The sequence below is a fragment of the Chiloscyllium plagiosum genome, unplaced genomic scaffold, assembly GCF_037043375.1.
Source record: "Chiloscyllium plagiosum isolate Xiang-an unplaced genomic scaffold, Cpla_swu_hap1 HiC_scaffold_29, whole genome shotgun sequence".
Classification (NCBI taxonomy): Eukaryota; Metazoa; Chordata; class Chondrichthyes; order Orectolobiformes; family Hemiscylliidae; genus Chiloscyllium; species Chiloscyllium plagiosum.
In genome coordinates, this window is record NW_028270167.1 from 8444036 (window position 1) to 8516124 (window position 72089).

At 41.3% G+C, this 72089-nt stretch overlaps 1 protein-coding gene across 1 annotated transcript; it reads left to right on the forward strand.

Annotated features, from left to right (window-relative positions):
* Nucleotides 1-27411: 27411 nt before the first annotated feature.
* Nucleotides 27412-37924, forward strand: LOC122540612 (E3 ubiquitin/ISG15 ligase TRIM25-like). The gene is made up of 5 exons (XM_043676561.2): nucleotides 27412-28169; nucleotides 29944-30039; nucleotides 32695-32928; nucleotides 34693-34858; nucleotides 35750-37924. Exons 1-5 carry the CDS (start codon nucleotides 27603-27605, stop codon nucleotides 36277-36279), a joined length of 1593 nt encoding a protein of 530 aa, XP_043532496.2. The 5' UTR covers nucleotides 27412-27602; the 3' UTR covers nucleotides 36280-37924.
* The last annotated feature ends 34165 nt before the right edge of the window (nucleotides 37925-72089 follow it).

A 72089-nucleotide genomic window follows, 5' to 3' on the forward strand; every position in this document is an offset into this window, starting at 1 on the left:
TCATATGAAACGTCTTTGCAGCAGAAGACCAAACATGATCCAGGGGGATCGACAAACAGAGGAAGACAGTCACTGGAGATGACAGCCACTGTCTGGTTTTGAAAATTAAGTTGCTGTAATTTTAATAGGGGCTCTTATTGGATCAGTATACTATTCTAGAGTGGGAGGTAGATCACAAACTTTTAAGAGAAAGGAGGTATAGAGTTGTACATAGTTTTTGTTTAATGTTCACTTTTAGAGTTAAAGAATAAAATCAATATTTTTTTCTTTAAATAGTGGAATTTGGGTAGTTCTGTCATTCATACTTTAACAGATTATAAGGGAAGGTGAGCTTTTCTGAGTGTTTGGCTTAATTAGCAGCAGGGTTTACCACCATGCTGTAACAGTCTAGGGGCTTGGGTCTGTGATTTGGACAGGTTTAGACAGATCCAGTCTGAGATTTGGACAAATTTGAACAGTTTTGGTATATGAAAGATCCCAGAAGATTTAAACACTTGCCAATTAGTGTCCTAGATCTTTAAATAAAATGTAGGTGAGACATTTTGTTTAATTTTGATTACTTGTGGTTAGTTAAATTCAAAGTGAGAGAAATGCCTCTTAAAATTACGAAAGAGATTCTGGGGTTTGAAGATGATTATCAAAATTGCCAAGAAAGTTTAGAAGAAAGGAGAAAGATTATAGTTTAGAATTAGGAAAGAGGTGAGAAGTGAGTTTAACCAAGGACAAAAGTAAACCTTAAAATATAAAGGGAGCTACTCAAGCACTTAGATTTGTCAGAGAAATAGACAAGTAGAGTTAGAAAAACTCAAATTACAATTGAGGAAAATGGAATTAGAAGATAAACAAAGGGAGAGAGAAGAGAAAGAGAGAGGAAAAAGCAAGAGAGAGAAGGTTCTTAGCTGAGCAAAGAGAGAGAGAGATGAAAGAGAAAGAGAGAGAGAGAGAAGAAAAGGAGAGAGAAAAGAAAGAGAAGAGGAGAGAGTATTTGAACTTCAGAAGTTGTGACTTAGTCAGGAAAGTCAAGTCCACAGGGTGGAGATGAAAAGAGAAGGTAACGATATACACAAATATATTGAGACACTGTTACATTTGATGAGAAAAATGTTGAAGCCTTCTTAATTTCATTTGAAAATTTGGCTAAGCAGATGGAGTGGTCAAAGGACATATAGGCAATGCTAGTTCAAACTAACCTGGTAGGCATTGCTAGTGAGGTATTTGCAGTGCTGTCAGATGAGGTGTCAAGAGACCATGAAGATGTCAAACAGGCTATTTTGAGTGCTTGTGAATTGGTACCAGGACTGTATAGACAGTGGATCAGAAACATAAAGAAGGAAGCAGGTCAGACTTATATTGAGTTTGAAAGAATTAAACATAGTCATTTTGTTAGATGGATGTGGGCCTTAAAAAAAGATAAGACCTATGAGGCTATAAAAGAGATTATTCTGTTGGAGGGGTTTTAAAAGCTCCCTTCCAGAGATGATAAGAATTCATGTGGATGAACAGAAAGTTCAAGAAGTCAGGACAGCAGCAGAGATGACAGATGAATCCACATTGGTGCATAAGGCAAAGTTTAGCTTCCAGCAAGAATTTCATCCTGTGAGGGATAGAAGTTAAGAGAAGGGGAGATCCTACATGACAAAACAAAGAGTAGAGTACACTGGTAATTGTTTACCACAGGTTTAAAAAGAGGCCCATGAGTGTGGAAAGGAGGTGAAAAGCCGCTGGTGTTTTCACTGTAAAAGAGTGGGACACAGAAAATTACAGTGCTGGTGGTTTAAGAAAGGCACTGGGAAAAGGTGTTTTCACTGTCAGAAAGTGGGACATGTAAAGTCACAGTGCTGGTTATTAAAGAAAGGCACTGTGGGAAAAGATGTGGTAAAAGAAGCTAAGCCAGTGGCATTAATGAAGGTAATAAAGGAGACCCCAAGATGAGCTTAGGAGCTGCAGGAGAGTGCACGACCTAGGCAGGGGCTGGGTATGGAGTTAGTGCCTGATCTCAACAAAGAATTCGCCTCTGTGGGTAAAGTTTACTCAGAAAGAACAGGGGGAGAAGGACAAGAAGTTATAATTTTGAGAGATACAGGATCTAATCAGTCTCTAATAGTAAGAGATGAATGTACTTGAACCCTTCCTGACCTTTTACCCGAGACAGTATTAATTTTTGGGATAGATGGACAGCATTTAGGTGGGACAGAAGTTTAGTGTTTCCCTATGTAAGATCAGGTTGGAGTTCCAACTCAAGACTGGTGCAGTCACAGTAGGAGTGATGGACAGAGTGTCCATTCCAGGAATTCAGTTTGTTCTTGGAAATGATTTAGCAGGATCCAAGGTGGGAGTGACACCCCTTGTTTTGGAGAAGTCCAAGGAAGACCAGGGAACTGAGGAGTTAAAAACAAAACTCTAGGATTTTCCCAGGCTGTGTAGTAAGTCACAGCACAAAGCAGAAACGGAAGCGAAAGATGAAGGAGTCGAGGTTTAGTCAGCGGATACCCAGTTTGACGTAATGGTGCAGGAAAAACCTGAACAGTCAGAAGCTCAGGCAGAAGTGTTTAGTCTTGAAAAGCTAATAGACTTACAACTGAAAGATGAGACAATAAAAGATATATATGTTGATGCATACTCAGAAAAGGAAGCAGAGAATATTCTAGAGAGTTATTATCTGAAAGATAGAATCTTAAGGCAGAAATGGAGACCACGGCAGGTTAGTGCAGAGGGGAAATGGGCAGGAGTGCACCAGATAGTTTTGCTAGTAACATATGGGTGACACATGTACTATCTGTAGGAGGTCACCTAGGTGTACAGAAAATTCAGGCTAAGGTACTAAAGTATTTCTATTGGTCTGGAATGCGCAAGGATGTGGTTACCTTTTGCTGTACATGTCATACATACCAAATGGTGGGTAAGCCACAGGCGGTAATAAAACCAGCCCCTTTGTTGCCAATTCCCACATTTGAAGAACCTTTCACGTGGGTTATAATTGATTGTGGAGGTCTCCTCCTGAGAACTTAAAGTGGGAACCAGTACTTATTAACCATAATGAATGTGTTTACCAGATTTCCAGAGGCAATTCCATTATAGAGTATTAAGGTAAAAAGGATCATAGAGGAGTTAGTAGCTTTCTTCACATGGTATGGGCTACCCAGAGAGACCAAGGGTCTAATTGTACTACTAGGCTGTTTAAGGAAGTCATGGATAGCTTAGATATACAGCACTTTAAATCCAGTGCATATCATCCTGAGTCCCAGGGAGCTTTCGAAAGGTGGCATCAGACCCTGAAGACCATTTTAAGAGCATATTGTCAGGATTACCTGAATGATTGGGATAAATTTATCCCATTCATATTGTTTGCCCTTAAAGATACCCCAAATGAATCTACTCAGTTTACTCCCTTTGATATTCAGCCTACTCCCTTTAATATTCAGACATGAAGTGAGAGGCCCTTTGAAATTATTTAAAGAGAAATTGACAGGTCCAAAGTCAGATATCTCACACTTGGATTATGTATTGGAGGTGAGGGAGAGATTAAATTGGGTAGGTGGGTTAGCTAAACTGTACCTGAAGGGGGCACAGCATAGAATGAAGCAGGTAGCAAATAAAAACTCTGAAATTCGGACGTTTTCCCATGGGGCTGACATATTAGTATTGTTACTAGAGGTAGGAGATCCCTTCAAAGCCAGGCTTTGTGGTCTCTATCAAATTGAGAAAACTTTGAGTCAGGTAAACTATCTGGTAAAAATGCCAGTTAGAAAAAAACTGTATCGGGTATGTCATGTGAAGATATTGAAACATTAATAAATAGACAGATTTTAGTTACTGCCCTGCAGAGTGAGGAATCAAATTCAGATGTTGTGGAGTTTGATGTGCCTCAAAATATGTTAAACAATGAGGAAGTCCTTGAGGAGTGGGATAGGCTAGTGAACTACCTGCCTCAGGAGCAGAGGACACAGTTGAAAGGTTTGTTGCAGCAGTATGAGGATATATGCAGAAATAAGATGGAGAGGACTAATGGTATTGTGCATGAGGTAGAAATAGGGAATGCTGTTCCGATAAAACAGCACCCCCATAGACTTCATACTTTTAAAGCAACACCGGTCCAGAAGGAATTGGATGTGATGCTGAACAAAGATATCATCAAGCCGAGTCAGAGTGAGGGTTATCTCCCAAACCTGACAGGATTCAATGATTTTGTGTGGACTATTGGAAGGTCAACGCTGTTCAAAATTGGACTCATACCCAATACCAAGATTGGAGGACAGTATAGAGAAAGTTGGACGAGGCAGTCACATCACAAAGTTGGACTTACTGCTCGGTTATTGCCATATACCTTTACCAGAGAAAGTGAAAGAAATTTCTGTGTTTATCACTCCAGCTCATAGAATCCTTACAGCATGGAAACAGGCCCTTCAGTCTAACAAGCTCACACCAACCCTCTGAAGATTAACCCAGCTAGATCCATTCTCCTACCCCATTTACATTTTACCCCTGACTAATGCATATCCCTGATTACTATGGGCAATTTTAGCATGGCCAATTCACCTAACTTGCACATCTTCGTATGTGGGAGGAAACCACAGCACCCGGCAGAAACCCATGCAGACACGGGGAGAATGTGCAAACTCCACACAGAAGGCACCCGAGGCTGGAATCGAACGCGGATCCCTGGCATTATGAGGCAGCAGTGCTAACCACTGAGCCACCGTGCCACCCCCATCACAATTCACAGTGTTGCCCTTTGGAATGAAGAATGCATCCGCCACATTCCAAAGACTCATGAACGGAGTTGTGGCTGGGTTAACAAACTGTGCAGGCTATCTAGATGAAGTAGTGATCTTTAGTGAGTCATGGAAATATCACATGGTACAGTTGGCAGAGCTCTTTGAATGATTAAGAGAAGCAAAACTGGTAATAAAGTTAAAGAAAACAGAATTCACAAAAGCAGAGGTGACGTTCTTGGGACATAACATCTGTCATGGAGGGTTGATCCCCCTGAAATGCAAAGACAAAAGGTCCTCGAGGAATTTTCATGACCAACTTCGAAGAAAGAGGAGCTCCAATTTTTGGGACTAAGCAGATTCTCCCAGAAGTTTGTTCCAACCTTCAGCAGTATAGTAGCACTGTTAACAGATTTGCTGAAGGAGAACACAAAATTCCTGTGAACAGAGCAACGCCAAGACGCACTTGATAATTTAAAAGTATCATTAATCACCGCACTAGGTTTAGCTACACCAAACTTTTTGAAACCCTTTAAAGATCGATGCTAGTGACATAGGAGTTGGAGCTGTACTGTTACAGGAAGCTGACGATGGAATTGAACTGTCAGTTGTTTACTTTTCAAAGAAACTCAACACCCACCAGAAAAAATACTCAACTATTAAAAAGGAATTATTGAGTTTGGTACTGATCTTACAACATTTTAACATTGTCACGAACAATGTGTCGGAGATGGTTATGAACACAGATCATAATCCTCTTACATTCTTGGAATGATTTAAAGACAAGAATATGAGATTATTTTGTTGGAGTCTTATGTTACAAACTTTTAATTTACAAATTGTACATGTTGCGGGTTGTAAGAATATGATAGCAGTTGCTTTATTGCGAATTTAACAGATAAAGTATAGATAAGATTTAACAGATACCAATGTTACATGTAAATATGTATTTCATTGTAATGGGGTTACAAATGAAAAAAAATGCCATCTTTTTTTCTTAAGAGGGTGAGATGTTATGAAGTTGAGGGCGTGTACTGTACTTTAAGAGAGGGTGAAGGCTGTCTTGGCAGTAAGAGTCTGCATTCCATTCCTGATGAAGGGCTGATGCCCAAAACATCGATTCTCCTGCTCCTCGGATGCTGCCTGACCCACTGTGCTTTTCCAGTACCACACTCTTGACAGTGAGAGTTTGCAGGCAACTGTGATGTGACTGACTAGCAGTCTCAGAGTGTATAGAAAATTGAAAATATGTAACATTTGGCTGTGAAATAGATACCTCAGTTGTTTTGACCACCATTTGAGTTTAACCAATCAGTTTAAATTATGTTTCAGGATAGTAAACCCCAATCAAATTTGAATTGTACTGTTTTGACAACATTGTACCAATGAGACGATCCGATGTTTGAGGTATAAATAAGTCGGCATTTTGAGAGTTAGCCAGAGAGGAAGAGCACCAATTGTTAATGAGAGACTGCCTGATAAACACTCTGACAAGGGTACTGTTTTCATATGAAACATCTTTGCAGCAGAAGATTGAAGATGATCCAGGAAGATTGACAAACAGAGGAAGACGGACACTGGTGATGACAGCCACTGTCTGATTTTGAAAATTACGTTGCTGTAATTTTAATAGGGGCTCTTATTGGATCAGTATACTATTCTAGAGTGGGAGGTAGATCACAAACTTTTAAGAGAAAGGAGGTATAGAGTTGTACATAGTTTTTGTTTAATGTTCACTTTTAGAGTTAAAGAATAACATTGATATTCATTCTTTTAAATAGTGGAATTTGGGTAGTTCTGTCCCTCATACTTTAGCAGATTACAAGGTGAGCCTTTCTGTGAGTTTGGTTTAATTAGCAGCAGAGTTTACTGCTGTGTTGTGATACTAGATAAATAGTCCAGCAATAATAGCACTAGACCTCCACCTCCCCATTATTCCTAATCTTGGTCAGGCATTGATTCCAGAAAATTAAAAAAAAAACCTGGGACTTAAAATATTTGAGTTAAAAGCTCAATGTGAGCTTGTGACTTGGCCATTTGCATCCCCTTTGCAGTACATATAGACCAATTCCTGCCCACTAAAATTCAGGCCTTAATCAATATGTTTACTAGTCATTTATCACTGATCCTAACTTAAATTATTTTGCCACTGCCCTCACTATTCATTGTTAATGCTGTTGTATTGATCTTATAATCTTGCCAAAATGTATTTGGCAGAACAGGAGCGTTGCTGATATGCTCAGCTTCATTTCTTGTTTACAATGCATTTGTGTTCTTAAGATAATTGGAAATGCCTCATAAGCAGAAGTAGTTGGTATCTGAGCAATAACACCTGGGACTGTTTTAGTAACATGACCTTTTTTGTCACTGAAGAGCTTGTTGCAGAAATTAACTGCTATCTTGTTGACCATAATGAGGAAACAAATGCTACCTTTCCTCTTTCCTGGGACTGAATTTTGGTTGTGTTTTCTTGCTTTTTGTTTTATCAATTCTGTAATGCACTTTCTATAAAACAAGAATCAGTGCAATCAAGAAAGAGAGAGTGGCCCAGTAGTTAGCGTTGCTCGCTCACAGCACCAGGGACCCTGGGTTCAATTCTACCTACTGGCAACTGTCTGTGTTGAGTTTGCACCTTCTCCCCTTCTGAGTTTCTTTCAGGTGCTCCAATGTCCTCCCACAGTCCAAAGATGTGCAGGTTAGGTGGGTTGGTCATGGGAAATGTAGGGTTACAGAGATGGGGTTGGGTCTGGGTGGGATGCTCTTTGGAGAGTCGCTGTGGCTTTGATGGGTCTAATGGCCTGTTTTCACACAGTAGGGATTCTGTGATTAAATTCTTGCAGTTGTTCTCAGAACTGAGAGTCTGGTGATATTTTGCAAGAGTTCTTGGGGAGGCATTCTCAAGGGCTCCTTTTTGATTTTTGGGGCTTTTTTATTCAGTTTGCGTTGAATCTTTTTGAGGATGTTTCTTCAGAGTTGCAAAATAGCACAAATACCAACTCTAGTGTACATATGTTAGATTAACTTGTAATGTGTAAATAAGATGCTGTTAATCAATCATATATAAAACTCTCCCACTGTTTCTGAAATGGAATCATGAGAGAGCCTGAACTGACAACTAAGTTCAATAAGAGGTCACTCAGCTGGGATAAAAATAAGGAAGAGTTCCTTCTTTCTCGGTATAGTGAGTCTGTGGAATTCTTTACTGCAGAGGGCTGTCAAAGGTACATTCAAAGCTGAGATATATATTTTTAATCAGATAAGGCAATCAAGGTTATGGGGAAAAGGAAGGAAAGTGGAGTGAGGATTATTAGCTGAGTCATGATCTCATTGAATGTTGAGCAGATTTGATGGGCTGAATAGTCTATGTGGGAGAGTTCAAGGGATTTGACTGAGACAAGGTGGGGGGAGGAGAAATAAGGAAACTGGAGAAATCTGAGTTCATCCCTTGTGGTTGGAGGGTTCCTAGGCAGAAGATGAGGCCTTCCTAACCTGCAATCTTCTTCCTGACCTCTCCGCCCCCACCCCACTCCGGCCTATCACCCTCACCTTGACCTCCTTCCACCTATCACATTTCCAACACCCTCACCTTGACCTCCTTCCACCTATCACATTTCCAACACCCCTCCCCCAAGTCCCTCCTCCCTACCTTTTATCTTAGCCTGCTGGACACACTTTCCTCATTCCTGAAGAAGGGCTTATGCCCGAAACGTCGATTCTCCTGTTCCTTGGATGCTGCCTGACCTGCTGCACTTTTTCAGCAACACATTTTCAGGGCTGAATAGTCTAGTCCTGATCCCATATCTTATTGTCTTTAATGATCCAAATTTAGATGATTAACTAAGACAAGAGTTTCCAGTTGAAAATCTAATGACTAATTATGAAATAATTGCATTCAATGCATTTTCTTTGATAAAGTATCAAACCAGTATAGCATTATTGGTTTCACACAGTATTCAGTCCCTCTCATTCCCACACCCAAACTACACTCTCATTCTGTCCCATTCTACCTCACTTGGCCAACATTTATAATGGGACACAGGCCTCACCTGATGATTGGCCTACTTCTGTGGCCTCTTCAAACTCTGCCCAATGGCAGCCTTGAGATTGGCTAGTGTATGTCTTCCATCATCCAATCAGTTTCCCTCCCACCCTCTTTTACTGCTCGTCCAATCATGGATTCTGTCTCCAGGACTATCAAGAACCGGAGAGAGGGAACCTGTGACTGGAGGTGGGAGCAGTGTAGACACAATGTATAATTGGTGGAGCAGATTCTCTCAGATTCTGTTTCTCCCAAGTAGGAAGGTGACCTTTTTCTGTCTGGTTTTTCCAGTGATTTGTTTTCAAAGTTCCTTTACTATTCCTGAACGACTTTTAATTTCTCCTTCAATACCAGACTGCAGGCTTTACTTTTGTCAAAGGACCAGTTTTCTTGAAAATTAAAAGCTACTGGAATGAAATTTAGCCCCTTTATGTTAGACTTCCAGGCTACCAATATTTTTAGCAATCCCAGTTGAGCTGCAGAATTTATAGTGATTTGATTTAGAAGTTTGAAATGAGTCCAAGTCCCACTGGGCTGGCTTATGGTTTCAAAAATTAGAAAGAGCCCATAGTGCAGTCAGCTGTTTGTTCTCTTTGGACAGAAGGCCATGAAATAGGAAGTGTTCTTGTACTGACTGAAAAGGATGATAGTTTAATTCAGTACCTCCAGACAGCACTCTAAAACTGCTCAAAAGTTCCTGTAATATTAAAAATTGGTTCAGGGATAGGAAGCAGAGAGTAATGGTTAATGAGTACTTTTCAGGCTGAAAAGAGGTTTGTAGTAGAGTTTACACAAAGGGTGGTTTGTGTGTGGAATGAACTTCCTGAGAAAATGGTGGATGTGGGTACAATTGCAATGTTTAAAGATAAAAATCACACACACACCAGGTTATAGTCCAACAGGTTTAATTGGAAGCACACTAGCTTTCGGAGCGTCGCACCTTCATCAGGTGGTAGTGGAGGGCACAATCCTAACACACAGAGTTTATAGCAAAAATTTAGTGTGATGTAACTGAAATTATACATTGAAAAATTGATTGTCTGTTAAGCCTTTCATCTGTTAGAATATCATGATAGTTTCACTTCTTTCATGTGTAAATCACAAAACCTTTTTTAAAAAGTTGCATTCTCAGGTTAGCTGTTAACAATGGTGATAGCTAGACAATATGTTAAAGGTGTTAGCCCTCTGTGTTCTCTGTCTATGCCATGATGTTTAGATTGATTCTAATCTAAAAAGTGAGATAACGGAGTTTTACATGAATTCAGTGACATCAACAAGTTTCATCCCACCATCAAACTCACCATGGACTACTCTCGACTATCTGTCTCATTCTTGGACACATGCATCTCTATCAAAGATGGACACTTCAGCACCACACTCTACCGCAAACCCACAGACAACCTCACAATGCTACATTTCTCCAGCTTCCACCCAAAGCATATTAAAACAGCCATCCCCTATGGACAAGCCCTACGCATACACCAGATCTGCTCAGAGGAGGAGGAACGTGACGGACACCTGGAAGTACTCAGAGATGCCCTCACAAGAACGGGGTACAATGCCCAACTCATCGACCGCCAGTTCCGACATGCCACAGCAAGGAACTGTAATGATCTCCTCAGGAGACAGACACATGCTGCAACCGACAGGGTACCCTTCGTTGTTCAGTATTTCCCAGGAGCTGAAAAACTACATCATGTTCTTCATGACCTGCAACACATTATCAATGAGGATGAGCACCTCACCAAGACCTTCCACACGCCTCCACAGCTCGCCTTTAAACAACCACCAAACCTCAAACAGTTTGTTGTTCGTAGCAAGCTGCCCAGCTCTCAGGACAACTGTCTGTGATGATAGGCACTGCAAGATGTGTCAGAGTGTGGACATAGATATCACCATTACACGTGGGGACACCTCCCACCTTGTACATGGCAGGTACTCATGTGACTCAGCCAATGTTGTTTATCTTATACGTTGCAGGCAGGGATGCCTGGAGGCTTGGTACATTGGGGAAACCAAGCAAAGGCTACCACAACGGTTGAATGGGCACCGCACAACAATTAACAGACAGGAGGGTTCCCTCCCAGTAGGGGAACACTTCAGTGGTCCAGGACATTCAGCCTCAGACCTTCGGGTGACCATCCTCCAAGGCGGACTTCGGGACAGGCAGCAGAGGAAAGTGGCCGAGCAGAGGCTGATAGCTAAGTTCGGTACCCACAGGGAGGGCCTCAACCGGGACCTTGGGTTCATGTCACATTACAGGTGATCACCATTGCACTACACACACACACACACTCCTGTACACACATATGCACGGACACACATATACACAGATGCGCATATAGACACCCACACACACCCTTACAGACACACACACTCCCACACTCCCACATGCACCCCCTCACAGACTTGAGACACTCTGCACTCACACACACACACACATTTTCTCACACTCACAACCCCCAACCCAGACACACACACACAGACAGACACAAAGACCCACATGCACACATATATTTTGTGGGGTGAATTTGTACTTGCAGGGTTACATTGTACTTTACTCAAAAACTGCATGAATTTATGTAAAACTCCGTTATCTCACTTTTTAGATTAGAATCAATCTAAACATCATGGCATAGACAGAGAACACAGGGGGCTAACACCTTCAACACATTGTCTAGCTATCACCCATTGTTAACAGCTAACCTGACAATGCAACTTTTTAAAAAAAGGTTTTGTGATTTACACATGAAAGAAGTGAAGCTATCATGGTATTCAAACAGATGAAAGGCTGAACAGGCAATCAGTTTTTCAATGTATAATTTCAGTTACATCACACTGTAAATTTTTGCCATAAATTCTGTGTTAGGATTGTGCCCCCCACTACCACCTGATGAAGGAGCGATGCTCCGAAAGCTAGTGTGCTTCCAATTAAATCTGTTGGACTATAACCTGGTGTTGTGTGATTTTTAACTTTGTACACCCCAGTCCAACACAGGTATCTCCAAATAATGTTTCATGACACTTAGATAAGTCCATGAATAGGAAAGGTTTGGAGGGCTATGGGCCAGGAGCAGGCAGGTGGGACTAGTTTAGTTCAGAATGATGTTCAGTATGGACAGGATAGAACAAAGTGTCTGTTTCTGTGCTGTATGACTTTCTGACTTAGATGCTAAAGGGATCAAAGGTAAGGGGAGAAAGTGGGCGTGAGATCAGCCATGACAGTATCAAATGGTGGAGCAGGCTCGAAGGGCTGAATGGCCTACCTCAGCTTCAACCTTCTGTTTCTGAGAAAAATTTCAGTTATAAAGAAAGATTGGCAAAGTTTTTCTTGGAGCGGAGAAGCCTAAGAGGAGATCTGAAAGAAATTTTCAAAATCATGAAATGTCTGGACACAGTGGGTAGGGATCTTGTAAACAGATTGAGGACGCCGTTTTAATGTGTTTATAAAAGAAAGAAATGGAAGATGAGATGTCTTCTTCTTTCAGTGAGTAGTTAGTGTCTGGAACGCATTGCCGGGAAGTGTGGTGGAGGGGATTGGATAATTATTTCCATATTTAAATAATGTGCAGCATTATGAGTAAAAGGCTGAAGACTGGGACTAATTTTAGAATGCTCAAAGTGAATGGTCTCTTTTGCAACAGAACACAGAACAGTACAGTACAGGCCCTTCAGCTCTCTAAGTTGTGCTAGCCTTTTTTCTTACTCTAAGAGCAGACTCTCTCACATACCCTTCATTGTACTATCTTTCTTGTGCCTATCTAAGAGTTGCTTAAATGTCTCTAATGTATCTGACTCTACCACACTGCTGAAAGTACATTCTATGCACCCACCACTATTTGTAAAGAACCTACCTCTGACATCTCTCCTAAACCCTCTTCCACTGACCTTAAAATTATGCCCCCTTATAATAACCATTTCCACCATTGGGAAAAAAAGTCCTTGTTATCCACTGTATCTATGCCTCTCAACATAGAGTCATAGAGATGTACAGCATGGAAACAGACCTCTCGGTCCAACCCGTCCATGCCGACCAGATATCCCAACCCAATCTAGTCCCACCTGCCAGCACCCAGCCCAAATCCCTCCATTCCTTCCTATTCAAATACCCATCCAAATGCCTCTTAAATGTTACAATTGTACCAGCTTCCACCACTTCCTCTGGCAGCTCATTCCATACACGTACCACCCTCTGTGTGAAAAAGTTGCCCCATAGGTCTCATATGTCTTTCCCCTCTCACCCTAAACTTATGCCCTCTAGTTCTGGACTCCCCGACCCCAGGGAAAAGACTTTGCTTATTTATCCTATCCATGCCTCTCATAATTTTGTAAACATCTATAAGGTCATCTTGTCAATGATTCTGTGATAACAGCAGCAAGTCTTTAATTTTACTTGTACCTTCACAATACTAAATTTCTTTGGCTATTGCATTAAATTCTCCACCTATCTCCAGCATTGTGGAGATGTTTCCCTCAAAGCTTGGAAACTGAGTAGATAAGATTCCCATTTCATTTGCAATGTGTTCCTACTAGGTCATTTCAGTAACATAATTTTTGCACTTTTCTTGAAAGAATGGCTGAAGATAGGCACCGAGACTTCCCAATAAATATATATGAGGTTCTGTCATAAGACAGGGAGCTGGGACATCATGACCACAAGACCCTCCAGAAGAGTGCCAGTGGGGCCCTTTGGAAGATGGAATATTATCTTAGAATCATAGTATCCATACAGTGTGGAAACAGGCCCTTCAGCCCAACAAGTCCACACTGGCCCTCTGAAGAGTATCTCACCCTGAGCATTCCCCTACCCTTTTACTCTACATTTACACCTTACTAATTGTTATGAAGGTGTAGCTTCTGTAGAGTACTGTACCTTTAAGAAAAGTTAAAAGCTAGCAGAACTACCTGACTGCACCAAGTGTTCTGAACAAGATACAATGTAATCTTTTGGTCCAGCAGCTAGTGTAGCTGGTTACCTGGAGACAAAAACAAACTGGAATTAGACCAATCAGTTTAAATTATACCCCAAAACATACTGAAATCCAATCAAGTTTGAATTGAGTATATTGACAATATTAAAAGCCAATGACACAATCTGATGCTTTGGAGGGTATAAAACTGGGAAAACTGAACAGTTGTGAGAGAACTGCCAAGCCACCAACACGTGCAAACTGCCTGCAGAATAGCTCTCTTAAAGGTACCTTTATCGATCAGTGACCTGTGAAACATCATCCCAAAGAAGACAGGAAGATATAAAGAGAAGATTTGATAGCTGGCTGGCTTTGAAATTAGAATTTTTCAGTAAATTTTAATGGGGTGGGGGAGGGCATGTTATTGGACAGGTATTATATAAGGGAAAGTAAAAGAGAGGTTAGAGGGAGGAGTTGTAAATAGTTGTTAGTTAATTATTCTTATACTTTAAGAAATGAAATTGTTATTTTTTACTTTAAATACTTCTTGGCCTCTCAAATTTTTAGATTACTGCATGGGATAAATCTTTTCTGTGTTGATGGTTTAAATTAAGCAGGAGGGTTTACCACACTGTGTGGACTGACTGTGTGGAGTTTGCACATTCTCCCCGTGTCTGCGTGGGTTTCCTCCAGGTGCTCCGGTTTCCTCCCACAGTCCAAAAGATGTGCAGGGTCAGGTGAATTGGCCATGCTAAATTGCCCGTAGTGTTAGGTAAGGGGTAAATGTAGGGGTATGGGTGGGTTTCGCTTCGGCGGGTCGGTGTGGACTTGTTGGGCCGAAGGGCCTGTTTCCACACTGTAATGTAATCTAATCTAATCTAATCACACATCCCTGAACACTTTAGCATGGCCAATTCACCTGACCTGCATACCTTTGGATTGTGGGAAGAAACCCACACAGACACAGGGAGAACATGCAAACTCCACACAGAGACAGTTGCCTGAAGCTGGAATTGAACCCCAGGTCCCTGGTGCCTGTTAGGCAGTAGTGCAAGCTGCTGAGCCACTATGCCATCCTATATGGGTTAAAAATCACACAACATCAAGTTATAGTCCAACAGGTTTAATTGGAAGCACACGAGCTTTCGGAGCGCCTGATGAATCACTTGATGAAGGAGCAGCGCTCCGAAAGCTAGTGTACTTCTAATTAAACCTGTTGGACTATCACCTGGTGTTTTGTGATTTTTAACTTTGTACACCCCAGTCCAACACCAGCATCTCCAAATGATCCTATATGGGGCTACGGTTCCTAACAAGAGGCAGATTGATGTCTAAGATGTGCCGCGGCTGCTCTTCTGTTGTCTCCACACTGCTGCAGGGTCAGGCTGGAGGGCAACATCCAAGCAAAGCTATTGGGATTATAACCAGACTGAGCCCTCTTCTCTGGGCACTTCTACAAGATGATGTGCACTTTAAATGTGCATTTTTTACATCCTGAACATCCAAAGGCAAATTCCCAGCCTCCCAGCATAGTTATACTGATGAGTAACCTTCAGCTTTTCAAGTCACTTTGCAACTATTTCCCATCTTAAGGTCTACTTAACACAAGGAGCAATCTAATGTAATTGGTACTAGCAGAATCGCATTGCTATGGGTGTCAAAGGTGCCTAATTAGTGTGTGCACAGACCCACATTATTGTACCTAAAGTGTGTACCATTCAGACAAAGAGCCTCTGCAGCATTAATAGGTATCCTATTCAATTATGGAGAGTCACAGACACAATAAAAGGATGAGATTGGGTGTTTGGTTCTGAAGATGTCATATCAAACTCGAAATGCTAACTGTTTCTCTCTGCACAGATGCTGCCAGACTATTGAGTTCTCCTAGTATTTTGTGTTTCTTTCTGATTTTCAGCTTTCATAGTATTTGGCTTTTGAATGAGATTAGGAGGTTGAGTTTGGAAATGACCTCAGAAACACTGATTTTGTGGCAAATTGTGAAATAGGCAAGAAGGATGCTGGGAGAACACAACATGCTAGGTAGCATCAGGAGGTAGAGAAGCCGATATTTCCCTTCTTGTTTGTTTGAAATTTCATATTCTCAATAATCTTCCATTCCCCTGCCCACCTTCTGAGTCAGAGTTCCAAAGTCTCACACAATCCTCTGAGAGGAACATCTGCCTCCCTCCCATCTTGAATTTGGGGAGGCGGGGTATATATATTCTGTTTTTTTCAGTCTGACGAAACCTTTTGTGAGTCTATGGAATATTGGAAAATTAACACTAATGCGTCTACTACCTTTTTAACAACGTCTTTTAAGGCCCTAGGATGAAGTCTATCAGGATCCAAGACTTGTCAGCTCACAGTTCTGGTTTGTTCAATACTGCTTCTCCCATGTTTACAATTTCACCAAGTTCCTCTCTCCCTTCCACCTCCTGTTTAAGAGCTATGTTTGAAATGTATTTTGACATTTTGACTCCTTCAACAGCACTGCCAAGAAGAAGTGAAAATATTCAGCATCTTCCAATTACTCTTTGTAGCTAAAGTTGTAAGAGAAAACATTTTATCCTACAGTTCAATTAGGTCTTTACTCAACATTTCAGTAGAATGTGTCAATAAACTAATGACCTTTGCTTTTGTACAGACCGCATTTGTCAATTCCCTACACCACCTCATTCAAAATTAGGTAGAATTGAAGTCAAATATAACAGCAGTTGAAATTAACTAACTCAGCATTGACCAGGAATTGAAACTCTTGCTCCTGGTCAATATCACTCAAAGCAACCAAAATTTTGGAACTCGCTCCCTATCGATTATTGTGGTTATAATTACACCTTGTGGTCAATATGGCCAAAAAATCTGGAACTACATCATGTGGACTGCAGCAGTACACCTCCACTTTCTCAAGGGCAATTAGGGACTGTCAATAAATGTTGGTCTGTTTAGAGACACTCATATCAACCCTCCAAAGAAAAAAGTACCCCCAACAGTCCCCCACCTTCTTTCCCTCAAAATGGACAATATTCCCTCAGTTTACAATCTCCAAGCTCTGGAATCAGCTCCATGTCGCTCCTAATGCATTTACCATTACAGAGATCTCCTCCTGCATTTTAAATATTTCATGAAGGACGATAGACAGGAAGCAGCTAAATGTTTGTTTAAGTCAATGATCATTTTATGTGTTAAACAGGTCCATAACAATCTGGGCATCAAAATTACTGCTTTTATGTGAGAATTCATCTAGTGTCCAATACAATTCAAATCACACATCACAGACAAATTTCTACAATGTACTGGGAAGCATTAACCTGAAATGATTGAACTTTTATATCTGAGATTAATATTCATATCTATTCATGAAGATTACTGATATCTGTAAAGTTTAAATCAGCTTTAAAGGACATGGGGAGATTATTTGCATTTTTATAAATTATTATGCAATCAATAACCACTTTAATCTTCAGCATTTATCTTCTTTGTTTATATATGAATATTTAGGCATTTCAGGAGTCTAAACCGTGAATTGATTGTTACATGGTGTCCTCATCAGCTTGGAGTAAATTGGCAATCGGTTTATTGTGGAATACACAAAATTGCTGAAAGAAGGAGGACATTTGTTTGACACAGTTTTACGATGATCTGGAATATGTTTCCTGAAAGGATGGTGAAAGTTGTTTCAGCAGCAACTTTCAAAAAAAAAAGGCACACTCATGGTCATTTTATGAATTCTGGTCAATGGGGAGAATCCATGGCCATTAAGAGTATACATACATACTGACCATGGATCAGGGCAGCAAATTGATTGGTTAGACAACAATAGGCAGCAGGGGAGCCTGAATCTGGAAGGTATTTTCCTAAAGAGTGCATTTCCCCATCTTCGAAAATTTCATCAAGCTTCAAATGTGCATCTTCAATTACACTTGGCGTTCATTTGCTGTTTAATGTGTTTCCTTTTGCCACCTTAAAAGGCACAGGTGGACCCAGAGAGACAGGATCATAGGAACTGAAGTAGGCTATTTAGTCCCTCAAGCCTGGTTTACCATTCATTGTGGGCTAACACATACACCTGCCTTTAGCCCATATCCCTTAATAGCTTTGCTTCACAAAATTTATTCATCACAGATTTAAAATTAACAACTGATCGAGCATCCAGCTTTTTTTGATTCATTCACAGGATGTGGGTGTCACTGGCTAGACTAACACTTACTGCCCATCCCTATAAAATCCCCACAGTATGGAAACAGGCCATTTGGCCCAACAAGTCCACACCAATCCTGAAAGAGCATCCCACCCAGACCCATCCCCCCACCCTATCCCTGTAACCCAGCATTTCCCATGACTAACGTACCCAACCTATACGTCCCTGAATACTATGGGCAATTTGGCAGGGTCAATCCATCTAACACACAAATCTTTGGAGTGTGGGAGGAAACCAGAGCACCCAGCAGAAACCCACACAGGGAGAAAGTGCAAACTCCACATAGACTGTCACCCGAGGCTGGAATCAAACCCAGATCCCTAGTGCTGTGAGGCACCATGCTACCCTAATTACCCAGAGGACAGTTAGAGTCAAGCACGTTGCTGTGGGTCTGGAGTCACATGTAGGCCAGATCAGGTAAGGATGGCAGTTTTCTTCCCTAAAGGATATTAGTGAACCAGATGGGTTTATCCAACAATCAACAATGGATTCACGGTTGTCATTAGACTCTTAATTCCAGACTTTTCTGGAATTCAAATTCCACCATCTGCCCTGATGGGGCATCACCTAGGGAAGCAGAATGCCAAATCTCTACAACTCTTTGTACAGCGTGGTGTATGGTAGTTGGTTAGCTCAGTTGACTGGACTGATGATGTGTAACACAGGGTGGTCTAACAGTGTGGGTTAAATTCCCACAGCAGTTGAAGTTACCATAAAGACGTCTCCTGCTCAATTGTCCCACCACCAACATTGCACCCCTTTACCTGAGACATGGTAACCCTCAGGTTAAGTTACCACCAGTTGTCTCTTTCAATAAAAGTGGAGCTTTATGGTCCAGTAAAACTATACTGACTTTATTCTTACTTTTTGCTTCCTAACATTTCTCCTGATTAGTCTGGCCCTAATTCTTAGACCATGTGTCCTAATTCTAGACTCTCCAACCAGTGGAAATAGTCTATCTATCTTGTCTTTTCCTGTTAATATTATGAAGACTTCGGTCAGATCACCCCTTAACCTTCTAAATTCTCCAGAAAACAGACATAATTTGTACTATCTCTCCTCATAACTTACTCCATGAAATTCAGGTATCATTCTTGTAAACAATCGAACCTAAACTCCACCAGTGACTACAGCTTTCAGGTGACAGCTACTGTGAATAGAACTTTCTAATCATAAAGGAGTCCACTGCTGGCTAAGCATGCCCACATCAAATTATGATAAGTTCAGCATAACACAACCTCTGAAATTTTCATTACATAGTCACGGAAGGCAGGGACATGGGTAGATGAGTGTTTAATTATAAACCTTAAGTGATCCATAAGAACTCAGTGGTTAGCACTGCTGCCTCACAGCACCAGGGTCCCAGGTTCGATTCCAGACCTCGGGTGTCTGTCTGTGTGGAGTTTGCACATTCTCCCCGTGTCTGCGTGGGTTTCCTCCGGGTGCTCCGGTTTCCTCCACAGTCACAAAGATGTGCAGGTCAGGTGAATTGGCCATGCTAAATTGCCCGTAGTGTTAGGTGCATTAGTCAGAGGGAAATGGGTCTGGTAGGTTGCTCTTCGGAGGGTCAGTGTGGACTGGTTGGGCCGAAGGGCCTGTTTCCACACTGTAGGGAATCTAATCTAATCTTAACACACAATAATGGTCTGAATTTCCACCTGAACCAATCCACACTTCAACTGGTAAGCAATGAGTCCCACCATTGTCAACGCATGCACTTGAAGTCAGAATGATGGTTAGGAGTTTTATCTTGTTCATAATTAAGTAGTAGCCTATAATGAAGGACGGGCTAGGCAATGAGAAAGGGCAAGCTCTCACTGACATTGCAAAATCTCTCAAAGGTTTCCAATGACTATGGGTAGCATGTGTGGACTTTGTTATGAAACACCACTGTGGCAGGTGGGACCTCCTAGCTCAGAGCTAGGGACACTTTCACTGCACCACAAGAACTCCTTATAAGTATCATGGTCATAATTCAAATGAAATAAATTCTACAGCAACATTTAAAACAATGGAATTCCACAAGTATTCCACAATCAGTTAAATACTGTTGAAGTGTAAATATTGAAATCAAGCAGCCAGTTAGTACAGCGCAAATGTGAGATAATGTATTTTTCTTTAAGTGGTGTTTTTTGAGGGATAGGTATTGGTCACGACCTCAGGAGATCATCCCCTGCCCCTCTTTGAACTAGTGTCACAGGATCATTTATGTCCCTCTGACAGGGGATATAGGGCCTCAACCAAAGCTAATGTCCCATCTGAAAGCTGATACCATTGTGTGTGCAGCATTCGCTCAGTACTGCAATGGAGTGTTAGACTCTGTCTAGTGGTGAGGTTGGTTGCTATGAGCCATGCTTTCGCCACACCTTTTTATTTTTCTTCACTTTTGATTGAGGACTAAAATCGAAAATAAAAGGCTCTTTTAAAAATAACCAAGGATCAAGGAAGAGATTGCTGCACTTTTACAAACAAGTTAGTGGAACCCGTTCAGAGCCTTGTTCAGCTATTTTCTCATCGGTCTGTTCAGAGAATTTATGATACACTCCTGGAGCAGGCAGGACTTGAACCCAGAATGCCTGGTTCAAGGTAAAATTGTTGCTTTGCAAGTATGAGAGCAGGATATTTCTGTGGAGTGAGATTTGACCAGCAAGAGACTGCTGATTGTTTTGTGGCCAGTTGTTGATGTTAGAAGTTGTCAACTTGACGACAGCTCTCCAGACTGGAAGAAACAGGGTTCAGTGTATCTCTACAGTAAAAGCACCTTAAATCTGAAGAAAGCCATGTATTTTCTCGAATCAGTTGCTATAAACTGTTGCTTTTAACAAGTAACTAAGAAATTCTGCAGCTAATTTACCAATTGCCCTGTATCTTCTATGAAGAAAGAGGAATTTCCAGGGAGGAAATCAGACAACAAAAGATCTTAGGAAGCAAAAAGAACATCTCATTAAATTCTGAGACTGGCGCTATGAAACTGTGATTCCCAGTATTTTATTCAACCCCCTGTATCACCAATTTTTTTGTTTCTGTGTAAGGGTTTTAAAATAGAGTAGAGTTTCAACTGGTAGAGTTCACGTTTATAGTTCATAGTCTTGTTTACCTGTGGCTAGAACTTTTTTTTGTGTAAGAAACAACAATAAGTACAGGAATCAAATTAGTGTAACCAGGTAAATGAGTAACTTTGATTTAACCATTAACTTATGTGTAACCATGAATGCAGCTAGGGATCAAAAATCAGTGCACTTTCCAAAGTTTGTCATCACACACCTCACCCAAAAACTTCTCAAACAGCTCAAGCATCATTTTCAGAAATAAATTGCAGTCAGAATATCTCCAGAGTCAAAGCAGTTCATTATTTCACTCCCTTACTCTCAATCTTTCATAAGCATGCTGATCAAATTGGAAACATAAAATGCAAAAGAAAAATCTCAACAGTTAAAGAAGCTCATTAACCAGCTTAAAGAGTAGAGAACTAACTTGCTGATCAAATATTTAACACAGTGTCCATACCAATGGTGGGACTGTTCACTCATTCTTCATTTGCATCTGGAATTTGCCTACCAAATGTTTCAGGCAAAGCGACAGAATGCTGATTATTTTTGGGCCTTAAGAATGCAGAAAATGACATAATTCCAGTTTATAATGGCCTTCTGCTTCCTACTTACCATGATAGAGGCTTAGACAGCCACTTGACATCTGAAAAGTAAGTGGTCAACATCACGTTTCGACTGTCTACGTCTCTGGAGTACAACTGAACCCACATCCCTGAGTTTAAAGTGCAGCTTTTGAACCAACCTGACACTTTGGATGTGAGTTTAACCCAAGGCAGAATTCAGGTTGTGTGTGTGGCTGTTTAACTGGATCAAGGAGTATCCCTACATTTTAGATGGGAGATTCATGGCTGATGTTTTTCCAATACATTAAATTTGGGAACTAATTTGTGATTAGGAGCAATTCCACGAATTACTCAAGTCCTTGAAGAAAAATATACGGTACAAGCAAGACACTAAAGTAGATGTTTTTTTCTACATAAATTCTTACAAATTCGTGTCTACATAATACCAAATGCTAAGCTCTCTTCTTTCTGAATTATCACATTTATGTGGAAATAATGTTGTAAATAGTGGTTAGCACTGCTGCCTCACAGCGCCAGCGACCTGGGTTCAATTCCCGCCTCAGGCAACTGTCTGTGTGGAGTTTGCACATTCTCCCAGTGTCTGCGTGGGTTTCCTCCGGGTGCTCTGGTTTCCTCCCACAGTCCAAAGATGTGCAGGTCAGGTGAATTGGCCATGCTAAATTGCCCGTAGTGTTAGGTGAAGGGGTAAATGTAGAGAATGGGTCTGGGTGGGTTGCTCTTCAGAGGGTTGGTGTGGACTTGTTGGGCCGAAGGGCCTGTTTCCACGCTGTAAGTAATCTAATCATCGTTGTTTTATAAAAATGGCATTTCAATTAACACTATCACATTCAAGGAACACAAGGAAAAGCAACAGCAGTTTCAGTCTCATCTCTCCTTACTCTTCAAAGTACATCAGCTGCTGAGAACTCAAACTTGTTCATTCAGAAAATAAAGAAACAAGATATCTTTACTGGCATTCCTTTCAAGGCCAATAAATCTTCCCTAAACTTTACTATCCAAAGTAAATGTAGCACTCCAGACGAGGCTTCATCAGTTGCAACAAAAAATCCACTCTTTGAGTCCTCAACATTGGGGTCAACATTCAAGGAACTTTTAAATTATTATTCTTTCTGTTCATGAGCTTTTAGTGACCGTCAAACCATTGGTTCCCTTAAGTTGGATTGTTCATCCACAATTCCTACATCTTGAGATTTGCAAATGTTTTTGATCTATTTGTCTTAGGACCGAGAAGGATGACCTTACACATGAACTCCATCTGCCACAATTATTCCTGCTCAATTACTCTGTGAATTTCCCTCAGCACCTTTCTGCTCTCATTCCACATCTTACTGTGTCACCTAACCTTGTCTCATCTTAAATTGTTTGGGTATACCTGAAAATATGTTTTTAGATTAAAGGAAAAATGAAATGATATATCCCTCACTCAATATTACTTAAACCAATTATCTGGGCCTTATCACAGAATTATTTGTGTTTAATTTTGCTGTCATATTTCCCACAATACAATAGTGATTAAACTTCTAAACTGCTTAATTGTCTGTAAAATGGTCTAGGAGAAAGTGACGACTGCAGATGCTGGAGATCAGGGTCAAAGAGTGTGGTGCTGGAAAAGCAGAGCTGGTCAGGCAGCATTCCAGGAGCAAGAGAATCAATGTTTCGAGCATAACCTCTTCATCGAGAATTCCTGATGAACAGCTTATGCTCAAAACGTCGACTCTCTGTCTCCTCGGATGCTGCTTTTCCAGCACCACACTTTTCGACTGTAAAATGCTCTGCACATTCTGAGGTTGTGGAAAGTGCGATATTAATACAAGGTTTTCTTTTTCAAACAGAATGGGACATCTTACTTCCACCAAAAGTTCCCACATTACAAAATCTTTTAACCAGATACAATGATTGAAACCAGGTGGATCTTATTGATTACACAATCTTTGATTGGGGTTATTAACCTGGGCCAGTCAGGGAGCTCTGGCTGATGAATATTAACAGAGGATAATGGAGTGCTTTATTTCCCCTTCCACCTTTATTTTGATTTAGTCTCTATCCTCCCCTTCAGCTTTTTCAATGTAAACATTTCTTGTTCAGGACTTCGCTTGTCACTAGTGCATTGGTCTCATGGGTGTCTTTTATGGCGATGGAATATTAATAAACATTTTCACTGTGTTTTTCACTGTATTTTGCACCTGCACACACACACACACAAAAAATGAACAGAGGATTTAGAATCTCCTCAGTTCAGGGGACTGACTCTGAGCTGGCTGACCACAGCCAGTGTACTGTGCACATGTAAACAAAGTGATGGGATACAAGTTTCTGTGCAGTTATTTCATCATGTTCAGGTCTATTAAGAAAATTAACTGAAATAAAACAAAGAACAGAAATTTCCAAAGAAACTCAGCAGGTCTGGCTGCATCTGTGGAGAGAGAAATGTTTTGATTTCAGTGACCCTTCCTCAGAAAATTAACTTGTTTCAGCCAGCACACAGTGACTGATATTGTTATTAGATTTCATGAATTTGTGAAAGACAGCTATCCTCTACTGTAAGAGCCCTACAGAAAGATTTCTGGTTTGAAAATAAGAGCTAGTTTTGATCCCTTCAATATCTGTCAACCAGCTGAAAATCAAAAGAAAATAATTGTGCTGATTTGGATTTCCTCCCAAGTTTTCAATTTACATTCTGCACAGTACAAGGGAGGCAATAGCTTAATGGTATTATTGCTGGATTGTTAACCCAGAAAATGTTCTAGGGAATGGTGATGTCATGTCCTGTGGTGACACCAACCCAAAGAAACTCAACCAAAACATATAAATAGAAAGCAGGAAACATCAGCAGTGCTTCATCCAGAGGCTCACTGAAGATGTTACCTAGTATGATGATAAAAAGTCTGAAAATGAACCTTCCAGCTCAGCAAGCAAATCTACATCCAGTTCCCCAGTTCTTTTGGGTTTTACTATTGTAGCTCCTTTTTCTCCCAACTCCCAGAACCCCTCAAAGCCACATGCCTGAAGAAATGTTTGTGCCACTTTCCCTCTCCTTACTAACTCTCCCAACAAACTATATTGATTTTCATTTAAACAACATCATGAATCTCCTGCAGCTTTTTAAGGAGTGAAATACTAACAAAAACTAGATGACTAAAAATGACGACCGATATGATCAACTTGCAGTTGGTGAAGCATAAGATTTCAAATAGACCACTTCCAGCACGACCTGTCAAATCTCAATCACAAAGAGTGAAAATCATATTTTAGTTTCCCTATAGGAAAAAGTAACTTATTTTTACATCTGTCACTCCTGCACTGCAACACAGATTTATATCTGCTGGATCTATCAGTCGGTGCTAAGAGTCTCTGTTACAATGTTTGAAAATCTTCAAAAATAATCTATGACCTGTTTTATTTTGACGTGCATGAATCTCCCAAACAAGTGTTTCCTATATCCCCATCCCTGCCTTTTGGTAAGAACCCTGCTCCCACTAGCGACCCAGCCGAAATGAAACAAGCTCCACACTGGGAAAGAATTAGTGATTTCCCTACATCGATGGGGACAGAGCAAGGTGTGTGCACAGACCAACCCAAACAATCAGTTGCCGGAGGAACTGAACAGGTCTGAGGTGATGTAACAGGAAAGTATACAGTAAATGTCTGGATCCTTAGGAACATTGATATAGAGAGGGATCTTGAAATACAAGTCCGTAGCTCCCTGAAAGTGTCAACACAGGTGGATAAGGTAGTAGAGAAGGCATACAGCAAGCTTATAGAATCATAGAGTTGTACAGCATGGAAACAGATCAATTAGGTCCAACTTGTCTATGCCCATCTGATATCCTAAATTAATCTAATCACATTTGGCCCATATCTCTTTAAACCTTTCCTATTCATGTACCCATCTTAGATGCTTTTTAAACTATGTAATTGTACCAGCTTCCACCATTTCTTCTGGCAGCTCATTCCATACACATACCATCCTCTGCATTAATAAGTTGCCCTTTAGGTCCCTTTAAAATCTTTCCCCTCACCTTTAACCGATGGCCTTCAGTTCTGGACTCCCCTATCTTGAGAAAAAGACCTTGTCTATTTACCCAATCCATGCCCCTCATGATTTTATAAATCTCTATAAGATCACCCCTCAGTCTCCAATGCTTCATAGAAAAGAGCCTCAGCCTATTCAACCTCTCCCTATAGCTCAAACTCTCCAACCGCGTCAACATCCTTGTAAATGTCTTCTGAACCCTTTCAATTTTCACTATATATTTCCTATAGCAGGGACGCCAGAATTGAATGCAGTATTCCAAAAGTTGCTACATGACACCCCAACTCCTATACTCAATTCACTTGCCTTTATCAGTCATTGAGTATAAAAGTTGGCAAGTCTTTTGCAACTGTATAAAACTTTAATCATACACTCCTTATAGTATGGATAAAGGCTTTTCAACCCATCAAGTCTGCACTGACCCTACCCAGATCCAGCTCCCACAACCCCTCATTTACCATAGCCAATCCACCTAACCTGCATATCTTTGGACTGAGGGAAGAAACTGGAGCACTTGGCAGAAATCCATACAGACATGGGGAGAACATACAAATTCCACCCAGTCATCTGAGGCTGTGAATTAAACCTGGGTCCTTAGCACTGTGAGGCAGCAGTGCTAACCAATGAGCCAGACCCATTTGGAATATTGTGTGCAGTTCAGATCACTACACAATAGGAAGAATGTGGAGGCTTTGGAAAGGGTGCAAAAAACGTTTACCAGGATGTTGCCTGGATTTGAGTGTAGTAATTATAAGGAGAGGTTGGACAAAGTTGGATTGTTTTTGTTGGCAAATCAAGAGACTGAGGGGCAACCTGATAGAAGTATATGAAATTAAAAGAGCCAGAGATAGGATGGCTAGTCAGGATCTTTTTCCTGGGATGAAAATATTAAATACTACAGGGGCATAGGTTTAAGATGAGAGGGGGCAAGCTGAAAGAAGATGAGTGAGGAATGTTTTATTATACAGAGGGTGGTAGGCACCTGGAATGCACTGCCAGGGATGTGGTAGAAGCAAATATGATCGTAACATTTATGAAGCATTTAAATGGACATGAACAGGCAGCAAATTGAGGGATGCACACCATGTGCAGGCAGGTGGGATTAGTTTAGAAGGGCATCATGTTCAGCACAGACATGGTGGGCCTAAGGGTTTGCTCTGCACTATTGTGCACTGAGACAAAAAAAGGACCATCAGAGGCTGAGGGGTGACCTTATAGAGGTTTACAAATTTATGAGGGGCATGGTGAGGGTAAGTAGGCAAAGTCTTTTCCCTGGGTCGGGGAGTCCAGAACTAGAGGGCATAGGTTTAGGGTGAGAGGGGAAAGATATAAAAGAGACCTAAGGGGCAACTGTTTCACACAGAGGGTGGTACGTGTATGGAATGAGCTGCCAGAGGAAGTGGTGGAGACTGGTACAATTGCAACATTTCAGAGGCATTTTGATGGGTATATGAATAGGAAGGGTTTGGAGGGATAGGGGCAGGTGGGACTAGATTCGGTTGGGATATCTGGTCGGCATGGACGAGCTGAACCGAAGGGTCTGTTTCCATGCTGTACATCTCTATGACTCTATGCTGGAATCAAAGGTAGACAAGCAGGAGGCTGGAAGAAACACAGCAAGGCAGGCAGCATCAGGATGTGGAGAAGTTAACGTTTCAGGTGTGACCCTTGTTCTATACTCTGGCAGTGTCTGTGTCACGTTTTCTCTCCAGACGTGCTGCCAGACCTGCTGAGTTCTTCCAGCTGAGTTCCAGCATCCACAGTTCTTTGCTCCGTTTTATCCCCTGAACCAGGAGAAAGTGAGGACTGCAGATCTGGAGTGTCTGCTGTGCCACGCACATTAAATCCTAATAAAGGAGTCATTCCCACCCCCCTACCCCCAATCTGTCCAAGCCTTTATTTCAAGCTGAGAACGCTTGTGTGAAAAAATGTAAACTTTCCCCCTTCCCATTCTGATCTTAAACCTCTATCCCCACCCCACCGAGTAGCGTAATGCTGTGTGTTGGCGGGTTTGAGTTGAGTTTCACTTTCATTTCTGAGACATTTCACGAGCCCAGGGTGTAGCTTGAGTGAGGAATGGCGACCTCTGCCAGTGTCCAGGCTGAGCTCTGTTGTCCAGTGTGCCTGGATTTGCTGAGGGAGCCTGTCACCACAAACTGCGGCCACAATTTCTGCTCCAAGTGCCTGGAGGAGGTTTGGGATGAAGCTGCAAGGCTTCACCAGGAGATCCAGTGTCCACAGTGCAGGCACCGTTACACCGAGAAGCCCGTGCTGAAGAGAAACGTGCTCCTCGTGGCTTTCATCGAGCAGCTCACCAAAAAGCCCGATGCATTCACGGGGGAGAGTCACGAAGTTGCCTGCGATTCGTGTTTCGAGACGGTCCATAAGGCGGAGAAGACCTGTTTGACTTGCATGGCCTCTTTCTGTGGCCCCCACCTCTGGCCTCACCTGCACGGTGCTGCTTACCAGGACCACGAGATAACCAGCCCAATCGGAGACCTACAAGGGTGGAAATGCAAAGAGCACAGAAAGATCCAGGATGTGTTTTGTACAAACCACGACGTTTGTATATGTGCTTCTTGTAAACCTGCTCACAGTCGCTGCAAAACCATTCCTTTGGAGGAACAACGTAAAATGAAACAGGTAAGCCTCATTTTTACAGAGCTGTATAATGGTACATTTCTTGCTATTGACTGGATAACTCGCCTCTTACTTTGGAATGGTGCCAGGTCAGAGGTCACACAGCACCAGGTTATAGTCCAACAGGTTTATTTGAAATCACAATCTTTTGGAGAGCTGCCCATTCAAGATCACTTCACCTAATGAAGGAACAGGGCTCCGAAAGCTTTTGGACTATAACCTGGTATCATCTGACTTCTGACCTAGTTAGGATTTATATCTGTTGACTTGAGAGATCCCATATAAAAGGGATCTTATAAATCAGAAGGAAGCACTTCTCAGTGGTTAGCACTGTGCCTCACAGCGCCAGGGACCCGGGTTTGATTCCAGCCTTGGGCAAATGTGTGTGTGGAGTTTGCATATTCTCCCTGAGGGTTTTCTCCAGGTGCTCCAGTTTCCTTCCACAGTCCAAAGATGTGCAGGTCAGGTGAATTGCCCATGCTAAATTGCCTATAGTGTTAGGTGCATTAGTCAGAGGGAATGGGTCTGGGTGGGTTACTCTTCAGAGGGTTGGTGTGGACTTGTTGGGCCGAAGGGCCTGTTTCCATACTGTCGGGATTCTAATCTTAAAAAAAACTTCTCTAAACCTGCATTATTATTGAATTAGATTTATAACCCTGATCCATTATATCCACTTTTTCTCCCTTATTATCTGCTAAACTTGCCTAACAAAAATCTGTTGATGTTAGCATGTTTGGGAAGAATTATTTTGAGTACACAGCTGCATGACGTAGCTGTAATAAAGATTCTGTTCCCACATAGTTGATTTCCCCATCAGAGGATATCGTTTCTCAGTTCCTATGCAATCAAATAGATGCAGACAAAAGAAGTGCCACAGCTTACAGATTGGATTTTGTTTGTTGCTGGTCTGTCCGCTGAGCTGGTAGGTTTGTTGGCAGACATTTTGTCCTCTTTCTAGGTGACACCACCAGTGCTGTGTTGCCTCATGTGAGGCACCCCTATACCGTTCTGCTTTGAATTGATGTGGTTCTGTTTGAGCTGTTTCCAGTTGGTGCCGGTTCTGGTTTTCCATTACATCGGTTTGTGTATTGGGACCCAGTCAGTGTGTTTGTGATGGAGTCTCCTGTACATTAAAAACATTTTGTGACTGACACCCAGACTGCTCCAACCACTAGGGATCGTGACAGCACACAAATAGGCAACCACTCTCAGACAGCAGCTCACCAGAACAAAGGACCCGATATCCACTATGTGCAAGATGAATGTAATTTACAAAATCCCATTCAGTGACTGCACTAAGCACTATGTAGGGCAAACAGCAAATGACCTGCATCCATGAACACCAAGTGACTCGACCAACTCTCTCTGGCAACCATGACAAGAATCATGAGTTTGACTTGGTCAACACAATGGTACTAGGACAGGCCAAACAAAGAACAGTAAGGGAATTCCTGGAAGAATGGTACTCATCCTTGGACTCCATCAACAAACACATTGACCTGGACCCAATATACAAACTGTTGTAATGGAAAAACAGAACCAGCACCAACTGGAAATAGCTCAAACAAAACCACATACATTCAAAACAGAATAGTACAGCAGTGCGTCACAGGAGGCAACATGGCACTAATGGTGCCACCGAGAAAGGGGACAAAACATCTGCCAACAAACCTCCTGAGCTCCTCACAAAAACCTTAAAAAGCTTACAAATTGATTGCACACATGAAACAGGTTTCCTTGCTTCGCTCAAGATAACTGGATTTCTAATTTTACTAAGGTGGATCTTCAAAGTATTCTTGGAGAAATATCTGAAGAAGTAAAAGTGACACAAGAGAAACTTGGTGCTCTGGCAAATGAACGTTGTTCTATCAAGGTAAGTGGTAATCTACCACGTCTGGTTGAACGGACAAAGATTGTATCTTGATGCAGTTCTGATTGCACAGTGCTTACAAAGCACAAAACTAGGAAGAAACTTAACAGGTCTGGCAGCTTATATGGAAAAAAAAGCAGTTAACATTCCGGTATGAGTCTTTTTTGAGTCATGCTAAACTCGAAACATCAACGCTGTTTAGAGTCATAGAGATGTACAGCACGGAAACAGACATTTTGGTCCAACTCCTCTATGAGAACCAGATATCTTAAGTTAATGTAAGTCAGCACATATTCCTCTAATCTCTTCGTATCTAGATGTCTTTAAAATGTTGTAATTGTACCAGCCTCCATAACTTCCTCTGGAAGTTTGTTATGAGTCATAGTTTCTGTCTCCACCTATTCTGCCAGACCTGTTGTATCTCTCCAGCATGCTCTCTGTTTTAATTTCAGATGTCTGGCAATTGTGGTACTTCTGTGTAGAGAAGACTGTATCTTTGCGTTACAGTCTAGACTGATCAGAAGCGGAGATAGGCATAGGGAATAAGTAGTCAAAGCTGCAGCCGTTTCAACAGTGGGTTCTGAAGGAGAGGTGGAATTTGCATTTTTTTCTGTGGGGTGTAATGTGTACCCAATCAACTTTTCACTTTTACACATTCTGCAAACTTTTTTTGTGACCTTTGTCTCCTGAATTTTATTTCCAATGCCTATCTCTTTACCAGTGCCCCCTTCCCCTACACCATCCATCAACAATAACCACCCAAAGTGTCATCTAAGTTTTCTGGGTGTTTTTTGGTCATGGCATTGAACCTATGGAGGTTTGTTAGGCAGTGGAGGGTATACATGAACAAGGCCAGCCAACTTGTACAAAAGTTTAGAGTGTCATTGTATTTGAGTCATGATTTAGAGATGCCGGTGTTGGACTGGGGTGTACAAAGTTTAAAAATCACACAACACCAGGTTATAGTCCAATGAAGGAGCGGCGCTCCAAAAGCTAGTGCTTCCAATTAAACCTGTTGGACTATAACCTGGTGTTGTGTGATTTTTAAACTTTGTATTTGAGAATTGTGTGCCTAAATTGGAGTTAACAATCTAGATCAGGCTTATATACTGAAGAGGATCTTTCTGAATGTCCTTCAAAAAATGTAAATATTAAGAAAAAATGATGACAAACTGGCTCAGAGCATTAAACACAGGATTCAAAAATAATTTGAACTTCTGAAAGTAGAGGACAAGTCAGCAGCTAGCTAATGGGTGGGTGGGCAGTAATCGGGATTATTCACAACTTCTGACGGGTCTCCAGGAGTCAGAGAGGAGTTTCCCAGTTTATTCTTAGTTGGCCAAAACAAAATTTTCTTTTCTGCCTGATTGTATGCCTGGCTCAGAGGGTGTCAAATTGTCTCATTCTTTTCCTCCTCCTAGTGCTTCGAGAACATCGATTCTGAGACACTGAAATCTAACTCATAACTTCATTGGCTCAGAAGCAGTTGGGAAAATCCTGAAGATGTGACCCAGCATGATTTACTTTGCCCCATTTTGGCAGCAGTGCTTTGATCTGTTCATGTCTTAAGGTTTCCAATTCCTTCTGTAAAACTCTATCCTTCTCTGTCTTCTAAGATCTTCCTCAACACCCACCATGCTTTTGGTTACCTATCCTAATGTCTCCAGCTTTGGACAAAAGAAATTCATAAATACAGAGTGCGACCAATAACTAAAGAAGGGCTATAGTTTTCCATCTCGAACCCATGCTGTCCAAGGTTAAAATTGAGGCTCTTCTCCCTGGTGGAGGGGATGCACAAAACCAGGGCAAGGAGTGTTCCTTATCAGTGTAGATGTGCAGGCAAAATATTAGCCAAAACTGGTCAGCTTCTGTTGCTTGGCTTCTGAGAACTTTACTTGAGCAAAGAGTTAGCAATAGTGCCATTGGGTAGCAGAGAATGATAATTAGTAGAAGCTCTGGGAGAAAAATGCTTCAGCTAAGAGCCAGAAGCAGGGATTACACAGAGCAATTGCGTTTAGTATTTATGACATTGAAAATCCAATGTTCTAAAAGTAAGGATTTATAGGGGAGCAAAATACCAATATCACCAAGTTCCAAATAGTGGTTAAAATGTCTGTTGGTCTGCTTCGCTGGTCTGAAAATGTTGGCTCTAATTCATTAGTTGTGATCGTACCTTGTTTAAAAAAAATTCTCCCCCCCATGCCATTTTACTTCCAGATTTCAACTGACAAAGTGTTCTGCCAGATATCCACCAATGTAGTTTTCAAAACAGTCACCAGTTTATTCATAAGAACAGGTTTGGGTGAGTCCCACTGTAGTAGTCAGCTTGGGCAATTTTTCTACGGAAATATCGAGAGATGGTTATTTGGCTCAGTGCTTTGACAACATGCCTCGTGAGAAAGGGTCACTCGACTCAACATCAACTCTGATTTCTCTCCATAGATGCTGCCAGACCTTCTGAGCCTTCCCAGCAATTTCTGTTTTTGTTGTTGACAACATATTCCTCTGATAGCACCTGTAGACAAATCAAAGGTTACACTAAATGTGGAGCACGTTTTTTTATTTTTCTCAATTGATGTTAAAATGCCATTTTTCTTCATTTTTGCAGCAATGTAGATATCTTTGTAATTACTATTTGCTGTATGTGTTGAAATCCAGGAAACCACATCCAAGATGATGGTGTTAATTGGAGAAAGGTTTAAGGAGATCAAAAAGCTTCTTATAACAAAGGAAGAGTCGATGAGGAAACTATTAGATGAAGAGTATGTAGGAATTGAGACAAAGATTGAAGCAACTTCAAGACAACTTTGTGACCATATTGAAAAACTCAGCGAGACCAAAAGTGGGATTGAACCTTTGGCAAAGGAGAAGGACCAATGGAGGTTCATGAAGGTAACATAGACTGATAATGAAGTTGGTTTTGCTGAAGTATACTTGTTTTCCAAAATTAAACATTAATTTACTGGGTTCGGTTTAAGATTCTGGGTGAGAAACATATTGTGTGAGGAGGTTCAAGATGGACCAATACCAAGGCCTTGGAGAAGTTCCAGAGGTGGGTATTCAGAATGTTACCTGGTCTTGGGGTTCTTGGAGGCATTTGGAAATCTAGCTTGTGTTTTTTCCCCCACTGAAGAGGTGCAGAGATGTCTGGTGTTATGGGAAGCTTGCAACAAATAAAACAAATTTTATTTAGGTGGATTGGTTACCTCTGTGAGATATGGATGAAACAACTGAAATGCACCAGTATAAAAGGCTAAAATATAATGTTGGCTTGGATACCACTAAGTATTTTTGAAGAGTTTGTGATGGATAGTTTGGAGATATTTTATTCTGTCTGCATGTGACTGACCAGATGGTCTTTCTTTGTCCTTTATCTTATAGTGTACAATTATAATTTTCACTTTGACTTAAAGTTGCCAATTAATGGGCTATTTAATTACTGTCTTGAACAGTGGAAAAGGAAATGGCTCATCCGACATGAGCTGACTGGGTATGGACAGTTCCATGGCAAATGTAGCCTTTTATATTTTCATGACAGCCTATGCATATTTTTGCTGTAGTTCCTGGGCAGTACACAGCTGAGGAGGGTTTCATGAGTGTGATCTGACCAGGAATCTATCTAGAAGAAGTACCCTGAAGAAAGGGAAACATTAGTGATTTCAGAATCACAGAAGCATTACATCGCAGAGTTAGGCCACTTGGCCTATTGTGTCTACAAACGAACATCATTACCGATCTTCTGCTTTCTTATCTTATACACATTATTTATACTAGATACCCTTTTAACTGCCTCTACTGAAGCTCCTTCCACTACTGTTCCAGGCAGTACACTCCACACCCTAACTACATGCTGTATGAAGCAGTTTTTTATCACTCGCGTTTGCTTCTTTTATAATTCACTTTCAATCTATGCCCTCTGATTTTTGGTTAAGGGGCAGTGCTCCGAAAGCTAGTGCTTCCAATTAAATCTGTTGGACTATAACCTGGTGTTATTCGATTTTTATTTTTTTTTAACTTTGTACATCCCAGTCCAACACCAGCATCTCCAAATCATGACTCTGGTTCTTGATTCTTTTATAAGCAGAAACAGTTCTTCCTACCTGCTCTGTCCTCACGGCTTTGAAACCTCTTTCAGATCTCCTCTTATCCTCCTCCTCTCCAAGAACATCTTCAATCTAACCTCATAACTGAAATTTCCTTACCTTCAATTCCTTCTTATAAATCACTCTGCAGTCTTTCCAATGTGTTAAAACCTCTACTGTAATCTATCAGTGATCAGAGTTTGCTTTTTGACTGCATGATCTGGGGAGTGGTAGCTGTCAAGGTCAGAATCCCAACCTACAAATCCTTAACTTCACTTTCCTGCCTTTTCCCATAACCCTTAATTGCCTTACTAATTAAAAAGGTTGTTTGAGGTGAAGATTATGGGGTGGGTGTGATGAACGTCCATTGCTGGAGGGAGCTACTTGGGGTTCAGGAATTCCCCAGTAGAGATCCATAGGTGACAAAGGACTCCCCATCCACTTGGATGGACATTTTTTGTGGGAATTACAGAGATGGAGTAAGTGAACTCCAACCCTGAAAATTGCTTAAAACAAAAGCTGAAACTTTGGAGTTTTGTTTTAATATTCTTTTTATTTAATGACACTCACTTAGGGCACTTCATCAATACCCAAACAAGTTACACATCTTCCTCCACCAGAAAAACCCATAGAAATGTACAACAGAAGATTACAGTTCAAATGCAAGCATGCTTTGAAGCTCATCTCGAATCTCAGACTTGAAATGGACAAATTTTGGCAGGAGTTAATGAAGTATGGAGGTTAGTAGTTTGACTTCCTTATATTCAATTCGGTATAAATGTTATTTTATTACCTACACCAAGGAAATTAACATATACAGTCGGTTCTGCTAAAACGCATGTTTCTTCAACGTGAATTAGCTTTAACAAGATTGAAGAATTCAGACTGTTATATGCAGAACATTAACCTTCCTTACCTGTATTGGTTATAATGTGATTCTTTTATGGTGCAGCTATTGCATGATTTCCTTATAACATGACAATGGAATAATCAAGTTATACCAGAACCGGCAGTACTGTGAAATGAGTCCTGTCTCTCCTAAGCCAGAATCTCACCAGCGTCAACTATTCAACAATGCAGCTGGTAACTGGGACTCAATGTTAATATCCTCACCTCTGATTTAGAAGTTATGGATTCTGTTTCTTTCTGGTGACTGGGGAAATTGGATCTAGGCAGGCTCTGCAGTGTGCGACTGAGGGATGCTGCACTGATGGGAGTGTCTGCAGCTGTCTCTCAGGCGAGTGTAAAGGATTCCCTGACATGATTTAGACAGAGAGCATAGTAGTTATTCTGTGTCCAGTTCAATGTTTGTCACTCATTCAGTTGAAAAAAGAGACAATTTGACCATTGTCACATTGCCTTTTGTAGGAACTTGCTGTGTGTCAATTGGCACTCACCCTTCCTGTATTGGTATACTTCCAAAGTATTTCATTGGCTAACCAAAACTTTGTGACAATCCAAAGGTACTATGAAAATCCAAGTACGTTCCACAATCTAATAAAAAACAAAAGCAAATGAGAATGACAATGATTTTTCTTCATCCATCAGTTCCTCTGTTCAGGGGGATAGGAACAAATGGGGATAGTATTCTCATAATACAGCTTGCTCTCTAACTTTTTCTTTCATTCCAGAATTCTGTGAGGTCACATTTGACCCAAGTACAGCACAAACACAAGTTGTCTTATCAGAAGGAAACAGGAAGATAATTCGGAGTTCTTACCAACAGACTTATGACAATCATCCGAGAAGATTCACATCTTACTGCCAAGTGCTGTGCACACAGAAATTCTCCCAGGGTTGCTATTACTGGGATATTTGCACCAAATACAGTTCTGGATGGGCAATTGGAATCGCTTACGAAAGCATTAACAGAGGAGTTAGACTGGGTAGCAGTAAAGAATCATGGTGCCTACAGTGGAATAGCAGTTGTAATTTTTTGGCTTGGCATAATGGAAACAGTATGAAAATAGCATGTGCGATACCCCAAACTGTCAGGGTGTGTCTTGATTTTGACGGTGGTTCTGTATCATTTTATTCTGTCAGTGAGAGTATAACTCTGCTCCACAAATACAATGTTGCATTTACCGAACCGGTCTATCCTGCATGCTGGCTTTTAGGCTCAGCAACAAGTAATGCACTGAGTTTGGAATCTCCACTGTAGAATAGGTAAAGTCAGAATTACAGTGGCAATTTAATGAGTAATTTGTATGAGCTCGCACTGTCCCTATAAGCTTCAGCTATTCAGAGCTCCGATTTGGAGCACAAATAATTTCACAATCTCTTAGTTTTAATGAAAGGAAATGTTCATGGGCTACCCAAATTTCTAACTGCGCTACAGAGCCACAGAATTGTTATGGCGCCAAAGGAGGCAATTCGGCATATCATGTCAGCACAGTTTCTAATAACTAGAGCCAATCTCCTGCTTTTCCCCCATACCCCTGTACACTATTTCCATCCAATGCCCTTTTTAAATGTCTCAGTAGAATCTGCCTTCACCACATTCCAGGCAGTATATTCCATTTCCTAACTACTTGTGAAAAGATTTTTTTTCTCACATTGCCTCTGCTTTGCTTGGACATTACTTTAAATCTATGCCGTCGTGTTCCTTTCTCACTTCTGTGAGTGGGAACCGTTTCTCCCATTTACTCTGTCCTGCTTGCTCATGACTTTGGAAACCCCTATCAACGTTTGTTCTCAGCCTTCTTCTCTCCAAGGAGAACAATCCCAAATTTCTTAATCTATCCTCATAGCTAAGGTTTCTCAAGGCTGGAACTATACTTGTAAATTGCTTCTGTATTCACTCAAAATGAGTACACCTTTCCAAAATGTGGTGCCCACACAATACCCCAGCTGAGGTTTAACAAGTGTCCTGTACAAGTTCAATATCACCTCCTTGCTCTTGTACTCTATGCCTCCGTTAATAAAGCTGAGAGCACCATACGCTTTGCGCACTGTATGCTGTGTGCTCTTTTCATGAAGGGAGTGAGCTGAATCGTGGAACTTGTTTTTTTTTTATTAAGAAAGTTTTAAATTAGTATTGTTGCTGCGGGGGATCCAGAAATTGGGGTTATATGTCACCAGTTGCAGAATTATTAAAAAAAAAATTAAAAATCAAAGGAAATTAAATCCTGTGTCTCTTAGCTTCATTGATCACATCGTAAAATGGTTTAATGACAGCAGTAAGCTTGACTACTAGAACAACAACACATTGTAACAACTAAGTGAGCAGGGTGAATTGGGCTCCTATGTTTTGCATCCCTTGCTTGGCCATAGCAAAGGCTTTAATTATTTTTAACCGAGAGCTGTGTCTCAATTCAATAAAAATGTAGTTTCACTTGTTCAACAGAATCAATCCAATTAAAAGGTTTTCTTGATTGAAAGGAAATGCAATTTTATTGTTTGCTACTGCTGAGGAAAATAATACTGGCATAACAACAAATACAGTTTAAAGGGCAGTAGTGTCTAGTAGAAGAAGGAAGGTAAAAGAATATGATGTTTAAAATCTTGAGAAAGTCCTTGACAATTTAGGTTTTAACCTGAGAATGGATGGGAGGATATCCTTGCACAGTGGCATTCTAGAATATTCCTGGTTAAAAATCACACAACACCAGGTTATGGTCCAACAGGTTTAATTGGAAGCACACTAGCTTTTGGAGCGACGCTCCTTCATCATGGTGATTTATTTATTCAATTTGCTTTATCGCCAGGCTTTAGCTTTCCAATTGACAGAGTGACTTCTTCAGATTGTTACAGTCACAAACTCATCTTTTCCTCCACTGCTTTTCCAGAACAACAGCTTGAAATGTAGTTCATTCATGTATTCCTGTACACAGGCTCATTGATTTACAAACTGGATAATGTCAACTAGGAGAAAGTGAGGACTGCAGATGCTGGAGATCAGAGTTGAAAAATGTGTTGCTGGAAAAGTGCAGCAGGTTAGGCAGCATCCAAGGAGCAGGAGAATCGACGTTTCGGGCATAAACCTGAAGAGGGGCTTATCCCCGAAACGTTGATTCTCCTGCTCCGTGGATCCTGCCTGACCTGCTGCGCTTTTCCAGCAACACATATTTCAAACTGGATAATGTGCACAGTCTAGATTAGAGTGGTGCTGGAAAAGCACAGCAGATCAGGCAGCAACAGAGGAGCAAAAAAATCAACATTTCAGGCAAAACCTTTCATCAGGAATGAAGGCCTTTCCCCCGAAACATAGATTTTCCTGCTCCTTGGATGCTGCCTGATCTTCTGTGCTTTTCCAGCACCACTCTAATCTAGATTCTGATCTCAAGCATCTGCAGTCCTCACTTTTGCCTGGATAACATGTGGATGAGTCTTGGCAGGTAAAGGTGTCAGTCACACACAAGTACACATCATGGAAGAATCATAGAATCTGTACTGTGCAGAAAGTTGCCATTTGGCCCATTGAGTCTGAATGAAACCTCTGAAGAGCATTGTACCCAAACTCCCCTCCACAGGGTTTTTACCATAGCTAGTTCACACATTGCTGGATACTATGGGCAGTTTAGCATTGCCAATACTCCTAACCAGCACATCTTTAGACTGCGGGAGGAAACTGGGACACACAAAAGAAACCTACACAGGCACAGAGAAAATATGCAAACTCCACACAGACAGTCATCCAAGACTGGAATTGAACCCACATCCCTGGTACTGTGAGGCAGTTGTGCTAACCACAGAGCCATAATACTACCCATCTGAGCTTTAAAGATTTTAGATAAAAAATTTAATTTAGGCTTAGACTGTCCTTGTTTATCTCTCTTTAGTTTCATGATGTTGGGTTAGTTGATTGCTGTGACCATTTTAAGTCAATACTTTTCCTTTTTAACAACATTATAGTTTATGATGGTACCAAGTATTAAAATCATCTGATGAAATTGAAAATGTGCATTGGTCATGTCTCTACCTTTGGTCAGAATGCATAGGTTCATGCCCTAATTGCTCTAAAGGCGTCTCACAAGAGTTCTGAACAGGTTGTTCAGGAGGTTCTTGTGGTACAGTTGTGGTGTCCTACTTCTGAGCCAAGAGACCCAGGTTCAAATCCCACCTGTTCCAGAATATTTCTGAACAGCTGATTGGAAAATATTTAGAAAATAGGATTGATGGTCAAAAAAAGTCTACCCTTACAAGAAGCCACCATTTCTATTGTTACATATAAACCAGGCCTAAGGATGGGTGTGTAGAGCTGTCTGTTCCATGCTGGCACTAATCTACGTACACCACAAGTAGAGGCTTTATTTTGATGTTCAACAATAAATGATGTTTCATTCCAGTTGAACTTCCTGAGTTATTACGTGTAGCAATGACTTAGATATGCACCATCTCTGCAGGAATTTAATGTTTTTAACTGAAAACATGAATAAGCAACTAATAATTAAATTGTATATTAAGGGAATGGAAAATTAGCTGAAAATGTTAATTTATTTAATTGGCTGAATTTAACCAGAAAAGGTTGCATTTTCAAACTTTATCGATAAGGTTATTTAGTAACTTCCTACTTTCTCTCTTGGAAATGTGGTTTCTTTCCACCCGTTCATAACGTTAGAATTCCTGAGGTGAGGAATCACTGTTTAATGTTGATGGACAATGTGAGCTCAAGTTCAGGCTTTACAAGATGGGGATGTGGACCTGAGAATGTGTCTGATCGGATTTGTTGATTCAGTCGACTCTGGAGGAAGAAGCTCGTGAATCTGGATCCCAACAATAGCCCAGGGATGTGAGTGGACAGTGTTAAGAGGAGTTTATCGAGACCCCTTTTGTTCACTTAAAAGAAAGATCATTCATGAGATGTGAGTATCACTGGCTGGACCAACATTATTGTCCATCCCTGGTTGTTCGTGAGACAGTGGTGATGCGTTGCTTTCTTGAACAGCTGCAATTCATTTAGTTTTGGTAGATCTATAATGCTATCGGAGAGGAGGTCGAGGATTTTGACCCAGTGACACTGAAGAAATGGCAATATATTTCCAAGTCAGGATGGTGAGTAACTTGGAGGGTAATTTGCTAGTCATGGTGTTCCCATATTTCTGCTGCCCTTGTCCTTCTACATCAAAGTGATCTTGGGTTTAGAAAGTGATGTCTCAGAAACTTTGGTGAATTCTTTAGTGCATCTTAGTGTCAGCATACACTGCTGCTAATGAGCATTGGTGGTGAAGGGAGTGGATGTTGGTGCCAATCAAGCGGGCTGCATTATCTTGGATGGTGTCAAGCTTCTTGAGTGTTGTTGGAGCTGTGCTCATCCAGGCAAGTGGGAAGTATTCCATCACACTCCTGATACGTATCTTGTGGATGATGGATGGGTTTTGGGAGATGAACTCCTGACCTCCAACCTCTCTGAAAGTGTAAGGGTGGATTATTAAAGCTTATGGAAGGACGATAAATGTTGGCCAGCCAGCGATGCTCACAACCAGTCAGTGAATAAAAGAAAATGTGGTCAGTCCAGTTCAGTTTCTGGTCAATAGAAATCAATTAGGATTTTGATCATGAGGGAATTAATGATTGTAATTTCATTAAATATCAAGGGGTGATGGTTAGATTCTCTCCTGTTGCAAATAATCATTGCCTGGCATTTGTGTGGTGTGAATGTTACTTGCCCCTTGTCATTCCAAACCTGGATATTGTCCAGTTCTTGTTACATTTGGATATGGACTCCTTCAGTATCTGAGGAATCACAAGGGGTGGTAAACATTGTGGAAACATCAGTGAAAATCATCAGTTCTGCCGTCATGATGGAGAGAGTGTCATTGATGAAGCAGTTGAACATAGGCCTCAAGCACAATCCTGAGGAACTGTTGCAAAGAAGTTCTGGAAATGAGCTGAGTGATGTCCAACAGCACAAACCAATTTCCATTTTGCCAAGTCTGGCTCCAACCATTGGAGATTTACTCCCTGACTCCCATTGACCGTAGTTTGCCTAAGACTCCTTGATGCCACACTAAGTGATCACTGTTGTGAAGGTTTTATTTTTCCATCCCACCCATTATAAAATGTTGGAAACTTTTTTTTTAATTCATGTATGGTTAGCACTTGTTACCCTTCCTTAATTACCAATGAATCAATTGGCTCTGTAGTCCATTTCTGAGGGAAGTTAAAGAGTCAGTCACATTGGTTTGGGTCTGGAATCACATGTAGGTCATGTCCAGTAAGGATGGCAGATTTCTTTTGCTAAACGACATTAAAACAATTTCCATTGGTTGTGATGAGACTAGCTTTTTAATTTCCAGGTTTTCATTGAATTGCCTCAGTGAGAATTGGCCCCATGTTCCATGCCTGGATTACTAGGCCCATGACATTACATCATTTTTGTCCCCTGATGCAGGGATGGACTGATGCAAGTGAGAAATTGCTAAAGGTTCTGAAACAAATAAGAAAGGCTGAAAAACATCTGAAGGAGGGTCATTGGACTGAAAATGTTTTCTCTATGCAAATGCTGCCAGATCTGCTGAGTTTCTCCAGCAATTTCTATTTTTTGCTTGTTTCAAATCTCCTGCGTTTGCAGGTATTTGATTTGTTGTGGTTCTGTTCGCCGAGCTGGAAGTTTTTGTCCCCTGGCTAGCCAGGGGACGAAACGTTTGCAACAAAAACTTCCAGCTCGGCGAACAGAACCACAACAACGAGCACCCGAGCTACAAATCTTCGCACAAACTTTGAAGGTATTTGATTTATTTGAATTACTAAAGGATGTCAAGGTATAAAAGATAACACAAAAACTAAATTCCAGGATGATGCTAGAACATGGTGGCTCAGTGGTTAGCACTGCTGCCTCACACTGACCAGGGACCCAAGTTCGATTCCAGCCTCGGGCGACTGTCTGTGTGGCATTTGCACAGTCTCCCTGTACCTGTGTGGGTTTCCTCCCTCAGTCCAAAGATGTGCAGGTTATGTGGTTTGGCCATGCTAAATTACTTACTTTGTGCAGGCTGGGTGGATTAGCTATGGGAAATGCAAAGTTACAGAGGTGGGATGCTCTTCAGAGGGTTGGTATGGACTCGATGGGCTGAATAGCCTCCTTCCACTCTGTGGGGATTCTGTATAAACTGTGAGGTTACATTGATCAGAAAAGACTGAACAGGCTGCAGCATTCTATATCTAGAAAAGAAAAGGCTGTAGAATAGTCAAATAGGAGTTATAACATTGTGAAGGGGTTGAATAGAATAAATGTAGAGACATTGTTTCTACAAATTGGAAAATTCAAAACTAGGGGGAATAGCTTTAAGAAAGTTACTTTACTCAGTGATGGTTACTCATTGGAACTTGCAACTGCAGAACATTCGAGAATTTCAAAAAAAAATTTAGGAGGATGTTACCAGGATTGGAGGGTTTCCTGGAGGATTGGAGGCTGAGGGGTGACTTTATAGAGGTTTATAAAATCACGAGGGCCATGGATAGGGTAAATAGACAAGGTCTTTTCCCTGGGGTGGGGAAATCCAGAACTAGAGGGCATAGGTTCAGGGTGAGAGGGGAAAGATTTAAAAAGGACCTAAGGGGCAACTTTTTCATGCAGAGGGTGGTGTGTGTATGGAATGAGTTGCCAAAGGAAGTGGTGGAGGCTGGTACAATTGCAACATTTAAAAGACAGCTGGATGGGTATATGAATAGGAAGGGTTTGGAGGGATATGGGCCAAGTGCTGGAAAAATGGGACTAGATTAGGTTAGGATATCTGGTGGGCATGGACGAGTTGGACCGAAAGGTCTATTTCCATGCTATACGTCTCTATGATTCTAATAAGACAGATTTGTTTAAGAGAAAGGGTAAGGAAAGAGGTTGTGTTTGTGTTTGATAAGGTTAAATAAAGTCATGTGAAAATAGCACAAGTACATAGAGTCATAGAGATGTACAGCATGGAAACAGACCCTTCGGTCCAACCCGTCCATGCCGACCAGATATCTCAACGCAATCTAGTCCCACCTGCCAGCACCCGGCCCATATCCCTCCAAACCCTTCCTATCCATATACCCATCCAAATGCCTCTTAAATGTTGCAATTGTACCAGCCTCCACCACATCCTCTGGCAGCTCATTCCATACACGTACCACCCTCTGCGTGAAAGAGTTGCCCCTTAGGTGTCTTTTATATCTTTCCCCTCTCACCCTAAACCTATGCCCTCTACTTCTGGACTCCCCGACCCCAGGGAAAAGACTTTGCCTATTTATCCTATCCATGCCCCTCATAATTTTATAAACCTCTATAAGGTCACCCCTCAGCCTCCCACGCTTCAGAAAACAGCCCCAGCCTGTTCAGCCTCTCCCTGTAGCTCAGATCCTCCAACCCTGGCAACATCCTCGTAAATCTTTGCTGAACCCTTTCAAGTTTCACAACATCTTTCCAATAGGAAGGAGACCAAAATTGCATGCAATATTCCAACAGTAGCCTAACCAATGTCCTGTACAGCTGCAACATGACTTCACAACTCCTGTACTCAATACTCTGACCAATAAAGGAAAGCATACCAAACGCCTTCTTCACTATCCTATCTACCTGCGACTCCACTTTCAAGGAGCTATGAACCTTCATTCCAAGGTCTCTTTGTTCAGCAACATTCCCTAGGACCTTACCATTAAGTGTATAAGTCCTGCTAAGATTTGCTTTCCCAAAATGCAGCACCTCGCATTTATCTGAATTAAACTCCATCTGCCACTTCTCAGCCCATTGGCCCATCTGGTCAAAATCCTGTTGTAATCTGAGGTAACCCTCTTCGCTGTCTACTACACCTCCCATTTTGGTGTCATCTGCAAACTTACTAACTGTATCTCTTATGCTCGCATCCAAATCATTTTTGTAAATGACAAAAAGTAGAGGGCCCAGCACCGATCCTTGTGGCACTCCACTGGTCACAGGCTTCCAGTCTGAAAAACAACCCTCCACCACCCCCCTCTGTCTTGTACCTTTGAGCCAGTTCTGTATCCAAATGACTAGCTCTCCCTGTATTCCATGAGATCTAACCTTGCTAATCAGTCTCCCATGGGGAACCTTGTCGAACGCCTTACTGAAGTCCATATAGATCACATCTACTGCTTTGCCCTCATCAATCTTCTTTGTTACTTCATCAAAAAACTCAATCAAGTTTGTGAGACATGATTTCCCATGCACAAAGCCATGTTGACTATCCCGAATCAGTCCTTGCCTTTCCAAATACATGTACATCCTGTCCCTCAGGATTCCCTCCCAACAACTTGCCCACCACCGAGGTCAGGCTCACTGGTCTGTAGTTCCCTGGCTTGTCCTTACCACCCTTCTTAAACAGTGGCACCATGTTTGCCAACCTCCAGTCTTCCAGCACTTCACCTGTGACTATCGATGATACAAATATCTCAGCAAGAGGCACAGCAATCACTTCTCTAGCTTCCCATAGAGTTCTCGGGTACGCCTGATCAGGTCCTGGGGATTTATCCACCTTTAACCGTTTCAAGACATCCAGCACTTCCTCCTCTGTAATCTGGACATTTTGCAAGATGTCGCTATCTATTTCCCGACAGTCTATATCTTCCATATCCTTTTCCACAGTAAATACTGAAGCAAAATATTCATTTAGTATCTCCCCCATTTTCTGTGGGCTCCACACAAAGGCCACCTTGCTGATCATAACCACGCTATTATTCTCACAGATAGCTGAGATCTCCTTACAAGTTTGTTTCTCAATTTCCCTTTGACTATTAGGGGGTCTATAATACAATCCCAATAAGGTGATCATCCCTTTCTTATTTCTCAGTTCCACCCAAATAACATCCCTGGATGTATTTCCGGGAATATCCTCCCTCAGCACAGCTGTAATGGCATCCCTTATCAAAAATGCCACTCCCCCTCCTCTCTTGCCTCCCTTTCTATCCTTCCTGTAGCATTTGTATCCTTGAACATTACGCTGCCAGTCCTGCCCAAGCCTGAGCCATATTTCCATAATTGCTATGATATTCCAGTCCCATGTTCCTAACCATGCCCTGAGTTCATCTGCCTTCCCTGTTAGGCCCCTTGCATTAAAATAAATGCAGTTTAATTTATTAATCCTACCTTGTCCCTGCCTGCCCTGACTGTTTGACTCACTTCTGTTCTCAGCTGTACCAATCTCAGATCGATCTCTTTCCTCACTATCTCCCTGGGTCCCACCCCCCCACCCCCACCTTACTAGTTTAAATCCTCCCAAGCAGTTCTAGCAAATTTCCCTGCCAGTATATTAGTCCCCTTCCAATTTAGGTGCAATCCGTCCTTCTTGTACAGGTCACTTCTACCCCAAAAGAGATACCAATGATCCAAAAATGTGAATCCTTCTCCCATACACCAGCTCCCCAGCCATGCATTCATCTGCTGTATCATCCTATTCCTGCCCTCACTAGCTCGTAGCACTGGGAGTAATCCAGATATTACTACCCTTGAGGACCTCCTTTTTGAAATTCTACCTAACTCTCTGTAATCCCCCTTCAGAGTCTCAACCTTTTCCCTTCCAATGTCGTTGGTTCCAATGTGGACAATGACCTCCTGCTGGCCCCTCTCCCCCGTGAGAACATTCTGCACCCCCTCTGAGACATCCTTGATCCTGGCACCAGGGAAACAACACACCATTCTGCTTTTTCTCTGCTGGCCACAGAAACGTCTATCTGTACCTCGGACTACAGAATCCCCTAACACAATTGATCTCTTGGAAGCTGACGTACCCCTCGTTGCATTAGAGCCAGTCTCAATACCAGAAACTTGGCTGTTTGTGCTACGTTCCCCTGTGAATCCATCACCCCCTACATTTTCCAAAATAGCATAACTGTTTGAAATGGGTATATCCACAAAAGACTCCTGCACTAGCTGCCTACCTCTCTTACCCTTCCTGGAGTTAACCCATCTATGTGACTGTATCTGAGACTTTGCCCCCTTCCTATAACTGCCATCCATCACATAATGTTGCTGTTGCAAATTCTTCATCACTTCTATCTGTCTCTCCATCCGATCCACTCAATCTGATAAGATTTACATCCAACAGCATTTATGGCAGATATAATCCGCAGTAACCCTTAAACTCTCTTTAAACTCCCACATCTGACAAAAAGTACACATCACTGCAAAGGCCATTTTTGCTCCTTCACAATCTACAGACCCAGAAAATAACTCTGTCTTATTCCTCTACAAACACTGCCCCAGGTTAAGTTAATAGTAATGGCTTATATTTTAAATTTAATCAAGAGACTTATCTCCAAAAACATATAATCAAGAAAGAATCCACTGTACTCACTGCTGCAGCCTTTCTATTGGACAGACTTAAAACAACAGTTAACTTATCTGATTCTGTACTGTGAACTTCGTCCAACAGTTCCTCCAAGATTAGTTGTGAATTGTTACTTTTCCCAGCTGCACTCCGATGTCCAGCGATACACAAATTCAAACAGCAAAGGCGGTAACTGTGCAGGTTCTCTCTCTCTCTCTCCTGCACTGTCCTCACCATGTGCTTCCTTTGTCTGCCCTTCTCCCTTTTAAACTGCTGTTGTTTTGACTTTTTTTTTCCAAAGTTCCAAAACAAGCGTATAAAACAGTAATTGTTGCTCCTGGAATTCGAGGAAATCACCTCCAGCACTTAAAATACCTCAAAAAAAGGAGCAGCTCTTACAGCCAGAAATTTTTCCCGTCCTCCATCTTGGATCACCATGTTTAGAGCATTTGATCAAATACCCTGTTTTTTTTTGGCTGTTGATTCCATGCAGGCATTTTCTAATAGTACAGTGTTTCTACAGTGATGTTATTATACTCCTCTGGAAGAGTAGGATTTGAGCTCAGATCTCTTAGCTCAGTGTTAGGGACTCTACCACTGTACCATAAGAGCCCTTTAGTTTATCTTTATTTATAGAGGTATTACCTTTAATTATGGGTAATATGACACAGAATCTAATTTCTGAAGAACACCTCATCCCAATCGCACAAGGCAAAATCTAAATGGCAGGAGTCCGATGGCTTAATGAGTAAACATAACATGATACATCCAGTGGTAATTAGCTACTACAGGATCTATGAATGATATATTCATGATAATCTCACCAACTTTGGACAGAACAGTTCCCAAAGCTTCATGGAGAGAGACTCCAAGAGGGTTTAAAAAAAAAAGCACACTGCCCCTGTGTATTAATTAAAACCATAACTGATCCCTTTTTGCAGAAAACAAAATTCTTCTAGACCTCATGAAATGTTTCATGCTTTAGGTCCAGGGGCTGTGGTACTTGAGAAGTTCTAATTAGATGTTATGGTGATTGATCTGGGACAGTGATTTGTGCCTAATACATAATTGAAAGGAATTAAAACTGAAGATATGCATTAGACAGCCAAGAATGTCACACACATTATTGGGCTGGATCCTGCTGTGTTTTGGGGTTTGCACCATGTATTTTAGCCTACGCCTCAAATTCTAATCGGAGGTAGACTGTCACTTGTTGGAAGTGCAAGTTAATAATAGTATAGAAAGAGAATGACCAAGGACAGCTAAGCCACAGGCAAGCAATGGTGGCCAGCCAATGACGCCCACAAATGAAGTGAATATAAGACTTCAGTGAAAGGTTGGACCAGGACCAACAGACCTTAATCCAACAGGTTAATTTAAAGATTGAAAAACTGGGAATGGAGAAGGAAATAAAGTGAATTAGAGTCAAATCAACAACAAAAAAAGGGAAAGAAAGTTTTAGAGGAACATAAGAAATAAAGGACTAGCAATAATAAAAAAATCTCAAAATAAATATCTTTTGAAGATCCAACAGCAAGCTATTACCTTCAGGAATGGTATGGAATGCCTTCAGGTTTTCCCTTTGTGGGTGAGAGCAATTGATTGACATTGTATTAATAGTTATCACATCAGCCTCTTAAATTTGGAGATGCCAGTGTTGGACTGGGGTGTACAAAGTTAAAAATCACGCAACACCAGGTTATAGTCCAACAGGTTTAATTGGAAGCACACTAGCTTTCGGAGCGACGCTCCTTCATCAGGTGATAGTGGAGGGCTCGATCGTAACACAGAATTTATGGCAAAAATTTGCAATGAACTGAATTATACATTGAAAAATTGATTGTCTGTTAAGCCTTGTCTGTTAACAGATGAAAGGCTTAACAGACAATCAATTTTTCAATGTATAATTTCAGTTACATCCCACTGCAAATTTTTGCTATAAATTCTGTATTACGATCGAGCCCTCCACTATCACCTGATGAAGGAGCGTCGCTCTGAAAGCTTGTGTGCTTCCAATTAAACCTGTTGGACTATAACCTGGTGTTGTGTGATTTTTAGCCTCTTAAATTGGCGGACTTACTGTTCCACAGTGAGTGTGTCAATGATTATGCATAAACCAGCAAGTTCTCAAAAATAATGAGCATGAGGTGCTGTAAAGTTAACAGTAAAGCAGTATAAAGGAACCAGCAAATTCTGCAGATCTACAACTTAAATATTTTCCTAGTCAACTGGTTCAGAGTTTCTGTGATGCATTTCTGGAGTAAATGGGGCTTGAACCTAAGTCTCCTGTCCCAGAACTAGGAGCACCATCACTGTGTCACAGGAGTACCCCATAGATTTGCAATTGGCATGCTTGTTTTAAAACCGGAATCATTAGCACACAATTGAATGTTTTTTTTCTCTACCAAATCACTGTGACCTTTTTTGTTTTTAACTATTAACCACCACTGGTAATCATCGGCATGCTTCTCAATCCCCTGATCCTGCTAGCCAGTTAGTGTCTTAATTGGAATGCGTTGTTTGTGCATCGTTATTCTTCAGGGAGATTCTGCCCAGTGTTTCTTGTGCCTAATTTTCTGCAACAGTTAAGGAAGTTACTCTTCAGAGCAGTGTTCCTTCTTCCCCTAATGGTGGTGACTTTGTATGAAACACTGCAGGTGGAAACCTGAAGAAGAACAGCCAAAAACATCCACCTAACTATTTGGGAGCTTTTGGTAAGGGAAAGCCTTGAAAGAAGTTGCTGTTAAAGGAAGAGCTATTTGTATGACAACAACAGAATCGAATAGAGTGTCTGTTGAAGGTGTTGAACAATGAGAGGCTTCCATGAAATGAACTGAGTAAAAATAATTTCTCAAGTGGATGTGATATCAATTTATCATCACAACCAAATTAATCACGAGAAAGATTCAAAGAATACTTTGAACATTGACAGTTAATGAAACATAGAATGCCCTACTCAAAGCAGGAGTGGAAACACAACTGCTCAACACTTTTGAAAGGGAATTTGTAAATACTTGAGAAAGAGTTATTCAAAAAAATCCAAGAAAGGTGCTCTTCTGGAGAGTCAGCATCAGTTCAATAAGTAGACTTACTGTGAAATTCAGTGAGTGCATTTCACTTTTTCAAGTAAGTGGTGCCTAATTTTATGGACCTGCCACAGGTTCAAAGTGAAATCTGGAAAGGACAGGTCACCACATAATCACATTCAGTACTAATCTATCAGTCATAATCATTGCACTATGGAATAGACATTCCATAATTCAAAGACTTACTGCCAAAGTTCTTGTTCCATCTGGTGTTGCTATTGGGAATAATCCATCAAAATAGATGTTCTGTCTGTGTTTGTGTGCAGTGGGAGCAGCTTCATTTGAAATGGCTGAGTGCTAACGAACATAGGTCACAGGAACGTAGGAATAAGATAGACTGCAAGTCAAGCCTGCTCCACCATTTAATATGGGCATGTTTTTAACTCACGCTGTCTTGATAATCCTTTGCTTGAAAGATTCCTTTTTTAAAAAAGACATGATGCACTAAAATGAGTAACTCCACTGAATTGGCATGGGATGAAGCATGAATCAAGGATTGCAGATGGGAGTAAGGGGTGAACTTCATTGTTGCAGATATGTCTGAAAGGACTAATACTTCAGAATGCCATGAGCACCATCCACAATGATGTGGTAATATGGTCTTTCAGAAATATAGACAATAGAGGGAAGAGTAGGCCATTTGAAGCTTCAAGTTTGCTCCATTCATTATGAACATAGCTAATCATCCAACTCAATAGCTTGTTCCCACTTTCCCCCCAAAACCTGTCATCCCTTCAGCTCTAGATGCTACACTTCCTTCTTGAAATCAGACAGCATTTTGGCCTGACCACTTTCTGCAGTAGCAAATTCCACAGGCTCACCACTTCTGAATGAAGAAATTTCTCTTCGTCTCAATCCGAAATGATTTACCACAATTCCTTAGACTGTCACTCCTGGACTTGGACTCTCCTGTCATTATTATCATCTTCTTGCATCTGCACTGTCCATGCCTTTTAGAATTCTCAAGGTTTCTCTAAGAATTCTGTGAGTGTCACCAAAGTCATTTAAGACTGTAGCAACCTTGTATTGGAATCCTCTTACTATAAAGGCTAATAGGCCATTTTTCTATGTGACCATGTATTGTCCCTGCATACTTGTGGTCAGACAGCTTAGAATCTTGAAGGATTGAGACTCGACATCTGATCTTCCTCAAAGTCTCTGTATCAATGTCCATCATGTCAATGTAACAGAGATGTCTTGTGGCAATTGTGCAGGACCTTGGTGAGACCATAACTGGAGTATTGCATTCAATTTTTGACTCCTTATCTGAGGAATGAAATTCTGGGTATGGAAGGAAGTACAATGGTCATTTACCAGACTAATATCTGGGATGGCAGGACTGACGTATGAAGAGAGACTGGATCAGTTAGGAATACATTCACTGGAACAATGAGTGGGCATCTTATAGAAATCTATAAAATTCTAACAGGACTAGACAGGGCAAATACAGGAAGGATATTCCTGATAACCGGAGAGTTCGGAACAGGGGTCACAGTCTAAAGGATATGGAGTAGGCTATTTAAGACTGAGATGAAGAGAGATTTCTTCATTTGGGGAGTGGTAAGCCTGGGGAATTCTCTGCTACAGAAAGCAGTTGAGGCCAAAACATTGAATAATTTTAAGAAGGTGTTGCATATGGTTTTTAGGGCTAAAGGGATCAAGGGTGTGGCGAAAAAAAAGGAACAAGAGACTGAGTTGGATGATCAGCCGCAATAATTTTGAATAGTGGAGCAGACGCAAAGAGCTTAATGGCCAATCCTTCTATTCTTTTGGTTCACTATAACCTGCAGTTAGTGGTAAATACAATAAATTATATCTTGTTAACTCCATGAGGTCCTCTCATCAGTCTCTGGCTTATTCAACAATGCAGGAAAAATAAACTGGTTTTATTCGAGCTAAGGTGATTTTTACTTCAGAGACCAGACAATGCTACTGAGGCTGGTAGAGATCTGATAGCTTCTCCCTGTCTTATTTACAATGCCAAGCTGTTCAGCTATCTGGGATCCAATCATATAGCTGTTGGCTGGCAGAAGTCCTTTGGCATTGATAATTGGTCACTAATCCACAGACCAATCAACTCCCTGTTGCTGGGTGATTTTCTATTTGGGCACACTTATGACTCCAGCTCCTCTGTACCATCTCCTCCAACTGCTTGAACATGCAGCCGTGCAAACAGTGCTTACAATGAGTGTCAGGTTACTTGCTTTCAAAGCAAGCAGTAATCCTTGTTTTTAAAACAGTTATTTTCCCATTGCAGGCCACAAACAAAAATGCAGAAAGATGAAGACACAGTCTTTACAGTTAGCCCTATAGACATTTTCTAATTGATCAGTTCAGGCACATTATGACACACGTCTGGTCCAGAGGTAGAGATACAAAGACTATGCCACTGGAGCCTTCTTAAAGTTTATTATCTGCCATGAGTGGAATTCAAAGCTACATTAGCTGTGGGTTGTGGGTCTAGTTATAGTTACCACTATGTTATCACGATCTCTCAATTATTTTTGTCAGACACGTTATGACATATCTGTGGGACAGGTAAGCCTCGAACCCAGATCTTCTGGTGCAGAGTTAGGGACACTGTCTCAGCACCACGTGACCCTATCATTAGCCCTATAGAATGTGTGGTGCATCTCCAAGGAGTCTCTACTGGCCAATTATCTCAGAAGCATGATTGAAACGGAAGATTCACTTTGTGAGGGGAAATTATCGACACAGATCTATATCCCATCACTCGACATTGCACAGACTGACCCCAAAGTGAAATGTTGGTTAAGGTAAGTAAAATGTTAGTAAGTTGACGTTGTAGTCTAATGATAACGATTTATATAAACTGGCAACAGTGGTGTGAAAACAAATTCCTCTGGCTGAAGATAGTCGTTCTTGTTGCCACCTTAAACCACCTGAGATTTAGATTTTATTTCAAACTAACTCACCAGACAGGAAGCTCCTGTGTTTAATTGGATCATTGGGTCAAACCTTTTTATGTCCAACCAGCAAGAACAACAAGTATTGCATTCCATTCCATAACTTCCACAGTAAAGTTAAAATTGGATACACCTTTTCAGAAATAGCTCAACATTCTGAATACAATGATGGACTTTGCAGTGCAGTGACCTGTTGAGTACAACAATAACCTGCATTTCTATTGTCCATTAATGCAATATGATGTCAACATGTTTCAAGAACGTTTTCTTAATCTATGGTTTTATGATGATACATATAAGAAGATATTAGAATAGGTGACCTGACACTTGGTCTCAAGAAATATATTTTAAAGAGTGATGAAGGGTGTGGAGAGAGAGAGAGTGAGAGTGCGAGAGTAAGATTTAAGGAAGGAACTCCAAGGGTGAAGAACATGGACTGTTGAGGTAGTTATTAACATGCCGGAAGTTGGAGGAGTGCAGTGATCCTGGAGGGTAGAAGGCTCCATTAATTCATCGCAAATCCTATTAATCATTTTAACTCAATATGAATGTAAAGTAACTAGAACTGACAGCAAGATGCTGCTAAATGATAGCTTTAGTAATTACTGACAAACTGTGCTTTCCCTTCCATCGACTCTTTCCATTGCAGGATATGGAGATTCAGCTGTCAATGTTCACAGTTGTAGGTCAAGAAGGAACTGAATATTTGTTGGATTCTGACAGTGTTAACCTCTGGTCTAAGTACAGCTCACAATGGGTATGAAGTTGCTCTGAAGTTGGCAACATTGTCAATGAAAACCACAAACTGACTGTTGGTGAAACATCTAAGGCAACGAGCAACACTGATTTGATTTTAACTGGAGATTTCTTTTACTGAGGTAGATAATGCACTTCTTTTGCTCAGTCTTTCTTTGTGCTCAGTCTACCTCGGCCAATTGGTGTGGGATTGAAACAATAATGATACTAGTGATTGGATATCAAAGTGTTTTATTGGATGTAAAGCATCTTGCAATACCTTAAGGTAGTTAAGGTTGCTGTACAAAGAAACCAAACTCCATATGCAAAGTAAATTATTTAAGGAATGTTAACATGAGGAATCAGAGCATTTTTCTATATAAGTCACCTTAGGAATACAAATTCCATTTGGTATAAGTGTTATCACCTATCTAAAACAAGTGAGTGTAGCCTAAAGAGAGGACAATTTTTTTATTCACTCACAGAATGTGAGCATAGCTGACTGATCCAACAATTTTTGCCCATGCCTAATTGCCCTTGAGAAGGTGGTAGTGAACTGCTTTCATGAACTACTACAGTCCATTTGGTGTAGGCACACTCACAGTGCTTTCAGGGAGGGAGTTCCAGGATTTTGACCAACAACACCTAGGAACAGTGATATATTTCAGGTTTGGTAGGGAACTTGCAGGTGGTGGTGTTCCCATGTAACTACTGCCATTGTCCTTCTGGATGGAAGTGGTCATGTATTAGGAAGGTTATGTCCAAGGAGCTTTTGTGAATTCCTACCGTGCATCATGCAATTGGTACACACTGCTGCTATTAAGCATTGGTGGTGGAGAGAATGAATGTTTGTGGATGTGTTGCCTATCAAGTGGACTGCTTTGTCCTTGGTGTTATTAAACGTCTTGAATGTTTTTGGAGGTGCACTCATCCAGGTATTGGGGATCATTCTGTTAAATTGTTATGAAGTTGAAGACAGGTACTGTAACTTTAAGAGAGAATGAATGCTGTTCTGCACTGAGAGCTTACAAGCACCTGTGTATAAGGCAAGATAGTAGTCTCAGGGTGTACTGAAAAATTGAAAATATGTAACATTTAGCTGTGAAATGGATACCTGAATTGATTGCTGTTTGAACAATAATTCGAATTTAACCAATCAGTTTAAATTATGCCCCAGGAACTAAAACCCAATCATGTTGAATTTATTGTTTTGACAACATCAAACCAATGAGACAATCTGATGATGTGTATATAAAAAAGGTAGGCATTTTGAAAATTGGACAGATCAATTGCCATCAACACAGATCCAAGAAATTAGGAAACACTCTCTATCAAAGGTACCTTTTCATATGAAATATATTCACAATAAAATGAAAGAAAATGAGCCAGGGAGATCTTCAATCAGAAGAAGACAGACACTGAAGCTGACAGCTGCTGTATGGTTTTGAAATTACATTAATTAATTTTAATAAGTGTTTTATTGGAACAGCATATTATTATAGAATTGGAGGCAGATAATAAGCAGTTAAGAGAAAGGTGAACTTAGAATTGTGAATAGTTGTTGTTTAATGTTCACTTTTAGATTTAAAAAATTGATGTTATTTTCTTTAAGTAGTGGAATTTAGGGAGTTCTCTGTCACTCATATTTTAACAGATTACGAGGCAAAGTCTTCTGGGTGCTTGGTTTAATTAACAAAAGGGTTCACTGCCATGTGAGATGAGATGAGATTCCCGACAGTATGGAGGCAGGCCTTTCGGCCCAACAAGTCCACACCGATCCTCCAAAGAGTAACGCACCCGTATCCTTTATTTACCTCTGACAAATGCATCTAACACTGTGGGCAATTTAGCATGGCCAATTCACCTGGCCTGAACATCTTTGGATTGTGGGAGGAAACCCACATAGACACGGGGAAAACGTGCAAACTCCACACAGACAGTTGCCCAAGACAGAATCAAACCCGGGTGCCTGGTGCTGTGAAGCAGCAGTGCTAACTACTAAGCCACCATGCTGCCCCATAGAATTGTCATAACAGAATCTTGACTGCGCTTTGTAGCTGGTATACAGGGTCTGCGTACTCTTACAATCCCTACAGTACAGAAAAAGGCTATTCAAACCTGTACTGATCATCTGAAGAGTATCCCACCAAGTCTCAAGTCCCCCACTATATCGCTGTAAACCTGCATTTCCCATGGCTAATCCACCCGGCCTGCACATCACTGGACACTAGGGACAATTTAGCATGGCCAATCCACCTAACCCGCACATCTTTGATCTGTGGCAGGAAACTGGAGTGCCCAGAGGAAACCCACACATGCACAGGGAGAACGTGCAATCTCCACACAGACAGTCACCCATGGCTGGAATCAAACCTGGGTCCCTGGTGCTGTGAGGCAGCAGTGCTAACCATGAACTATTGATGCAGAATTCCTAGCCTCTGATTTGTTCTGATAATGACCGTATTTATATGGCTAGTCCAATTCAATGGTAACTCTCAGAATGCTGATAGTGGAGTATTCAGGTTTGGCATAGTGGCTCAGTGGTTAGCACTACTACTTCACAGCACCAGGGACCCAGGTTCAATTCCAGCCTCAGGTGGCTGTCTGTGTGGAGTTTGCACATTCTCCCTGTGTCTGCGTGGGTTTGCTCTGGTTTCCTCCCACAATTCAAAGATGTGCAGATTAGGTGGATTGGCTTTGCTAAATTGCCCCTGGTGTTCCGGGGTGTGTAGGTTAGGTGCATTAGTTGGGGTGAATATAGGATAATAGGGTTGGGGAATGGGTCTGGGTGGCTTACTCTTCAGAGCATCGGTGTGGACTCGTTGGGCTGAAGGGTCTGTTTCCACACTGTAGGGATTCTATGATTCACATGTTATTGAATGTCAATGGCAGGTATTTAATTCTCCCTTATTAGGGATGGTTTTTGTGTGGCTTGTCAGTTAGTTTCATAGGGCGAAAGTGAGGACTGCAGATGCTGGAGATTAGAGTCAAGATTACAGTGGTGCTGGAAAAGCACAGTAGGTCAGGCAGCATCCGAGAAGCAGGAAAATCGAAGTTTCGGGCAGGGGACCTTCATCATCTGATCCCCAAAACATCGATTTTCCTGCTCCTTGGATGCTGCCTGACCTGTTGTGCTTCTCCAGCACCACTCTAATCTTGACAGTTACTTTTCACAGGTCAATCCAAATCTGGATAATGTCCAAATCTTGCTGCATTTGAACATGGACTGCTTCAGTATCTGAGGAGTTGCGAATGGTGAACATTGTGCAACCATCAGCGAATATCGTCACTTCTGATCTTATGATGAAGGGAAGGTCATTGATGAAGCAGCTGAAGATGGTTTGCTTCATCCTTGCTTAAATACACAATGTGCATAAATTTCTGTCACCCTTACTGGCTGATAGAAATTGCTCAATATGTAAAAGCAATATTTTTAATTGTCGAATTGACACGTATTCCATTGGAAACAAAGTGGCAAGTGCAAAATCCCATTGTTTACAATGATAGAAATCCTTGCATTCTTTAGCACCTTGAGAAATAGCTTTTCTAGTTGTATCACATATTCCCCTTTCTCTCTATTGTCAGTGTTGGAATCCATGCATTCACTTCTGATTAAAAAGAAAGAATAAGTGAATGCAATAAAATCAACTTTAACTTAAAATTAAGACTTTGCCTGTTGGGATTGCTTCCTATTCAGTAAAACATTTTCCTCATGTGCCTGCCAGTTACATGTAAATCAGTTTTATTTCTGTTGAGCATAGATTTACTTGGAAAAACACAACTTAAACATTGCTCAAAGAAGATGAGGATTATTCATTCTGCATTCATCAGAATATATGTATATATTTATGCATGCTGGCAGCTGTATATCTAATGATCGTGTTTTATTAAGACAAACAGAATTTGTACATACATTGCATATTTTTAAGAGAAAAGGAGTCATGGAGACAGCTAATCCTTGTTGCATTCCCATGACAATGTCCTGACTAATCAGAATCGGTTTGCCTGATTTGAGAATTGAGATTGACAGTTAACTGATCCTGCTGCATCTCCAGGTCATTGATGGTTCAATCAATCAGCACCCGCTTCTCATGCCGCGTAAAATAGAGTCCCTTTTATCGCGTCTGTTGCTTGCCTCCTAGTTCTCAAGAGCGCAATTTGAAAAAGCTTCAATTTCTTGTCTCCTTCTGGCAATGTTTGAGCACAGAGCTGCTCTTATTATAATGTGCGTGTAATTTTGCATTCCATGCCTATGACAGATTAATGGCCTCCATTTCTCTTTTTATAACTTCAAAGCCTAATTAGCCTTTATTTGCTACAGTATAGTCAGTTAGTGTCAGCACGACATTTGCAATCCTAAAGTGTCCTAATGTTAAAATTATAAACAAAAATTGAAACCATAGTTCATGCCCAGAATAAATAATCTTTGGAAACTATAATATCAAAGTGTTTTCCTTCTAATGCCTCCTACAGACTTGAATATTCTTCCTTTTTTAAAGAAAGTAGTTGCAGATTTTCTTTAAGCTCTGCTTCAAAGGCAGGGATAACAAGAAGAAAGGAATAAGAAGTAGACTAAGTAGCTCATCGAACCTGCACCATGTTTTGATACAATTATGACTGTTTTTGCACTTCAATTCTTGATTCTTTGAGAGACCAAAAACTTGTCTATCCTAGCTTCAATCACTGATGCATCCACCATCCTTTGAGTCATGAATGATTGGCCCTTCACTCTGAGACTATGAAACAGTCTCTCAGCTGTTGCACCCTTTCAGAATCTTGTGTCTTTCAACAAGATTGCCTCTCTTCTAAACTCCAAGGCAATTCAACTTTTGGAATAGTTACAATTTTAGTTTGCCTCTTTCTTGAAGTTACGAAATTACCTGAGGTCGACCTCAAATGGTACCAACAGAAGATAAATATCACATAAAACAACAGGGGGCAAAGCCATTGTTTTACCTTTGAAATATGGCTGGCGCATTTCTTCAAAAACCCTCAGAAATTGAATTGTTATGGTTTTGTCACATCTTCACAGTCTTCCTTTGGAGAATGTTATGAAGAATGGGTTTGCTGATTAATCATCTGTAGTGGCACAATACGATCTCTTCTTTCTTGTAACTGTTACATTTTCTCTACCTGCACCTGGCACTGGATAAGGACTGTTTTGAGGTAGATCGCAGTTACCCAATCCTTCTTTGCCTTTTCTTTGTCCTGGAGCCAACTCGTGATTAGTGGTATATCGCTGTACGGATGGTTCTGCTATAACTAGGTAGTTCTTCTCTCATGCAATCCCGTAATTCGCATAATAGCAGCACCATTTAAACTAATGGAGCTGGAATAACAGTATAACAATGCACATTTTAAAAGTTTGCACTTTAGAAACAGTATCGTCAAACCGTCATTCATGTTATAGCGAATTCGGATTAATGAAAGGTGCATTATAGCAGAACAATCTGTACAGTATGTACAAGGGCACTATTCTTTATGGCAATGATAGCAGTAAGGAGAAAGTGAGGACTGCAGATGCTGGAGATCAGAGCTGAAAATGTGTTGCTGGAAAAGTGCAGCAGGTCAGGCAGCATCCAAGGGACAGGAGAATCGACGTTTCAGGCATGAGCCCTTCTTCAGGAATGAGGAAAGTGTGCCAAGCAGGCTAAGATAAAAGGTAGGGAGGAGGGACTTGGGGGAGGGACGTTGGAAATGCGATAGGTGGAAGGAGGTTAAGGAGAGGGTGATAGGCCGGAGTGGGGGTGGGGTCGGAGAGGTCAGGAAGAAGATTGCAGGTTAGGAAGGTGGTGCTGAGTTCGAGGGTTGGGACTGAGACAAGGTGGGGGGGGGGGGGAAATGAGGAAACTGGAGAAATCTGAGTTCACCCCTTGTGGTTGGAGGGTTCCTAGGCGGAAGATGAGGCGCTCTTCCTCCAGCCGTCGTGTTGCTATGGTCTGGCGATGGAGGAGTCCAAGTCCAATGATAGTAATAAGTACAACTACATTTGGTCAGGCAACATTACTATGACCTTTGGGAGCTGGTACAGATATGGCTGCTCCCTCTGAAAACTGGAGTAGAACTACTTCCGTCCACTCACAGACCTTAGTACAATGGGTGGGGCGAAAGTATCAAGAACATTAATCCCTCAGAATCATTACTTAATACAACAATATCTATATTTTTATAAGGTAGTTAATCCCCTAGATGGGCTCATATTACCCATCTGATGCCTGTGTCCATGTTGAATATTAAGTCAGAGCCAAAACTCCAGTGTCTCCCCAGTGGCTTTTCAGAGGTGGGATTACTATCTTTAAGGCATAGTCTTGTTGCATCACCTGAAAGCTAGTGCTTCCAAATGAACCTGGACTATAGCCTGGTGTTGTGTGATTTTTAACTTTGTACACCCCAGTCCAATACTGGCATCTCCAAATCAGGAAGACCTTACTTGAAACGTTGACTCTCCTGCTCCTCGGACACTGCCTGACCGGCTGTGCTTTTCCAGCACCACACTCTTCGACTCTGATCTCCAGCATCTGCACTCCTCATTTTCTCCCAGGTGGCACTTAAACACAAGTCTCAGAGGTAGGGACACTGTATCACAATAACATTCAACCACCACAGGCTTGAGATCAAGGATGTGTAAATTTTATTTGTTCTACCTTAAGGCTCAGCACAACAAAAGCTTATTCCACTTCAAAGAATGGCTCCTCTATAATGATTAGGTTATATGGGAATTTCTGACCCAGAGCAAAATACATAGACGTAATATCATAGTCTAATATACATAAAAATAATGGGCAGAAAGTAGTGAGATAAAGATTTTCCAAAACCTTGTCAAAACAACTTTCATGTTTGAATATTTATTGAACATTTCAAACTACACACAAACCAACAAAAATCAGAGGATCATGTTTATTGAGAACAATAATTCCCAATAGATACTTCATTGCACTGAGCATCGTGATCCAGAAACTGGGAAGACATAATTATACAATTTGAATATTTAAATGATACCCTCCTCAGCTCAGGAATTCTATGCGATGGAATTGGATTCAGGCATCAGGATTCCAATCTGATATGGTAAGAAGTTGTTTGATTCAATTGTACGCTGTATAAGTGATTAGGAAATGATTGGGTCTCACTGAAATATTATGGAATGAATTGGCTCAGCTGAATCTAGCTGTCAGTGCGATTCCATTTAGCTCAAGTTGTCACTTGATATAATCGTCAATCCTAAGCAACTGTTGAACAATTAGATAGAAGGCTGAATGTATAATTCTGCTTAATGTAATAGCTACAATGTCAAGAAGGACATCACCATTACTTCACACAAATCTTCATTCTTTACAAAATTGGAGTATGCACACAAATTGCTACATTAAAATAAATCAAAGGATGGCTTTGATGAAGAGTGAAGTGCCACCCAAATGTGTGTGACCAATTACTGTATATACTCGTGTAAAAGTCGAATTTTTTAGACTATTTTTTAGGCTTAATTTTATGGGGTCGACTCTTAAATGGGGGGCTCTTTTGAGGGGCTGAAATTCTTGCTACAGTCCAAAATACCGTGTCATTAGCAGAAGCCCAATTGATTTCTAAATGATTAAAGAAAAAAATGTTGATCTGTTATCTGTGAAGAACTAGGGTCAACTTTTATATGAAATATATGGAAAGTTCCTGATTTTTTTTTGACCAAAAATAGAAGGTTGACTTTTGCATAAGATCAACTTTGACTCGAGTATGTACGGTAGTTACAGAGAGGATGATCAAGTTTAGGCCTTGGGTCAGAGGTCAGCAGTGTTCAGCTATACATATACCTGCGTGTGTCATACACAAAATGGGAATAGGGCAGAATTTAAATTATAATTGCTTTTCCACTCCAAATCCCACAACAGCAAGACATTGCCTGACTTATTCATTTCCTTTCCTACTCCCATCCCTTACTGAAGTAGGCTAAAGGATATTTCCTGGTTCTTGTCTTCCAATTTTTGAAATAAACCTCCAGCAGAATCCTTTAAGAAGATATCAAAAGTACAGCCTATTAACAAAATAATCAAAATCGGATGGGAATTGTTTCACTACTACACACACACACACATATACACACATACAGACGCATACAGATATGCATACACACACACATGCACATGTCTACTCACATACACATGCATACAAACATACACATATGCACACACATACAGATTCATGCACAGACATGCATGTACACACAGGCATACACACACGTGCACACACACAGACAGACACAGACATACACAGACACACAATCAGACATACGCACACATAGACATACAGATGCACACATAGACATTCAGACATGCAGACATACACACACACACATATACACACATACACATACAGCACTAAAGAATTTAAGGAAAGCAGGACAGGTGGGGTGATAGTTAATAAATGACAAGTTTTGGTAAATGTAAAGAAAATCCGTTCATATGGGATATAATTTCCCAAAGGTTAATATTCAGTAACATTTCCCTCAGTGAGCTGGGCCCAGTAATGTTACTTCTTTTGGGAAAATGTAGGCTTCTTTCAACTGGCCACCTGGAACCAGAAATGGAGCTTCTGAGGCAGCCTGCCAACTCTGCTTCGAGTTCTGCTCTTCTCCTGCAGGTCAAACAGCAACTGATTTAGAATTCCAGAACTGCACATTTAAGCGACTCAACAGATTTCAGTCACGTGACTCAGACAGGCATTCAAGTTGCTTCTGTCCCAGTTGGGTGGGTGAGTTGGCAGATCGTCAAGCTAACATTATAGCTTTGGTTCCTTCATCAGAATTTCCATTGCGAGGGGACGAGGTAACTGTAAAAGCAGGTGGTGCCCTTTTCAGTCCTAATGGATCTTGGCGTTTTCCTTTGTCCAGAGTTGGCCAGAAGCGTTCAGCTCGTCTCCAAGTCCTTTGTGTCAGCTTTAGCTGGAATGTCAATGCAATGAAGTGGGTTTAGAAGCTTCTGCACATATGATAATGTGATCAGCCTCAATCATTTTACAAGTCCAACAAAGTTGTTCATTTTTAAAAGAACCAGAATTTAAACCCCAAAACATCAAAGAGAATAGTTTTCTTTGGAGATTTCTCTTCATGCCCTGTGTCTGATATATAGACATAATTACATTCAGGAAACCTCACTTCAGCATTGTCTCAGAAACAATTACACTGAAAGCGTCCCTTATTATATATCTATAATGCAAGAACAGATTAATAGAAATTGACAGTAGAAGTCACCACAGTCCGACTGGACTGTAGGGCTGTTGTCTAATTAGTGAAAGATGACAGGTAATGGTTTAACCTGAGGTTCAGCATGTGTCAGGCAAGAGGGGAGTTTGTGAAGGAGAGTCCATCATGGTAACCTCAATCAGTGATGGGGATTGAACCCCTACTATGAGCATCACTTATTAGATACTCAGCTAAGGGAGCCTAACTGATCCCCTTAGAGTTGATAGTAAACAAATTTGTGACTGAAACAAGTAGGCTATGAAAACTGCAACCCTCTGTCATTAAGTCCACTGTCTGGGCTGGATCAGCATCACGACAATTGCCATATGCCCTTGAACGTATTTATATTTTCATTGGAGGCATTTCAGAGAAGGTTCACTAGGATGATCCCTGGTATGGAGAGATTGTCTAAAGGACAAAGGCAAAACAGGTTAGGGTTCTACTCACTGAAGTTTAGAAGAATAAGAGGTGATCTCATTGAAATACACTGGGTTCTTAAGGGACTTAGGGTAAATGCTGAGAGGATGTTTCCCCTCATGGGGTACCAATTTGAGACTGAGATGAGTCATTATGTAAATTTAAGACTGAGGTAGACAGATTCTTAGTCTGTAGGGGACTCAAGGGTGATGGGGAAAGGGCAGAAAAGCTACTGTCCGATCAGCCATGATCCGATTTGAAAGTCAGAGCAGGCTTGAGGGGCCTACTCCTGTTCCTATTTCTTCTAATCTTATCCTAGGATTCTGGGTAATCCAAGATGGAGGACAGGAAAAATTTCTGGCTGTAAGAGCTGCTCCTTTTTTGGGGGTATATTAGGTGTTGGAGGTGATTTCCTCGAATTCCAGGAGCAACAATTACTGTTTTAGACGCTGTTGCATTGTTTTGGAACTTTGGAAAAAAAAAGTCAAAACAACAGCAGTTTAAAAGGGAGAAGGGCAGACAAAGGAAGCACATGGTGAGGACAGTACAGGAGAGAGAGAGAGAGAACCTGCACAGTTACCGCCTTTGCTGTTTGAATTTGTGTATCACTGGACATCGGAGTGCATCTGGGAAAATTAACAAACAGTGAAATTCACAACTAATCTTGGAGGAACTGTTGGGTGAAGTTCACAGCACAAAGTCAGATAAGTTAATTGTTGTTTTAAGTCTGTCCAATAGAAAGGCTGCAGTACTGTGTACAGTGGATTCTTTCTTGATTATATGTTTTTGAGATAAGTCCCTTGATTAAACTTAAAATATAAGCCATAGCTATTAATTTAACCTGGGGCAGTGTTTGTAGAGAAATAAGACGGTGTTATTTTCTGGGTCTGTAGATGTGAAGGAGCAAAATGGCCTTTGCAGTGATATGTACTTCTTGTCAGGTGTGGGAGTTTAAAGAGAGTTCAAGGGTTACTGTGGATTATATCTGCCTTAAATGCTGTTGGATGCAAGTCTTATCAGATTGAGTGGATCGGTTGGAGAGACAGATAGAAGCGATGATAATTTGCAACAGCTACAGTATGTGATGGATGGCAGTTATAGAAAGGGGGGAAAGTCTCAGATACAGTCACATAGATGGGTTAACTCCAGGAAGAGTAAGAGAGGTAGGCAGCTAGAGCAGGAGTCTTTTGTGGATATACCCATTTCAAACAGGTATGCTATTTTGGAAAATGTAGGGGGTGATGGATTCTCAGGGGAACGTAGCACAAACAGCCAAGTTTCTGGTATTGAGACTGGCTCTAATGCAATGAGGGGTATGTCGGCTTCCAAGAGATCAATTGTGTTAGGGGATTCTGTAGTCTGAGGTACAGACAGACGTTTCTGTGGCCAGCAGCGAAAAAGCAGAATGGTGTGTTGTTTCCCTGGTGCCAGGATCAAGGATGTCTCAGAGAGGGTGCAGAATGTTCTCATGGGGGAGAGGGGCCAGCAGGAGGTCATTGTCCACATTGGAACCAACGACATTGGAAGGGAAAAGGTTGAGACTCTGAAGGGAGACTACAGAGAGTTAGGTAGAATTTTAAAAAGGAGGTCCTCAAGGGTAGTAATATCTGGATTACACCCAGTGCTACGAGCTCGTGAGGGTAGGAATAGGAGGATAGAGCAGATGAATGCATGGCTGAGGAGCTGGTGTATTGGAGAAGGATTCACATTTTTGGATCATTGGAATCATTGGAGTGCAGATTCATAGCTCCTTGAAAGTGGAGTCGCAGGTAGATAGGATAGTGAAGAAGGCGTTTGGTATGCTTTCCTTTATTGGTCAGAGTATTGAGTACAGGAGTTGGGAGTTTATGTTGCGGCTGTACAGGACATTGGTTAGGCTACTGTTGGAATATTGCGTGCAATTCTGGTCTCCTTCCTATTGGAAAGATGTTGTGAAACTTGAAAGGGTTCAGAAAAGATTTACAAGGATGTTGCCAGGGTTGGAGGATCTGAGCTGCAGGGAGAGGCTGAACAGGCTAGGGCTGTTTTCCCTGGAGCGTTGAAGGCTGAGGGGTGACCTTATAGAGGTTTACAAAATTATGAGGGGCATGTATAGGATAAATAGGCAAAGTCTTTTCCCTGGGGTTGGGGAGTCCAGAACTAGAGGCATAGGTTTACGGTGAGAGGGGAAAGATATAAAAGAGACCTAAGGGGCAACCTTTTCACCAGAGGGTGGTACGGGTATGGAATGAGGATGTGGTGGAGGCTGGTATAATTGCAACATTTAAGAGGCATTTGGATGGGTATATGAATAGGAAGGGTTTGGAGGGATATGGGCCAGGTGCTGGCAGGTGGGACTAGATTGGGTTGGGATATCTGGTCGGCATGGACGGGTTGGACTGAAGGGTCTGTTTCCATGCTGTACATCTCTATGACTAGAAAGAAATCATCCATTCTTCCCCTTTCCAGAATATTGTCCAGTCTATATCTCATAGAAGGGCAGAGTTGGACTCAGCTTTTAGCTGTTACTCCCTCATTCACTAAAGGACGATGTCTCGGCCTTCATAGCCTCATGAAGAATGTGAGGTCCTGGAGAGGCAATTCCGTAAAGCGATGTCACAGTAAACATCAGTGACTTCAAGAGAAGCCTGGGACAAGAAAGCAAGCAAATGAAATACATTAAGACCACAACAGATAGATTATCAGAGTAGTGTATGTGGATCGAGTGCCGATAATCCCAATCATGTTCTGTGATTACAGCATGATTGTATGCTTTCAATAATCACAGAAACAATGTTACTTTAAATCTCCTTATATTTCCAAGGTTTGTGTAACCATCGAGCTATCAAACAGAGAGGCAAGGTGTCAATGCAGAATGTGTGAGGTGTATATGATGGTAGGCTATTTTAAGGGTGCAAGGGGCAATTCAGCAAACTCTTCCTGCCTTAAATTGCATTAATTGATCATTCGTCAATTTACTTAAAGAAAACAGTTGGTGTTCTTTCTCTCACACTGGAAGACATGGTGATCTCCTTAATTCTGATTTTTTTTCCACAGGGAACAGTTTTTCATTACTCAGTCAAAACTGTTCATGTGTAAACATCTTTATCAAATATCTTAACCTTCACTGTTCTCATGAGAGTCATCCATTGCTTAGTTGGCAGCACCTTTGCCTCGACTTTAGAAGATTCCTGGACCTAGTCCCACTCTTAGACTTGAGTGCAAAAACCTTGGCTAACATACATGGGAACGTGGCCGTGTTGGATGACACTCTCTCATTTGGATAAGATCTTTAACTGCAGTCTCCTCTGCCCTCTCCAATGCATGTGCAAGATCTCATGGTGCTATATTGCAATCTAACAGGCTAATTTTCCCTGGTGTCATGTCCAACGCTTAGCTCTCAGTCAACATCACACAAACAAAACCACGTTATCAATGTTGTTATTGCATCCTGTAGTAGGCATTGGCTGTTGCTTTTCCACTATTACAGCAGTGATTGCACTTCAAAAGTATTTCTTGGATGTTGAATGTTTTGGGACATTGTGATATTATGAAAAGAAGCTATACAAATGCAGGTTAATGCCCTCCTTTAAAGTTTTGGATTAATTTCCTCTCTCCTGGCCCCTTGAATTGAATTGATGGCATGACATTACCTGCTGCTAAATGTAGCTGTTAACCTGAGCATATGCTTCTTCCTTTTTCATGAACACAGCCTCATGTCAAAACACAATTAGCAGCTCATGGACTGCTGTCTGTCATCACTCTCTGTGGGGGAGGGGGGAGGCGGTGCTATGTGAGATGTGATCTGTCAGGCATGCTGAGCATCTCAGCAAGGGTCTAACCAATTGATTCATGGACCACTTCCGACAGGTGCAGTGACAGGAATCCTTGGCTGGGCTGTACTCCAAGGTCACAGCTAGGTACTGCCGCTACATTACAGCCTGTGACAGCAAGCGTCATTCACACCAATCCTCGCTCCATCAAAATGTAACAAGATCTTTGGATGTGCATGATCATTGCTGAAGCTGGCAACATCCACAAAGGAAGCTGCATCAGAACATTATTTCAACAAGCCAACACACACTGCAGCACAGAGGAACTATGCAGAGCAGAAGAAAATCACCTGTACCATGTATTCAAAATGTATGGGTACCCAATGAACACAGTCCGCCGATTTCTCAGCAACAAACCCAAACAAACAGACAAAACACGTCCAGAAACCCGAGCCACTCTCCCCTACATCAAAGACATTTCGGAAATGACTGCCAGACTACTCAGACCCCTTAGCATCATGGTAGCCCACAAACCCACCAACACTCTAAAACAGCATCGAATGAACTTGAAAGACCATATACAGACAACAAGCAAAACTAATGTCATTTACAAAATATCATGCAAGGACTGTAACAAACACTATATTCGACAAACAGGCAGATAAGTAGCCACCAGGATACATTGAACACCAACTAGCCACAAAACGACATGACCCTCTCTCACTAGTATCCTTACATACAGATACACTTCGACTGGGACAACACATCCATCCTAGGACAAGCCAAACAGAGAGACCTACAAGAATTCCTAGAAGCATGGCATTCCAACCAGAACTCTATCAACAAACACATTGCCTTGGACCCCATTTACCACCCCCTGAGACATCACCACAGGACATGACATCACCACAGGAAATTACATCACCAACTCAAAGAAACCCAAACATATAGATAGAAAGCAGGAACCATCAGCACGGCTTCGTCCGGAGGCTCACTTAAGATATTACCTGGTTTGGTGACAATACGTCTGAAAATGAACCTTCCAGTTCAGTTAGCAAACCTACAACCAAAAAACTAAAACTAGCTTTAGTTTTTTTTTAAAAGTTAGACAAAAGGAACATGAGTGGGTAGAGTCAAGCGCACACAGATCCAGGGTTTTTGTTTTGATTTCAGTTGTTGAAGTTGGGAGGTTGTGGAGTTGAAGCTACAAGAAACATCTCTCTCTCTCTCTGTTGCTGGATTCATTCAGTTGGTGTTCCTGATCCTGGACTGGAGGTGTTAAGAAGTGAGGGAAACAGTTTTGCTGAGTTTGCCTTATGGGCTGCTGCTATATTGGAACAGTTGATCAGTAGTAGAATATATTATTTTGTCAAGTATTTTAATAGAGTTAAAGTTTTGCCAATTCTTTTTTTTTTGCTTTGTGTTTTAACTGTGGTGTAATAATAGTGTGTTTTACTTAATTCCTCATAGTTTGACCAATCAAATCAAATCTGGAATGCAGCACCTTACACTTTCTTTTAAATAAGATAAAAGTTAGGGATAAGCTATCTCCTTTTGAGAGGGCTTGATCTATTCCCTAACAATATGTTTGTGAACATGTAATGAGTTTGCAAATTTCTGCTTCTGTAACTAAGATTTTGTACCTATGTGTTTTGTAGTGCTGTGTGTGGTGACATTGTACCCTGTACTTGAGTGTATGTGATGATAAAACCAAAATCTAAAAATCTATACCTAAATTTGATGCAATGAGTGCATTAAAATCTGTGATTTATAACACCTACAATTCAGGGCAAAACAACTTTATTCAAACCTACTGACTATATACTTGAACATTTGTTTTAAAATTACCTTGCTAGAGAACTCGCTGACTTACTGCATCTTCTGTGGCTGAATTAGCAGTAACATAACCTTCACGTCAGAATATTGTCAGATCAGGACCCATTCCAGAGACTTAATATAGATGTATAATGTAGACATCTTTCACACTTTACAGTAAATTAAATATACTTGATGTGTCATTTGCTTGTATCAGTTCAGAGTGGTGATGGTCTAGGGGTGTTATCACTGGGCTATTAATCCAGAGATGCATGTAATGCTTTGGGGACCCAGTTCAAATCCTGCCATGCCAAATGGTGAAACTTGAATTCAATAAAAGTCTGGAATTAAGAGTTTAATAATGACCATTGGACACAATCATTCTGATTCACTGGGGAAGGAAACTGCCATCCTTACCTGATCTAATCTACATGTGACTCCAGACCCACAGCAATGTGGTTGACTCTTATCTGCCCTTTGGGCAATTAGGGATGGACAATAAATGCTGGCCTGGCTAATGATACCCACATACGATGAATGAATTTTAAAAATGCTCCCGGTGCAGTCCTGCACAGTAGGAGGTATCTATCTGGGGAGATCTTAAACTGAGGACTCATCTACCCTCAAAGGTGCCTGTAGACGATTTCACAGCACTATTCTCGTCAACATTTTCCCAGGCCACACAGATCCTTTAACTAACATCAACAGCAACAGCATCTATTTATATCATGGCTTAAATTTGATAAAACATTCCAAGACTAAAGCAGATTATTTGTTCATGGAACTTTACTGTCTGTGGAATTTTGCTGTGCAAAAATTGGATGCTCTGGTTTCTACATTGCAACAGCAATGACACATCAAATGTACTTAATTGACTATAAAGCATGAAAGGTATATGAACATTTTTACTCTGATCTGGAAAACTAAGTTGCAGCAATTGGTACTGTTTTGGGTTCTCTTTTGTTTTGTTGGTATATTTTAGGAATTGCTCACATTTCCAACACAGCACAGCAGCTCTGTGTGGCACTCCGTCTGGACTGGCTGAATATGGTTCATTCCACTACAACTCGTGTTTCATCAGTGTAAATTGGCTATAATGTGATTGACGAATTGTGGAGTCTGTTTGGATAACATGAACTTTCTACTGAATGGGTAGAGTGATTTTGTATTAGCGATCTTCGACAGTACGATTTTCTACAGCCGTTTTCCAAAGCACGATTTTCTATAGCAGAATGTTGCAGAGGAACATTGCAGAATGCCCTGTACACTCAAGTCTCAACCTACTGGATATAGGTTTGCTTGCTGAGCTGGGAGTTTCATTTTCAGATGTTTCGTCACCCTACTAGGTAACATCTTCAGTGGGACTCAGGCGAAGTAGTGTACATGATTCCTGCTTTCTATTTATATGTTTGGGTTTTGTTGGGTTGGTGATATTATTTCCTGTGATGATGTCATTTCCTATTGTGATGTCATTTCCGGTTCTTTTTCTTAGGGGCTGGTAGATGAGGTCTAACTCAATGTGTTTGTTGATAGAGTTCCGGTTGGAATGCCATGCTTCTAGGAATTCTCATGCGTGTCTCTGTTTGGCTTGTCCTAAGATGGATGTGTTGCCCCCAGTCGAAGTGGTGTCCTTCCTTATCTGTGGCTAGTAGATATTCATGTATCCTGGTGGCTAGTTTTCTGCCTGTTTAGCTTTTTTGCTTTCCCTGGAGCAACCTCCTTTGTACCAGATTTACAAGAGAAACATGACACAACAAATCCTTCTGAAAGGCACATTGAGATCATCCTGCCTCACTCTGTTCAGCTCAACTGATCCATGCTTTTTAAAAAATTCTTTCACGGATGTGAGTATTGCTGGAAAGCCCAGCATTTATTGCCCATCTCTATGGGCAAAACCCATCTAACTTCAACAATATATCCTTTTATTTGTTCCTCCCTCATGTGTTCAGCCAGATTCCCCTTAAACATTTCCATGTTATTTTTCTCAGCTGCTCCCTGTGGTAATGAGATTCATATTCTCACCCTTTCAAACGCAATTGAACAGAATGTCTTTGATGATACCATTTACAAGAGGAATTTTCTGTAATCACTTTAAGTGCTCAAACTCTAACAGATTAACAACACGTCCAAGTATAAGTAGTTAAGTCAGTTTAGTGATCAAAGGACAGCGTCATTCAATAATGCAAGCCAATGACAAAATAAAAATATTGATATCATATAAATCTGAAATTGAAGGATAATTTTATTGCAACTATGTTGTATTTCTGTTCCAGTAATAAGACAGTAATAGTTCTGTATTTTGAAAGAACATATTAACAACAATACTGTGCAAGACTATATGATGTGAAAGTTTTATTCTTTGGGTGGGCTAATTAATGCAGTCACTGATTGATGGGATTCATATTGCCCACTAGTACATCTCAGCTTAAACATGTGTTGCTGGAAAAGCGCAGCAGGTCATGCAGCATCAAAGGAGAAGGAGAATCGACGTTTCGGGCATAAGCCCTTCTTCAGGAATCATGCCCGAAACGTCGATTCTCCTTCTTCTTTGATGCTGCCTGACCTGCTGCGCTTTTCCAACAACATATTTTTAAGCTCTGATCCCCAGCATCTGCAGTCCTCACTTTCTCCCACTAGTACATCTCAGTCTGGCAGAAAAACATAAGGCAACTTGATTTACGCACTACGATGGTGTAGGAAGCTATTTTTCATTCTTTTTGCATGGTTGAGATTTGGTGGATTGGTCACAATATTTAGATCACACTCTTGAGGGAAATCCCAAGCTCTGCCCAAAGATCAAGGCTCCATCCTGCAACTCCGCACCCCCCTCGCCTCCACTCCCACACTTCATGTAGCCTATTGTGTGGCTGGCCCATTAACCCCATCAGCTTTGAGGCTCCCCACCTTCCCATCAAACTCTGACATTTGATGACCAACAACCCCTGTTATCCCCTTTAGCCCCTGGCCTACTACATAGCCAGGCCCACTGTCATGACGCACTGCCCCATGTAAGACCAAGTGGTGGTGACTTGAGAAACCTTCTTTATTGCAGTACGTGTGTCCTCCTGTATTATATTAAATCCCAACCTTATATCTGGAGTTATTCCCTTACCCCCACCTCAACAGTCATTGATCTCTCTCAGGCCCAGCATGATGTCTCCAGACTGCACACTTGCATTTTATCCACTTTCCCAGCATGTTAAGCATCCTGCCTTGGATAACCACCAATCCCCCCTTCCTATCTCTGTTGGTAAGTACTGCCCAAGCCCCCCCGGATCTACCTAGGATCCAATCCATGGACTGACTTTGAAGACAGATCCATGTAGGGATGTCCCAGTCCCCTCACTACAGTCTCCACATCTCCCTGACTGACTTACCTGTACTTCCTCAGCTGGTGGGATTTGAGCCACAGGACTGACTGTGATCCAAGCTCTGGACTAGAAGGACACAGATACCTGCACTGTGCTCTCATGATGTGTCTGACTGTCTGTGTCCAATTCTCTGGACTGAAACAGGATGATTCCCTTTACTGGGTGTGGAAGCATTCTCTAACTGACAGTATCACTCTTCATTCAACTGAGGACTTAGACTTCCATATGTTGCCATTTGTTTGGAACACATGCAGTGTGTTGCCCTGTAAAGTGGTGGCACAGTCTGTGGATGTGACATAAATGCAGCACAGTGCTGTATAACAGTGTGCCCACCTCCTTAACTGGTCACTGCAGGCAACCATGATAGTTAGGGTGGCATGTTGTCTCACTGTACCAGGGATTCCACCCTTGGACCACTGTCAGTGTGGAGTTTGTGTGG

Bases quoted from the DNA above. Each gene is read 5' to 3' on its own strand.
- LOC122540612 (XM_043676561.2), top strand. From the start codon at position 27,603: ATGGCGACCTCTGCCAGTGTCCAGGCTGAGCTCTGTTGTCCAGTGTGC. The intron at 30,040-32,694 runs GTAAGTGGTAAT...GTTGAAATCCAG, and splicing joins ATGAACGTTGTTCTATCAAG to GAAACCACATCCAAGATGAT. The intron at 32,929-34,692 runs GTAACATAGACT...ACACTCACTTAG, and splicing joins ACCAATGGAGGTTCATGAAG to GGCACTTCATCAATACCCAA.